This window comes from Pristis pectinata, chromosome 1, assembly GCF_009764475.1.
Source record: "Pristis pectinata isolate sPriPec2 chromosome 1, sPriPec2.1.pri, whole genome shotgun sequence".
In the NCBI taxonomy this organism is placed as follows: Eukaryota; Metazoa; Chordata; class Chondrichthyes; order Rhinopristiformes; family Pristidae; genus Pristis; species Pristis pectinata.
In genome coordinates, this window is record NC_067405.1 from 65,428,877 (window position 1) to 65,500,965 (window position 72,089).

Here is a 72,089-nt window from a genome sequence, read left to right on the forward strand (position 1 = left end):
GTCTTTGGGGCATGGGAGGAAAGAGCAGCACCCAGGGGAAACCCACATGGCCACAGGAAGAACATGCAGACTCCACACAGGCATTGCCCAGGGTCAGGATTAAACCAGGCTGCTGGAACTATGAGGGAGTAGTGTTATATGCTGTGCCATTGCTCCACCCATCTAACCGGAACTCTTCCAACTATTTGAGTAGTTTCCCAACATAAAATTCTTTTTCGGAAATGAAAGGGAAAGCAGTGAGCAGGTATTACTCTGAGGTTTGCCCTGTATGTGAGTCATAAGATTACAGCAATCATGTAGCAAATCACCAATAGTATAATGATTTCAGATGTATAACTAAACCCACAGTGTGATATTTATGAGGGACAATGCAGTTCCTCGTAGCTTTGGAAAGGTGCCTTGTTCAAGCCGTACAGAGATAGGAGCTGTAGATATAACAGTGCAAGCAGACACACAGGGAGACCTGGTGTGAGAATCTCCTGAACTTAAGGTATGTTGACCTTGTATACTCTATAGGGACAAAAATAACAGCAGGTGATCAAGGGTAACAAAGCATTCAGTGTGAACAAATGATTCCATCCAATGGGATCTCATACACTCAAGACCAGATCTGAACCTTCAAGCACCTTTGTTGAATCAAAGTCATTCACATTGATGTTCTAAAAGCTTCTGAGCACACATAAGTCATCCTTCTTCTACCACGATATACCCTCTAGATACACAAACAGCCCAAGCATTGATCGACAGAACAACTATGACTATGACTACATTGGATGTAATAAGTGGCAGAACAGCCAGACTGGAGCCTCCCTCGATCTATGTCACAATGGTGCAAAGTATCTTAACTCAAGGTGTCTGATGCCTGGTTCCATGAGCTCCAATTAACACATCCCTACTGTCCGACATTTGGCCAATGCATATGAGGATGTCTCATGGTCATGTGGGTTTCCAAGCCAAATCTCTTAAGTGGCCTCCCACTGTGAGCCAGTAACCTGTTCCCTTCATAGACAGGGCTGTTTATTATCCAGCTGCCCTGGTAATTTCAAACCTACTGTTTGTAGGTTATATGTGAAAATAGGTTGAAGTTTGATCTTGTCTGTATTGATGGCTTCTACACTATTCCTTCTGACTATAGCTGCTGCTCTCTAACATCATCCAACTCGGTACTGGGACCTTTAAAAAGAAATTGCTGCATCATTTAAGCTTCATTAAGTTGCTACTGGTGTAACTGATCTGAGGGATGTGTTGAGTCTCCGCCACCGATTGGTCAAATCTGTCCGCATAGGGACTGCAGTGATTTCGACAGTTTCCAACTCCCAAATCAGAGAGGATAAAAGCAACATCATTAGGCGGCAAAACTCGCAGTCAACTCTTGCTGAAAGTTAGCTGGAATCTCACCAAGGTAAGGAGCTTGTGTGGAGTGAAACTGAGATGCATCAGTATAATTTGTGTCAGATTAAGACTGAAGGCTGTTAAACATTATTGCTGACTGAGAAATAGTTTTAACATTATATTCCGTGATGGAAGAGGTGGAATAAATAATTCAAGAAGTATTTTTAGAATTGATTTTATTCCATCAGTTTTTAGATACTGTCTGCTAAAGTGGAGGAATTGGATAAATATTTGAAAAGAAAACATTTGCAGGGCTGTGGGGAAAGGGCAAGAGGGTGGAGCAAGTGAGTCATTTGTTTCAAAGTACCAGCACAGGCATTTTCTATTGAATAACTTCCTTCTGTAGTGCCTCTAAGATTCAATGAGAAAATCTCTGTGCCTGCAATGTGTTTGAGTTCTTTCTGTCTCTTCAGATTCCATCATCTAGGCATTGCAATTCTCTTGCTGTGGACTAAATTCAAAGACAAAAGTGTTTTCACAGTGACAACACTGCTTCACTTTTAGTAACAGTCTTGTTGAAGTTTGGATGGTGGCAGAGAAAGTTTCTGACAGTGCATCAGTGATCTCCCGAAGCTCAAAGTTAATTTATTTACACACACAAAAATCTGCAATGGCTTAAAAAAACTAACAAAAAAAAAGTCAGGATATACACAGTGGATCAGTTGTTTAACAGAAAGAAAGGTTTAGTGCATCAGCAGAATTATTTAGTTATATGCTACACTTTTTTCTTAATTAAGCTATTGTTGTTCTCCTCCTGGTGGTTTGGGTGTGTTGTGGGGGTGGGTGGGCAGGGACTGAGTGGCAGAATTCAACACAACTTCTAATAGGGTTTGGAATGAACCCACAGCAGAAACAAAGACAGCGATTTGCATTGTGCAGGTTCCAGAGCTCTGCTGAGTCTGTCAGTGTAAGCACACTAGTGTGTGAGATGGAGGCACTCCCTCCAAGTTCCAACGTCCAAGAGTTGTGATGTGTGAAACTCTGCGATGGAAGCCGATTTAACATCAACCTTCAAAAAACAGTTGGACATATTCTTCAGAAGGAAATATTTGCAGGGTTATGGAGAAAGAACAGGAGGGCGTAACTATGTGAATAGATCCTCTGAGGAACCAGCACAGAAACAATGGGCTGAATAGCCTCCTTCTGTTCTGCATCTGTTTGATTATGCCAGTGTATAAAGAGCAATATTACAGAACACACTGAAGCACATAATTTGATGGATATAAAATTTATGCCTTTTGCCAAAATGATGAAATTGTACAGATGAATGGAAGCGCTTATTCTTCAGATATTCTTTTTATGGGCTTACATGGGAGGAGATTTGATTTACATTGAATAATCCTTCTCTTCAATACAAAAAGACAAAACTAACTAGTTTGAATGATATGGGTTAGCAACACTGGTCATGCACTTATCCCTCAATAGTGTTGCTATCCCAGTGTCTTGCGAGTTGCAGTTTGTGTGCATCCTGACTGATGTAAAACCACACTCTCCCATGCCTAAATGCACAGCATGAAAGGCTTAACAGCATCATCTAGGCTGATACTCCTGTGCAGGACCAAGGAGAGGATATTGTCAGGAGGGGACCATTGTCAGAGGGGATATATTTCAGATGAAGCAAAACTTAAGCTTTGTTCTCCCTTTCAGCTGGATATAAGTGCTCCTCTGGCACTTTTTCAAGAGCTCTGCCAACCTCCCTCAACCAGCACTAAAAACTGATTATCTGCTTTGTTTTAAGAGCGATCTTGTGTGAAAATCTGACAAATGTGCCTCCTACACCACAACAATGACAGCACTCATTAGCGTATTGCATTTTAGGATATCCTGAGGTCGTGTAATAATAATAATCTGATCTTTCCATGAAGTCATGTATAAATAATAATCCGATCTTTCTATGAAATCATGTGACACTTCTAACCTCTCCGATTGTTTTGCCTGCTGCTGCTTAACGTCACAAAACAAGTCCACTCAAACTCAATGCCCTCTTCCACTCAATGCATTTCTCTGGTAGTGTTCAGGACTCACCAGCTTTGAGGTACTGTGCTGGGAGGAAAGGAGGAAACATTTTGGATCAGATTGCCTTATTACCCAGAATGTGACCCTTCAGGAAGTATCCCTGACATAACAATGTAACGACGAAGAGTTTTTCTTCAGTAATCACCAGTTTTGTGTCAGTTTGTGTATGAACGTTTAAAGAGATCTAGTTGAGTTAAGGTGTCAGTCATTAGATTACACTTGAAGAGTCTTGGTGCTACAGAATTTATGAAGGGACCAGGATTTCAGGTTGCTGTAGCGTCCGAGTTGTTTCAAACTCAATAGACTTCCTTCTGTTTCCTTCCAGACAGCTGAAACGAGATCAGCAACACAACGAAAGGGTTCACTGTTGAATCTGTTAGCTCATTCTAACAAATGCTGCCCAACATAAAGTAGACAATCAAACAACTCCTTGTGTTGCAGCCATGACAACAGTAGAGAAACCCATTTCCTTTCACATTTTGCTGCATCCAGAACGAAAGTCCACATTAAATTTGTTTGAAATTTATTCCTACTTTCCAAAACCGTCTGGAAACTTACCAGCTGTTACTATTTGTAAATATTTCTGAGGCTGAAGCTATACAATTGACTGTTTGTACAACTCAGAAATTGTAGTACAATTGCAGGCAAAGGCATTTACTTAACCCAATGTTTCTTCCGCCTTGGGAAAAGAACAATAAAGCCCAATCACTTCTTCAGCAATTCCAGGAATTTTGCTTTTTTCTACTCATCAATTTTTATTCACACAAAGACAAATTTCTTCTGCCAGTCCTAAAATTATTCCCTGCTGGTTTGAACCCATGATGTGTGGTCCTGCTCTCTCTATTTACTACTGTGTTAGTTGGCTGCTGCATTTTCTACATTATTACAGTGACTACACTTCCCAACTACTTCACCAGCCTCACCAGCTTCACCACCAAAACACTTGTGATTTCTGGAAAAGATTGTAAAGATCGTTATCTAAATGCACTTCTTTTTAAATATAATACATCCACCAGAATTTACCTTTAATGTTCTCAGCCATCTTTAACACCTTACAAGCTCCTACATGCTTAGCGGCCTGTCGGATACCCTCTCCCCAACCCAAGTTTCTCTAACTTTCCCTCAACTCAAGAACAATGATGATGAAGAGCAGTCCATGAAGAGAAGTCTTGTTTCTAAAGGTTCCCCTTGTGTCCCATCACTCAGAATCTGGTGCAGGATTCGAAGTTTGGCCAGGCCAGAATGCTGGACAGTGTGATTAATACCTCCCCAGGGGGTTTATACTACTTGTGGTTATGTACTAAACCTGTGAGGAATGCAATTAGTATAATTAGTATAAACCCCCTGAGGAGTTACTGATTGAACTACTTATCTAAAAGGCTATGATCTTTTAATGGAGGAAATACCTCAGCAATGTACAACACTGAGAGTCCTGTGGGCAGACAATACCAGGATGATTCATAGCCAATCCCCAATTGTCCTAAAGAAGATGGTTGTGAGCTACCTTCTTGAACCATTGCAATCCATCAGGTGAAGGCACTCCCACAGATCTACTGGGGAGGGGGTTCCAGGGCAATGACCCCCTTTAGACCCTGTGGAAATGAGGGAATGGCATATATTTCCAAATCAGCGTGATGTGAAACTTGAAGGCAACCCGCAATTGGTGGTCTTCCCATGCGATGTTGTTCTTGTCCATCTAGGTGGTAGGGGTCATGGGCGTAGGAGATGCTGAAGGAAAGGCTGGCGGATCTCTGGAATTCTCTGACCCAGAGGGTTGTGGAGGCCAGGTCGCTGGGAGCATTTAAAGCGGCGGTAGATAGATTTTCAAAAGATCTGGGGGATTGAGGGCAATGGAGAACTAACACAGAGGAGGAGTTGAGGGCTGGGGTAGATCAGCCATGATCATATTGAATGGCGGAGCAGGCTTGAGGAGCCGAGTGGCCTACTCCCGCTCCTATAATCTTGTGTTCTTGTGAAAGGGGGACCTCATATAAAATCTTCAGCATAAGAGGTAAACTGTGATTCAGTTCTTCCTGTATAATTTTAACAATTTTCGAGGACTTGTTCATTCATTGTTTCCTTCACTTATTCACTATGTCATTGGAGTTCCCCAGATATTGCTACACATTCTATACTTGAGATGTACATAAGCATTGATTGGGACAGTAGTGGTGTCAGATTATTTATACCCCAGTCAATTCTCAACTACCTTTCCTGAAGGTAATCCCAGTGTTTAACCCTTGACCAGGCACCTCACTACTATTAATACAAGCAACAAACTACATTTCCTTTCTTCTGGCTGCCAGAGATTGTTTGGATGCTAAAAATAATCAACTGAAGGGATGTGGTCTTGACGCAATATTGCTCCTCCCTAACCTGAAACAAAATAGGCAGGCATGGTAGTGTAGCGGTTAGCATAACACTTTACAGTGCCAGTGACCCGGGATCAATTCCGGCCACTGTCTGTAGGGAGTTTGTACGTTCTCCCCATGTCTGCGTGGGTTTCCTCCGGGTGCTCCGGTTTCCTCCCACATTCCAAAGACGTACGGGTTAGTAAATTGTGGGCATACTATGTTGGCGCCGGAAGCGTGGCGACACTTGCGGGCTGCCCCCAGAACACTCTATGCAAAAAGATGCATTTCACTGAGTTTCGATGTACATGTGACTAATAAAGATATATCTCATCTCATCATCTCATTATCCTGGATTAGAACCATCTTTCTGCATCCACTCCCAGTCCTGGCTCAACCTCCCAAGAGTAAATGCAGGAGGCTGGCTAATACTTTAGTACAACTACACCTCTGATGCTCCCTCACAGCAAATGGCACGGCAGTGTGAATGGTGGAGAGGAGCACTTACAAGAAGAAAGGCTGGTCACATGTTCAGCTTTACATACAGGAGACTTTTACAATCTGCCCACATCAGTTTTATACCCCCTGGAAGGCCTTTGGTCATCGTTACATCTGCACACATAACACCCTTACCAGGTTTGCAGCTAGAGTCAACCTTTTAACCTCCTTTAAGACAGGGAATAGGAGTATTTCCATTGGTTTGGAGCTGAGCTGCTGATCTAGTGTCAGTGAGATTAGGTGAAGAGTAGTTGAGGATGCTCAGTGACCCGTGCAATCAAATGGTCTTTTACTGTGCTGCAGATGGCTTCTGAATGTTTTCAACAGCTATCTGACAAAAAATTTAGTTTAAAAAAACTGAGTGGATTGGAGGATTCCAAGGGAAACAAAACTTTCACTTGCCTTGAGCAGACTGGTAAGGTCACTGAACATTTTCTTGCCCAATGTTTCAGTTTGTTGATAGCTGTATTTTACACTCTGTGCCTCTGCCATATCCTTCCGTAACGTCGGTCCTGCTGTTGGAACCATTGTTCTATTAAGCAGGAGTCCCCTTCACAGCCATATTTCAACTAAAAGCTCCCCCATCCATCTACCTTCCCCCCTCACCTGGACTCGCCCCTCACCTGAACTCACCTATCCCCTGCCTGCGTGTACTCGTCCCCCTCCCCCCACCTTCTCATTCTGGCTTCTGCCCGCTTCCTTTCTAGTCCTAATGAAGGGTCTCAACCCAAACCGTCCACTGTTTATTTCCCTCCATGGATGCTGCCCGACCTGCTGAGTCCCTCCAGCACTTTTTGTGTGTTGCTCCAGATTCCAGCATCTGCAGAATTTCTTGTCGTATCCATCATAACATCCGGCCGCTCTTACGGCTCCCATCCCTACACCCATCCACCTTCATTCTGCTCTGCCCCGTAGCCACGCTCTCAATAATAAAAGACAAGGCTCTTTAAGTGGAGTTGTCTGGCTGCCTCTGATGGAGCATGGAGTTCTCCTGGTACAAATGATGATGGCAACAGGAGTTGGATGGCATCCAGGGTTCACTAATGTGGGAGCATTGGCTGAAGGACTTCACATTTCCCACAGGGCCTGTTTGGTGCCTGCTCGATAATCACCTGTCAGATTTCAGATGCAGCAACACTGCACTGGGGTTCCATGGTTCTTCTACTTCTGAATTAGGGCGAATTCACTATGCTTAAAGGTGATTGGCAGTGGGGGTGACAAAGCAAATCCCAGTTCGCTGCCAAGCCAACAGAATCCTGATGCAGGGTCACGAACCGAACCATCAACCATCCCTGCCGCCTGACCCATCACATTCCTCCAGCAGGTTGTTTTTTGATTCATATTCTGGCATCTGCAGTCTCTTGTGTCTCCAGAGGAAGGAGAACTAGCCCAACATGTCTCCGTAGAGTGCTGCAGACAAAAACAAAATCAGGATATGATCCCACTTTGAGTGACACACTCTTGGAGATTCTGTGTTGCTTCCTGCAGAGATATTCATGAATATTGGACATTCTTTGATTATAAGAAGGCATCAGAGCCTGGAAATTAATTCTCATTTGGAAGGTCTAGATGTGAGGGAAGAGATTGCTAAGGCATTGATGATGATCTTTGCGTCCTCCCTGGCCACAGGAGTGGTACCAGAGGATTGGAGGATAGCAAATGTTGTTCCATTGTTCATGAAAGGTAACAGGGATAATCCTGGGAATTATAGACCAGTGAGTCTTACCTCAGTGGTGGGCAAGCTATTGAAGAGGATTCTTAGGGATAGGATCTACGAGCATTTGGAGAAGCAAAGTCTTATTTGGGATAGTCAGCATGGCTTTGTGACAGACAGGCTAACTGAGTTTTTTGAGGAGGTGACAAAACAATTGATGAAGGTAGAGTGGTGGATGTGGTGTACATGGACTTCAGTAAGGCATTTGACAAGGTTCCCCATGGTAGGCTCATTCAGAAAGTCATGAGACATGGGATCCATGGAGACTTGGTTGCATGGATTCAGAACTGGCTTGCCCACAGAAGGCAGAGGGTGGTAGTAGATGGAGAGTATTCTGCCTGGAGGTTGGTGACTAGTGGTGTTCCACAGGGATCTGTTCTGGGATCCATGCTCTTTGTGACCTTTATAAATGACTTGGATGAGGAAGTGGAGGGATGGGTTAGTAAGTTTGCAGATGACATAAAGGTTGGAGATGTTGTGGATGGTATAGAAGATTGTCATAGATTACAACAGGATATAGACATGATGCAGAGTTGGGCGGAGAAGTGGCAGATGGAGTTCAATCCCAAAAAGTGTGGAGTGATACACCTTGGAAGAATGATCTTGAAGGTGGAATACAAGGTTAATGGCAGGATTCTTAGCAGTGTGGAGGAACAGAGGAATCTTGGGGTCCAAGTCCATTGATCTCTCAAAGTTGCCGCGCAAGTTGATAGGGTGATTAAGAAGGCATATGGTGTGCTGGCCTTCATTAGTTGGAGGATTGAGTTCAATAGCTGTGAGGTAATGTTACAGCTCTATAAAACTCTGGTTAGACACACTTAGAGTATTGTGTTCAGTTCTGGTCATCTCATTACAGGAAGGATGTGGAAGCTTTTGAGACGGTGCAGGGGAGGTTTACCAGGATGCTGCCTGGATTGGAGAACATGTCTTATGAGAAAAGGTTGAACGAGCTAGGCCTTTTTTCCTTGGAATGACGCAGGATGAGAGGCTACTTTTGATAGGGGTGTATAAGATTACGAGGGGCATAGATAGAATGGACAGCCAGCACCTTTTCCCCAGGGTGACAATGTCTAATACCAGAGGCCATCAGTTTAAGGCTAGAGGAGGAAGTTTAGGGGAGATGTCAGAGGTAGGTTTTTTACACAGAGAGTGGTGGGTGCCTGGAACGCACTGCCAGAGGTGGTGGTAGTGGCTGATACAACAGGGACATTTCAAAGACCCTTAGATCGGCACATGGATGTAAGAAAAGTGGAGGGTTATGGGCTGTGTTGGAGGGAAAGGTTAGACTGATCAAAGAGTAGGTGTTTTTATAGGTCAGCACAACATTGTGGGCCGAAGGGCCCGTACTGTGTTGTACTGTTCTATGTTCTATGTGGTATATTGTAATGGCAGGATGTTATACTCTGCCTCAAAGTTCTGTTTAGCACTGGCAAGCAAAAAGGCAAAGTCTGTATTATACCAACATGACATAGTTACAGTGGCTTTAACTTAGTAAAAGTCCCAGGGTATATATCAAATGAAACTGATCCCCAACTTTATAAAGGTTTCCAGCAGATGCTGGGAACCTGAAGTGAAAACAAAAGATGCTGGAGCTCTCAACAGGTTGGGCGTCATCAGAACACTGACTTCCTTTCTCTCGCCGCAGATACTGCCTGACCCGCTGAGTGTTTCCAGAGTTTTCGGACATTACCTCAGTTTTGGACATCTGACCAAAAGTGTGGTCGAAGAGGTAGTCTTTAAGCAGCATCCCAAAGGGAAAGGAAAAGTAGAGGTGGAGGTTCAGCGAGGGAACTTCAGAGGTTAGGAAAAGCATTTAGAGTCATAGAGACGTACAGCAAAGAAACAGGCCCTTCAGCCCACCACGTCCATGCTGACCTTTTTGCCCATCTACACTAATCTCATTTGCCTGCATTAGGACCATATTTGAATGCATGGCTGGCAATAGGGTAGCAATTAAAGTCAGGGTACCTTGAGCGGGGAGCACAGAGATCTCAGAAGGATGTAGGGTTGGAGGGTATTAGAGAGGCCGAGAGATGAGACCACGTAGAGATCTGAAAGAAAAGATGTAAATGTTAAATCAAACATTAACTCACCCATTCTCTTCTTTTCACTCAAGCAGGTTTTTACCAACAAAATGTCTGATCTGGAGAATGCCCTGGTGACAATCATTGAAACTTTTCACAAGTACAGTGGCAAAGATGGAGATAAGCTGAAGCTGAAGAAGATGGATCTGAAGAATCTCATTAACAATGAGCTCAGCAACTTCATTGGGGTGAGTACAGCACAAAATCCTTTAAATCGAGCAGAGAGAGAGTGGGCTTTTGTGGTGGTTGTGCTGACAAGGTGTTCAGGACTTGGAGCTGTCTCTCAAGTACTGGCATCAGGACTTGGGTTAAAACTGGATGCCATTTTTAACATCCACTGACTCTATATGGAGACGTAACTTCACACTGTGAGACACATGGGTGCAAAGAGTGCCAAATGGTGTTGAACACAGTTAGATGCCAGAGTAGGCACTGAGGCAGGATTTGTTGCTGCCCTTGCCTTGTGTTATTCAGCATCTGGAGAGCAGCTTCCCCTACGCCTTTGCTAAATCCAATGAGTCGACTCTCAGGACTAGAAGCATCTTGCCCTCCTGTTCATTCTCCCTCACCCTGTGGGTGAAATGCCTGTCTATTCCCAGCTTATCTGCAAGCAACATCCTTGAGAAAGGCTGAGCGTAGAATGAGAGATAAGCCCAAAGTGTAATAAGAGAAAACTTCAAGTGACACCATGCATGCAGCAGCTGAGAGGTAACAGGGGAAGGAAAGTGCCGGGGGTATAATATGTGAGTCAGCACGGAAAAGGGTGGGACTTTAGGGGGAAATCCTCCCGGTCATTGAAATAACTTCAACAAAATCAGCAGAATGGCATTTAATAGAACTCCAACAATCCGCTATCTGATTGGAAATCTTAATGGTTCAGCATTGGGTTCATTGAGGCTCTGTTTTCCACACTCCCTTCAAACTTATTGGGCTCACTGGTGTAATATCTATAAAAATGAAGTAAAAGTATGTTGGGTTATTGATAAGAATAATATCCGACGGTCTAGAAAATTAGTCAGTCCGCTACCATTGATGTCCCTGGGGTGCCGGGTTATCAGAATTTTACTGTACTGCCCGTTTTTCCCACTGCTTGCCAGTCTTCTGCTGAAATTGCTGCGGGAATCCTGAGAAGTCTTGACATGAGAAAAAATGGAGGACGTAGGGGAATCAGGGTCGCTGTTTATAAATAATGAAAAAAAGGAATTAAAGACGGGGATGAGGTGAAATTTATTTTCTCACCATCATGAATCTTTGGAACTCTCTTCCTCAAAGAGCAATAGAAACATTCTTTGAAGATTTTTAGTGCAAAGAGAGATTAGCAGGGTGGTGAGACGTTACTGGCGTTGGATAGCCTTGAGGTTACAGTCAGATCAGCCATGATCTCATTGAATGGTACAGGTTGGAGGCGGCTGAATAGTCTCCTGCTCTTCATTCATGGGCTTCTATGTGGCTGTTTACAGGAATTAGTGATGAATGCCGCATAACTTGTTGGTTTAGATGGTTTTGAACTTTGCAGAGTGGGGGAGTGGGAGAGAAGGAGGGAAGGAGACAGGGCGGGAGAGAGAGAGAGAGAGAGAAAGCGGGGGAGAGGGGAGAGAAGGAGGGAAAGAGAGAGAGTGGGAGAGAAAATGGGAGAGAGAGAGAGGGGGAAGGAGAGAGAGTGGGAGAGAGAGAGAAAACGGGGGAGAGGGGAGAGATGGAGGGAAGGAGAGAGAGTGGGAGAGAAAATGGGGGAGAGAGAGGGGGAAGGAGAGAGACTGGGAAAGAGAGAGAAAACGGGGAAGAAGAGAGGGAGGGAAGGAGAGAGTGGGGGAGAGAGAGAAAATGGGGGGAGAGGGGAGAGAGGGAGGGAAGGAGAGTGAGTGGGAGAGAGAGAGAGAGAGGGAGGGAGGGAGAGAAAGAAAATAAATAACAAGAGAAGTGGCAGTCTGAGGAAAGAGACCCAGAGGCTAAGAAGAAGTACCGTTAATACCCTCCTGGAGCTTCCTGCACTCCTCATTTTCCTGTCAGCCCTTTATTAATTAATGAAATCTTGGTGCTTTTCCCAGAATCACTCAACAAAGACAAACTAGAATCCCTCTGGCCACTGCTGTGAGCGGGACTGCAAACATGCACTTTATTCTCTATATCCAGTGAAATCCGAAACCCACACTCATAGATTCCGCTTATTATTTCTCAAAAAAAAACCCACTGAGAACACTTCCATAAATGTATTTAAGATGTGACCACCAGACAAAGCCAAAGGAATTCTTCAGCTGTGGATAAGTGACTAATGGGGGGATGGCTGAGGGGTGGGTGTGGAATACTGACTGCTACAAAGGCAGGTATTGTGTTGGTGAAGAACCTGCAGGAATCATGAGCCACACTACTGATTGTTCAGACGTGCTGTCCAGCACTGGCCACCTTCAGCGAGAAAACAATAATGTTGTGATCCTGCTCTGTCCTCACTTTCCTTTCCCCACTGGGTATCATGCATTGCTCGAGCAACCATTCTCGTGACAGCATCGTCCGGAAGTGCCAGCGGCCAAGTGGATCACAGAAGGGTGGAGGGAATTAACTGCATGTGCTCCCAGCTTCACGCAGGCAGACATCGAACAGTGTGATGGGAATCTGAAGCAAGAATCCCACCAGCGTTCCCCAAGCATAAATCAGAAGCAGTGAGGTCCTTTATAAATACCCAGTTGCTGTCAGCTAAACCAACACAGTTTCGGAATTGACTGAGCCCTTATTGCTCTGTATGGCTCAGACACTTAGCAAATAAAATCCATGGATCCATTGGCATAGCATGACTTTTTAAAAATGTTTTGCCAACTAGATCAGCATCATCAGCACCAACTTGTCTTTTTATATCATGCCTTTCACATAACAAAACTCCAGGAGCCCTTCAGCCAGTGGTTAGGAAGACACCAAGCCAGAAGGAGACTCTCATGCAGATTCAGTCGGAAAAGCTGTTAAAGGAACATTCTTATGGAAAAGGCAGAGAGATTTATGCAGGGGATTCTGGAGCTTAGGGGTCCTGTCAGCTGAAGGAATCATTGCTAGGAAGCCAGAATTGAAGGAGTGCAGTCATCCCAAATGGGGGTAGGATAGAGAGACAGGATAAACAGGGGTAGAGAGAGTCAAAATCACAGAGGGATCTGATCTATGGGGCTGGTAAACATGAAGCCAGCATTGATCAGTGAGTGTGGGGATTGATGGAAGACACTTGGGGGCCCAGTCTCATCCAGGGCATGACATTTATTTTGGTGTGCGTTGTACAGTCAAGCTTCCCCTCAAAGCATGTTGGCTGTGAAATTCCATGGTTGTTTTTTCCTAATCTTCCTGAATTTAATCCAGAGAATGTGAGGTAATGCACCTGAAGAGGTGCCACAAGGCGAGGGAATGCGTGACAAGTAGGAGGATAGGGCCAGAGGTGAAAGGATGCCGGTACAGGCTGGTATGGTGCATTGGCGAAAAAGTGGCTGAAGCATTGATTACAGAGGTAAGACACAGCAGGAAGTGTGTGTGACTGTACTAGTAAAGAAAGATAATTTCACCCCTGGATAGGAAGTGGTGTGGAGAAGTGTATGATCATAGGTAACAGGACAGGCCAGTAAGATGGTTAACATGGGGGAATGCAAGGTGCTTTCCTTTATTAGCCGAGGCATGCAATATAAGAGCATTGAGGTTATGCTAGAACATATACAGCAGTAACTAGACCATAGCTGGGTGCTGCATGTGGTTCTAGTCATGTTATTGCACTGGAGAGGTTGGATAGATTTATGTTGCCAGGACTGGAAATTGTTGCAACAAGGACAGATTGGATAAGGTGGGGTTGCTTTCTTTGGAACAGAGGAGACTGAGGGGAGACTTGAGAGGTATAAAACAAAATAAAATGAAAAAAATAAAATAAGATGTATAAAATAAAATTTAAAAACATATAAAATAATAAAGGTTTACAGTAAAATAGGAAGGCTTTGTTTCCCTCACCAGAGAATCCAAGATCTGGGGGCATGGATTTATGGGGACTTAGATGTATGGAAGTTGGTGGAAGGGTGAAGAAAATTGATTTCAGACTGAGGTTGGTGGAGGTCTGGAACTCTCTGAATGCAAGGTGGGGGAGACAGAAGCCTTCAACACACTTAAGCAGCACTTGGACTTTCAGGAGTTCAGACTTAGTGCTGGAAAGTGAGGTTAGCCCTGAGGAGTTTTTTTCTCAACTGGCGCAGACAGAGTGGGCTGAATGGCCCCCTTTTGTGCTGTAAGTGTCCTATGCTTCTGTTGTATAACTCCAACAGCAGGCTGGCAGGAGCATCAGAGAGATGTTCAGAAACTGGGAGAGCCACTGTGGAATTTCAAGGCCCTTCAGCCCATTATCCTCACTCTCACTTCTGAATGGCATAAAATGATTTACCCCATCAGGGGAGTGTTGTTCAATGAATCAGTGGTAGACGGGAGCAGGGGGAATGGGAAAAAGTGTAGTGAGCTCTTACCTCTGTGTATGGATATCCTTAACATGCGGTTTAGTGTCTTTGCTGGCTGCCTGCTGCAATGCATTGCCAGCTGGAATGGGACTTGATGACTATTGAAGGAGAACAACAAACAAACTGCTGGAAGAACTCAGTGGGTCGAGCAGCGCCTGTGGGAGGAAAGGAATTGTCGACGTTTTGGGTTGAAACCCTGCATCAGGACTGAGAGCGGAGAGGTGAGGTGGCCAGTATAAAGAGGAGAAGGAGAGTGATGAGAAAGGATTCCAGTGATTGGTAGACTGAAGAGGGATGCAAGATGACCGGCAGGTAGGCAAGGTGAGCAGGGGGTGACCATGTCACTATTGAAGGAGACTCTAGTAAACTGAAACAATCCTGGGGGATACCTGAAATGAAATCAGGAAACATTGGAAACCTTCAACATGTCTGTCAGAGTTTGTGACAAGAGCAGCAGAATTAAACTTCCAGGTCAATGTCAGGAGGAAGGTGTGAATATTTTTATTGTTGACTGGTTAAGTTGGTAACAGGGAGTTGCATGTGGTGGGTAGTGCTGGTTAAGTCTGATTTTATTATTTTCTAGATCGTACATGTATATAAAAAAAGAAGTATGTAGAAAGTTATTTTCAGATGGTGGTGAACCTCTGGAGTTCTCTACCCCAGAGGGCTGTGGAGGGTGGATCATTGTAAGTAGTTAAGGTGGAGGTAGGTACATTTTTGGAAGATCAGGTTATTGAGGGCAACGGGGAAGTGGCACAGAAGAGGAGATGAGGCCATGATCATATTGAATGGTGAGCCAGGCTTGAGGGGCCAAGCGGCCTACTCCTGATCCTATTTTCGTGTGTGTGGTTTAGAGGATGTTATAACAAGGAAATAGGATTTTCAGGCATAAAGATTCTGCTTTACAAACTAGAGTAGAATAGTCCTATACTCCAGTCATTAGATAGCAATGAAGCAGATTCCTAATTAAAGTTGTGCTCACTGAACTCACTGACAGTAACATTACACCAGCAGCAACTTACATGAACAAGCATGTCAACTGGTAATGGGAAGTGAAGGGATATGGTTAGGGAGGCTTCAGGTAAAGGGTCACATGTTTAAGAGAGTAATGATGAGGCATTTTCTTTCTAAGAAAGCTACCAATCCTTGAGGTCTGAAGATGTTCAATCAATTAGTATATTCCAGACTGAGATTGAGAAGTTTTTGAACTTCAGGGAAAGCAAAGGATAATGAAATCAAAATCAAAAAACTTCAGGTGCTGTAAATCTGCACTGTAAGTTCTGGAAACACTCAGCAGGTCAGTGTAGAAAGAGAAACAGAGTTAATATTTCAGGTCAGTGACTTTTCATCAGAACTCAGTGGAGATCAGGTAGAAAAATGAAGTTGAGGCCAATCGTCAGATTCGTCATGATATTAAAGGTGGAGCAGGCTCAAGAGGCCTGTTCCTATTTCTTATGTTCTTAGACTGAAGATACAATGAAAGATCCACAAAGATTGCAGAAGGCAGGAAGCAAGGCAGGGTGCTTTAGAAAGGGATGTTCTTCAACCCCACTTCCATAATGTCAGCAGGCTGGTGTTGGGCAATGTTGCTTGGTTTCCATGCTACAGACTTTGGAGCATGATCTTGGTTTTCTATTAGAGAAACCAAGAGTTTCTGGATCTCACATCATCACTGCTGTTTCCTTAAGTAGAATTACCAAAAATAATCATCAAGTTTCCAAATAGACATGGAGGACAGGTTACGGTTGAAATAATGCTGTAAAAACCTGTCAAGCATATGACCTAGTACTTTGATCTGTCTGCAGTGCCTGACAACTGAGATATTATATGTTAAAGAAGCATAGTTGGAAAGCTTTCAATCTCGATATCGCTTCCAAAATACTTCAGTCTGAATGTTGTTTCCAGAGCCTCCGCGGTAAATCTCTGCATCAAATAAACTTCACCCGACCATTGCAATTAGATGTAATATTTTTGTGACCAACACTTTTTTTTGCTGATTGTCATTTGGCCACCATTCTTGACTGCATTAATCATAACATCAGGCGGAAGTGGTCCCCACCTCCTCCCTCACCACCATCCAGGGCCCGAAACAGCACTTTCAGGTGAGGAGGTCTTCACATGCATCTCCACCAGCCTTGATTATTGCATCTGGTGCTCCTGATGTGGCTTCCTCCACATTGGTGAGACCAGATGCAAGCTGGTCGACCACTTTGCTGAGAACCTGTGCTCCGTCTGCAATGGCAGTCTGGAGCTCCCGGTTGCTAGCCATTTTAATTCTCCTCCCAATTCCCACGACAACATGTCTGTCCTCAGCCTCCTCCACTGCCAGGACGAGGCTCAATGCAAACTAGAGGAACAGCACCTCATATTCTGCCTGGCTAGTCTACAACCTGATAGCATGAGCATCGAATTCTCCAATTTCAGGTAAACTGCCCCCCTCCATTCCTTTTCTCTCTCCTCCTGATCTACCCAGTTCTTCCTAGATCCACCCCAGACCCCCATCACCCTGTTTCTTTCCCCTCTTCCACCCACTCCATCTGCCACACACCCCTTCCACTAGTTCCCCTCCCTCCACTGTTCCCATCTGTCCTCCCCACCTCCCTTACCTGATTCCATGCTCCACCTTCCTCTCTAAGCAAATTCCCTCATCTGCAGCCCTTTGTCACCTCCAACTATCACCTCCCAGCCCCTGTCACTATTTCCACTCTCCCCTCCTCCGTCTGCCTAACACCCCTCCTCACCTGGATCCACTAGCACTTGCTAGTTCTTGGTCCACCCCTTCACCTTTTATACTGGCTTTCTCCCCTCTATCCTTCAGTCCCGATGAAGGGTGTTGACCCGAAATGTCAACTGTTTGTTTCCCCCCCACAGATGCTGCCTGACCCATTGAGTTCCTCCTGCTTGTTGCTGAAGTTTCCAGCATCTGCAGGCTCTTGTGTCTCCCTTAAATGGTCAGTCTGGTTGTAAGTCAATGCTTAAAGTAAGTCTGAAAGGGAACATATGAGCAATTTTCATTGTTCCAAGTAGTAATAAACTTTGGAGTACAACGTCAATTTAAAATAATTGAAACACAAGAGACTGCAGATGTTGGAATCTGGAGCAACACAAAAGGCGCTGATGAAGGGTCTTGACACGAAACATCCGCTGTCCATTTTCCTCCATAGATGCTGCCTGACCCACTGAGTTCCTTCAGCGCCTTTTGTGAATGTAGTTTCTGTCTTCCCTTTCTCACTATTTTCAAAGTCACACTCAAAAATCCTCTCCAAAAATGCCATGCATGCTAAAATCTCCTTCAGACTGTGCATGACATGATCAGCTCACTTAAGGACTCTAAACATCTCGCCCAGTTTGAACAGGATAGCCTGACAAAACTTGCCAAAAGTTCCCAGGACTCAGTTCATTAAGCTAAATGCCTGTTCAGCTTCAAAAGACATGTTGATCATATGCAGTAAGACAAGTCATTAATACCTTTGAACTGAATAGCCTGTTTTTTTTTCACAACTTGGCTGAAGCAAAGGGAGAAATTTTAAAATCGTTAAAACAAACGTGATTTTTTTGCAAGTGATTCTTCAGGAATTTTGTCTCATAAAAGGAACCAGGAACACAGAGGTAAGTCTGCAGTGTGATGAAATGTCTCAGTTCTATTGCTTCATGTTTCTGAACAGTTCATTTTAAATTGGCACGCAAATACTTTTTGAAAGCTTGAAGGTAATTTTAAAGTGGAAGCATTCATGCTGATTCACAATGTACGCGCGCATGTGTGAGTGCGTGTCTGTGTGTATGTGTGTTTGTGTCTGTCCACATCTATTTCTCTCTGCCTATGTCCATGTGTATGTGTGACTGTGTGTGTGTGTTTGACTGTGCCTGTGTGTCTGTACATATCTGTGTGTCTGTCTGTGTGTCTATATGTGTATGTATGCATACATGTGTGTGTGTGTGTGTGTGTGTGTGTGTATGCATATTCGTTTTTGAAATTTGTATTTCTTTTTATTTACAAAAAAAATTCTTTGCAGGACTTCAAAGACCAGGAGACCCTGGACAAGCTGATGGAAAGCCTAGACACGGATGGTGATGCAGAGTGTGACTTCCAGGAGTTTGTCGCATTCATTAGTATGGTAACCGCAGCGTGTCATGAGTTTTTTGTACAGAAGGACGAATAGACGGACCACACGGTCGAAACAATGTAAGTCATCCATTTCTTCATTGCTTCCACTGATAATGGCTTGTGAGATTACAATGGAGCCATCAAGTGAGAGTAAACAATCAATAATGAGTATCACCTGCCAAAATGATCAGCCCCAGCCTGATCTTAGGTCCAGAGAACTTCATGAGCTCCTGGTTTAGTTGACTGTTAGCTTTCAGATTCCCCCCAACGTTCTTGCAGATAGGGATGGTGTTTAGAAGACAAATTTAAAGCAGAACACAGGTCCTCCTGGGTTATGGCAGGATTCCATTCCTGTGAACTGTTCATAACCCAAACAATCTGCACGTCAGAAATGTGGCCGTGAACTGAGTTCCCACCCGACAGAAGGTGCCTGCAGCCCTACAGCAGCCTGCAAATCCATCACGCTGGTCTCCCAAATCCTTGGGCTGTATATAAGTCAGATGCTCATAAGCTGGGGGGAACTTTTGTAAGGACAACATTTAGGGATCTTTGTATTGCTTCTAACTCGTGTGACTTCTGTGAATGTGATGGAGTAATGAAAAGGGAACTACATTCACCTAACTACCGCTGCACTTAAGGTTATAGTTTCCTGGATGGAATAAAGAGAATTTAATTTGTAGTGTTACTGTATGCCGCAGTAGAAGTGGGGTGCACCATGTCACAGGGAGAAAGAAAGACCTTGCGGTTACACCAGTGACATTTCCAGTCCTACAAGTGTTTGAGGCCCAACACCACTCATCAAGACCTGGGAATTTATCCACCTTTAAGTCTGCTAAGACATCTAATGCCTTTCCAACAGTAATTTGTTCTGGAATTTCACTGCTGCCTCCCCGAATTCTCAAACTACAATGTCCTTCTCCACAGCGAATTCTAGACCTCACCTTCAGATCCATGCATAGATTGCCACTTTGGTTCTAAGGAACCCATACTCTTTCTCAGCAACTTCTGAAAATAAGCCACAGCAGTTATGGCTGTAAATCCATCAGCCACCCAGTGATTCCTGTGGTCCCATAGAGTTAACAAGCCTGACCAGTTAATCTGTTTCTGCCTGCACTAGTTGAAGGGATAAAATCAACATCTGGAAAACTTCTACCAATCTCCAAACAGTGTCCAGGGTGCTTAATATTCACTTGAGAATTTCAGTTCAAGGATAGCATTTTCAGCATTGAAACTGTAACTCAAATCCATCAGTGCTGCCTGACCCACTGAGTTCCTCCAGCACTTTGTGTGTTAGCTCCAGATTCCAGCGTCTGCAGTCTCTTGTGTCGCCACATAGAGTCGTACAGTATGGAAGCACATCCTTCGGCTCACCACGTCCATGCCGACCATCAAGTACCTATCTATACTAGTCCCATTCTCCAGTACTTGATCCATAGCCTTCAAGCCTTGCCAATTCAAATGCTCATTGAAATACATCGAAATGCTGTGAGAGTCTCTTCCTCCACCATCCACTCAGGCCGTGCATTACAAATTCTAATCACCCTCTGAGTGGTAAAATTCTTCCTTAAATTCTCTCTAAACCTTAAACTATGCTGCCTGGTTCTACTAACTTCTGCTGTCAGGAAAAAAGTTCTCACCATCTATGCCATCGATGCCCATAAATTCGTACACTTGTATCAGGTTCCCCCCTCAGCCTCCTCTGCTGCAAGGAAAACAAATCCAGCCTATTCAGTGTCTCCTCATAGCTGAAATGTTCCATGCCAAGTAATATGGAACACATTGCCTGCTGCCTGAGGAGGTGGTGAAGGCAGAGACTCTCACAACATTTAAGAAGTATCTGGGCAAGCACTTGAATCAAGAAGGCATAGAAGGCCATGCATCAAGTGCTCGTCCAGATACATTGGTAAATGGGTTTATTATTGTCACATGTACTGAGGTACAATAAGAAAACTTTGTTTTGCATGCCACCCATACAGATCATTTCATTACAATGGTGCATTGAGGTAGCACAAGGGAAAACAAAAACTGAATGCAGAATAAAGTGTTACAGCTACAGAGAAAGTGCAGTGCAGGCAGGTGCAAGGTCATAACGAGGTAGATTGTAAGGTCAAGTGTCCATTTTATCATACTAGGGAACCGTTTAATTGTCTTGTAACAGTGGGATAGAAGCTTCCCTGAGCCTGGTGGTATGTGCTTTCAAGCTTTTGTATCTATTGCCCGATGGGATGGGGGAGAAGAGAGAATGTCTGGGGTGGGTGGGGTCTTTGATTATGCTGGCTTCTTTAAGTGGGATCTGTATAGATGGGTGTTTAATTTTTGGTACAGTCACGGTGGGCCAAAGGGCCTGTTTCTGTGCTGCATGAATCTATGACCCTATAAAATCCTACTGAATTTCCTCTGCACCCTCTCCAGTGTAATTACATTCTTTCTATAGTGTGGTGACCAAAACAGCACACAATACTCCAGCTGTGCCCATATACCATAACCTCCCTGCTCTGGTACTTCCTGCCTTGGCACATGAAGGCAAACATCCTGTGTGCCTTCAGAACAATTTTATCAATCTGTCCTGCTGCCTTCAGGGATTCTTGGTCTTGTACACCGAGATCCCTCTGTTCCTCAGGAGTTTCCAGGGTCCTGTCCGTCATTGTGTGCATCCCAATCTTATCAGTCCTCCCAAGATGATCATCTCATATTTTTCATGTATAAATTCCATCTGCCAGCGCTCTGCCCATTTTACCAACTCATCAATATTGCTCCACAGCTGAAGACGACCCTCCTCACTATCAACAATGCTACCAATTTTCATGTCATCTGTGAGCTTACTATCATCCCTCATAGATTTTCATCCTGCTCATTAATGTATGTAACAAACAGCAAGGGTCCCAGAACCGATCTCTCAATCTCTCTGGTACACGTCTCGTCACTGATCCAGTCCATTCTTGTCCTTCTCAATGATCACTATCCCTGAAGTGTTCCCACTGACACTCCCACTGCTTGGCAGGCTACATTCCCAAAGATTAGGTGTAATACCACTCCAACTCCAGTAGGGCTATCTACGTTCTGGCTCAAGAGGCTCTCCTGAGTGCATTTCAAATATCCCCATAACCCCTCCCCTTAAGCCTGTCACACTGCAATGATCCCAGTTAACATAGGGGAAGGTGAAATCCCCTATTGCTCTTTGCCTGATTCTCTGTAATTTGCCTCGATACCTGCTGCTCTATTTCCCACTGGTTGGAGGTGTGTACCACCCCTGCAGCAAACTGATGGTTATTGCAATACCCCCTCCTCTGTTACACCCCCCCCCCCACCACCACCACAACCATTCACACCTGAAGATTCTATACCCTGGGGCATAGTCCTGCCCTTCTTTCAACTACATCTCTGTGATATCAACAATATCATATTCTTTTGTATTAATCAATGCCTCATAAATAAATGCAATCCAGCCTTGTACTCCTCCCATGGCTTCACCCTCTGTCTGCTGGACTGAATGAGTTCTCCTTTGACAGTTTTCCATTCCCTACCTCCACAGAGTACTCCTGCTCTGTGCCCTATTTCCCTACCATCTGGACTGACTGAGTTTTCCTTCCTTATCTGGTTGTTCTTCTCCCTCACTGTGTCTCATTTTCTTGCCAAATTAGTGTAAACCCACACTGACAGCACCCACAACACCTGCCCTCCCCCTCACCCCCACAAGGATGTTGGACCCATTCTGGTGAATTCTGCACTGGAAAGTCAGCCCAGATTATTCTTTGGAGTCAGAGACTGTTGGGGGGGGGAGCAGGGGCAGGGTCAGATCCAGAGATTTCTGACTCAGAATGAAACTACTGTTGATGACCAAGGTGACACCTTACAATTGAGCAAGTGACTGAAGCTTTCATCTCTCGCACAGTACTGAGTAAAAGTAATGAACACCTTTCATTAAAGGATCATTCACCTCCCACAATTTATAACTAAAAGTGACTAGTACTCAACATTATGATTATTCATCCCCACACAATATTACCCAAAGTATGGTTATTATATAACGCAACCAGCAACCTCTATGTCAGGATGCAGTGAACAAAACCTCTACTCAGATATTGAAACAGTCTCTGAATGGTTGTGAAGCGCCTGGAATGTTTGGTGTCGAGTGCAACCGCGTTCTGTTACCGTTGGCAACTCTCCGTCCTATTGTGCAAGGTCCCATTTTCAATGGTTTTGTTTCCAACACCTCCCCTGATGAATTTCTAACTTTTTTTCCCCCTATAATTAAGGGAGTTGGAAGCAATTGGGGAGAAGATTTCAAATGATTGACGAGGCCACCGAGCTCTGTGTGCGAGGGCTCTGTCAGTTCATGTTTGGCTCCAAGTCATAAGATCAAGTTGGTTACTGTGCAGTTCTAATCATGGGGAGCATTATACCTCTGGCATGCATGCGCACAGCCAATCCTGAGCTCTATATTTAGCACCCTTGCAACCAGCAAAAATGAGAACATTTAATCCTATCATTCAGCACTGGATTTAAATCTGGATGGCAGAGGTGAAAGTTTAAGAGTGGAAGCACACAGCATCATACTAACCTGCTGTAACACTAATCAACAATCTATTTATACATCCTTTCCTTCACTGGGACTTGTCCTTATGTCACATATTTCTTATTCAGGATAACCCAGGCTTGAAATCAATCAGGCCTTAGACACCAGGGAAATTCATTAGTAGTGGCAGCTGGTGCACCAAAGAGATTGTTTCTCTCCAGCTTGTCCTATGACCCAGTAAACAGTTCATTTGTTACCAAGCGAGATGCATAGCTGGTAGAGGATGTGAGCTCTGCAGCCTACACCAGAGCAATTTCAGTTAATTTGCAGGCAGGATAAGCAATTTGCTTGAATGACCTCTTTAGTTCGATGAAGGCTGAAAGAAGGGCTGCCAAGGGAACAAAGCAATGCAGAGTCGCTCCAGGCAGAGTCCCTGCAGCCATTGCAATTCCCCTTGTTGTCAATACGTCAGGCTCTCACCCCCATGGACCGGCTCCCATTCTGGCAACGTCTCTGGCTCCACCTGGTGATGCTCTTACCATGGTACTCATAACAGACCACTCCTAAAACTCACTTCCTGCTCTTACTGGGTTAATATTAGACAGAAACAGTTACAGGAAAAACACTGAGCTTTTATACAGTGGAGTGAGTGTACACCAAAGGCAAAACAAAACTCACCCCACTGCTATATACCGGCAATCTTTCCTCCTCCCTCTCAGTCCAGAATGTCGACCTACACCTTTTGTCTTCTGACCCGCTAAGTTCTTCCAGTGTTCTGCTTGTTGTTCCAGATTCTAGCATCTGCATTCTCTTTTGTCTTCAACTTATAGATCCTGAGCTATTGACTCTCCCCGCATAATTTTGAATTAAATTTTGGATTTGTCCTGCCCCAGCATTAACAGGGCAACAACAAGAGGAGATGGTACCCTTGCCAGCTTGGCAAAGTTGGGAGTGCACACTGAGGTCAGGTACCCAAGCACAACCTCGCATATCCACAACTGTGGGCGCTGAGGTAACAGGGGTGAGGGGGCTGGGCCAGCATGCAGTTTTCTCCAAATGCTTTGAAAAGCTCTGGTAATTTTTAAAAGCTACATGAGATTCTGCATCAGATCCAGAGAATTCCCAGATATGAAAGACTCCCTGCTTCAGAGGCCCTCTTTGAATAGGCTTTTGTGATGTAAGTTAAGAGTGGCAGCTGTCATGTGCCATACAGGCAAAGTCAGAAGACCCAAAAGGGAATCCATGCCTTCTTCTCCTTACTACCATCAGGGAGGAGGTACAGGACCCTAAAGACCCACACTCAATGATTCAGGAGCAGCTTCTTCACCTCTGTCCTCAGATTTCTGAACGGTCCATGAACCCATGAACACTACCTCATTGTTGCTTTTTTTTTGCACTATTTATTTATTTTGTAATTTTTTGTAATTTTATGTCTTTGCCCTGTACTGATGCCACAAACAACAAATTTCATGTCATATAAGACAGTGGTAATAAACCTGATTCTGATTCTGAAAGAAAAACAGTTTGCAATTTTGGGAATTAGCACCTTGTGGAATAACATGAGACACAGACACAGGAGTGCATTGGCTTCAAAACAAAATATTGCCACCTGCAAGTGATCCTGGGGAGAATGACCAAGAGAGAATTGGAGAGCAGCTTCCAGTGTGGTGTGGGAAAGTAAGAGAAAGAGCAACCGAACAGCCCATTGCAAGGCAAGGAAGGACAATGGCAGCATTGTTACCAGGACAGTGGGTGTCACAGCAACAGAATGGAATTGACAACTGGACCAGGAGTGTAGATCCAGGGCCGGCTGAAGGAGGGACGGAGTGATGGCAAAAGGAAACCTGGCTCTGAAATCCCATTGTGGAATTGAACACCCAAGCCAGGGCACATAGCCTCACAAGACTGACACAGATTTCAATGGCCTAGTGGTTCAGTTACTGGACTAGAATCTGGAGGTTGGTGCTATTGATTTGGTAACATGCTTTCAACTCCTTCCAAAATGTAAACAATTAAGTAATCTGGGATAAAAAGCCAATCTCAAGTCCACGAAACCGGCGCATTGTTGCAAAAATCTGTCTGGTTCACTAATGTCCCACATTGAAAGAAACATTCTATCCTCATTTCATCAGCTGATATGTGACTACAGAGTTGATTCTTAACTTTTCTCCAAAATAGCCTCACAAGCATTCTGTTATGACCTAATTGGGGTTGGAGAACAAATAATGGGCTTGCCAGTGACATCTGCATCTGATTTAAAAACAAAAGCAGAGGCAGGAAAGAAACCCAGTTTGAAAATAACACATTCAACAGCAGTTACGATGGCCAACAAGAATCAAGACTCAGGTGTACCTCAAAGACATTTGGTAAAATGTGGTTTTAACTTGATGTAGCTCTGAGGGGTGTGGTGTTGCCTTTGCGGTAGAAGATTTAATTCCCACGGTAGTGACTGGATGAATGTCCAGATGGGGGGGTGGGGGGGCGGGGGTGGGTGTTGCTTCCATCTTACAGATGAGACATAATACTGACAGGAAGATCCCACTGTGATACCTTAAAGGGGAGTTATTTATCCCTCAAATCAGCATCACTAAACATCACTAATCACTATTCACATTGCTGTTTTGTGGAAACTTGACTGATGCAATTCCTGCATTACAAGTAGCAACTACCCGTTCAAAGTTTTCCTTTGCTTCTAAGGCACTTTGGCATCTTGAGATTGTGAGAGATATAATATAAATTCAAGTCTTTGATATTTTCCTTTTGATCGGAAAACTGTTTGATTCAGTCATTACACTCAAAAGCACATTGACACATAAGTGAGGGTGAAGGGAACAGCTTTGAACTTGCAAAGAATATAAGACTTTGTTTTCATGTGATAGTATCACAGAAGAGGTGGAAACTGTTTCTGAAAGGGCAAGGCAGATCAATATTGCGGGTGCCAGAAGGTTATTTAGCAGGGCTATGAGTGTCAGACTGCAAGAGCTCAGTATAAAACAAGCGAAGTTCTGGCAAAACTCAAAAGAGTCAGACTTGGTGAAGACCCAGTCCAATTTGTTAATTCTGAGTCGGGCTCTTGCAGGAATTTAGAGGTTACAAAAAGTCTCATTAAACAAGCATATAATGCAAATATGCTTCATGCCCAATGTACTGAATGATTATTAGGAAGAACGAACATTGCCGTGGCTGACCAGCAGAGGCAGCCTGGTCAACACTCCCTGTTACCATGGATATTCAAGCCATCTGATATCTTGAAGGATCACTCTGCAAATTCTCTTCCTCCCTTGTCCTCTAAAATAACTCAATATCCACACATTTTATGCCTTTAGCATTTCTATATAAACTCAGATTGATCAATTGGTAAACTCACCTGTTTTGGACCTGTCAGTGATGGTGATTAGCTGTGGGTTAGAAGGACAGAGATGATAGGAAGTGACCAATATGAGTTTATATAGAAATGCTAAAGGCATAAAATGTGTAGATATTGAGTTACTTTAGAGCCCAAGGGAGGAAGAGAATTTGCAGAGTGATCCTTCAAGAGATCAGATGGCTTGAATATCCATGGTAACAGGGAGTGTTGACCAGGCTGCCTCAGCTGATTACACACTTGCCTCTAGGAAAGTCGACCATAGACACTCCAGAGCAACCGAGAGGAAGAAAGCCCTAGTCAGAGTACCATCCTTCAGGTCAGTCTCACTGCTTGGACTGGACATCAGTCCATATTGGTCTGCTGTTCCATGAAAATACTGAGCTTCTGCAGGCATGGAAGCAGGAAAATGGGTCAGCCTCTGGGGGGTGAACTTTACTTTCTTAATTGTAGGGCCTCCAGTAGCCAAAAACATCTTATCCCCTTACAGAACACAGAACAATACAGCACAAGAACAGGCCCTTCAGCCCACAACATTGTGCCAAACTAATTAAGCTAATGATACCTAATTAACCTAATCCCTTCTGCCTGTACATGGTCCATATCCCTCCATTATCTGCCTACCCATGTGCCTATCTAAGAGCCTCTTAAACACCTTTATCGTATTTGCTCCGCTACCACTCATTCCAGGCACCCACCATTCTATGTGTAAAAAAAACCTGCCCTGCACATCTCCTTTGAACTTTCCCCCTCTCACCTTAAATGCGTGTCCTCTAGTATTATCCATTTCGACCCTGGGAGAAAGATACTGGCTGTCTACTCTATCTTTGCCTCTCATAATTATATAAACTTCTATCAGGTCTCCCCTTAGCCTTTGCTGCTCCAGAGAAAACAACCCTAGTTTGCCTAACCTCGCCAAACTAGGGTTGCTACACTCTAATCCAGGCAGCATCCTGGTAACTCTCCTCTGCTTATGTCTGGTAAAATCATGAGTTTCAGCTAAAGAGAAGCAAGATCCTTCATGTTTACAGTGTCATGTATTTTAAAGAACAAAACTGCTAGCAAAGTTCTCATTTGTCAACTAGGTGAGTTTAATTTGTGAGTTAACCTAGTGAGTTTAATTTGTTTTGTTTTCACAGGACACTGGAAGCAAAATGTGTAGTGAGACACTGTTGGCGTAGACACTGTGGAAGTAACAAGCAGCTCCAGGCAGGCAGGTCGCTTGCAAACTAACCTTCATCACCATGTAGCTGGGAAAAAGCCCCTTGTCCTGCATAATGCATAGGGATTCAATTACAGAAACTGAGAGCAACAGTAACCCTGGAAGCAACGTGTCAACTGATGAAAATCAGGTTAATGTGTAGATTTGTTTAACTAGGTAAAGGACTAACAATCTCTCCTTGCACACCTGAATGGTTACACGAGGAATCGTGCTTATAATAACTCATAAATAAAATCTCGCCTGTTGGTTAATTACACAACTGTGTTTGGATTATTTAATTCAAGCATTTTCTCCTCAAGCCATTGCTTTCATTCTGTGAAATCAAAGTCAAAGTCAAGTTTATTGTCATCTGCACATGCACATGTATGCACAGGTGCAATGAAAAACTTACTTGCAGCAGCATCACAGGCACATAGCATCAGATAAGCAGTATTCCCAAGAAAATCATAAATTGAACTTAAATTATATACAGTTTTTACAAGAAAGAACACAGTTACATGAACACAATTAGAACAAAAATAAAGGTCCATTGTAGTGCAAAGTGACCAGAGTGGTCATAGTGTTACTAAACTGTAGTGATTACAGTTGCATTGGTTGGTTTGAGAACCAGATGGTTGAAGGGAAGTAGCTGTTCCTGAACCTGGTGGTGTGGGACTTCAGGCTTCTGTACCTCCTGCCCAATGGTAGCTGTGAGAAGATGGCATGGCCCACATAGTAGAGATCTTTGATGATGGATGTTGCCTTCTTGAGGTAGAGCCTCCTGTAGATACTATTGGTGGGGAGGGATATGCCTGTGATGTACTGGGCTGAGTCCACCACTCTACCCCACTCCTGGCTACTGGCAATACTTCCCCTTCTCTCTGTCCTGATGCAGGATCTTGACCCAAGATGTCGATTTACACCTTTTGCCTCCACAGATGCTGCTTGACCCGTTGAGTTCTTCCAGCACGCTGTTTTCTTGTGTCATTGGAAGAGGATTGTGTGATGCACTGAAAGGTCACTCATAAGATGGGGATCGAGAGGAATAATTTACATTGGGAAGTATGTTACATGTTACATCCAAGGGCCGATAATAGAAAAGTGCTCAGGCCTATTAACTTTTCTGTCCCAAAAGCAGAATCCGGAGATAGGCAATGACACATAACACCTAATGGCATTGATTTTTGCATATTTAGGAGTTTCAATCACAGGGTTAGCTCCAAACAAGTAGGCCAGAGAGACCAAGAGTAAACACTACAGGAGATTAATTCATTCACTCAGGAGATATTTGGTTCAAAAACTTGTGCAATCAGGCTCTTTCTCCAATTATTTTGAAGTATGTCCGGAACATTACAGCATCAACTAACACTCAGCTGATTCTGCCACCTCCCCAAATTTCAACAGATTTTGCAGTGGCTGGTTTGTTGCAGTAACTGAACAGGTGATTCTGGGGACTAATGCTGAATGAAATCTATTACAGAAATGGCAGGGAAAAAGTCTTAAGCACATTCTGGATGAGTAAACATAACCTCTTGTTGGCATAGAAGCGAAGGGCCAGGTTTCAAAGAACTTACTGAAAGAGGAGTCCTTTTCACAACAACCATCAGAACATCTTGTCAGGAGTGACTGGAAAATTGCAAGAGCGGATTAACAGAGAGTGCAGGAAGGAAGAAGAAGCCAGCAGCTAAACACATAGTCCCTTTCAGTGTAGATGCCTTTCCCAGGGTTGATCGTCAAGATAAAGTATACAAGTGAGGTTGTTGACCTGGGAGTTGAAAAAAAAACAGGTCTGTTAAACCTGGCCACCAAGTGACTGATTAATTATTAGTTATCAATGTTACCATTGTATTTAAGTATTGTTAGGCAATGCATTTTGCAAACTTAACCAGGTAGCGATGGCCCTCCAAGAAGTTGAGATCCATCACTGCCTTTATTCACTGGGTTCATTGTTCACTGATATGTTCCATCATTTTACCCTTCGTCTCCTGATACCTTGTCAGGTATTTCATACTCGCAAATACTACAGATATATCACATAGATCTGATGCCAATGATTATGGCACATCCCAATAAACTAATCATATATATTTCAAGTCTACAAAACTCAGAAAAATTGAAAATATGTACAACTGAAAACTCTCAAAGGCCAAAACCATTGCATCAGATGCCTGATTAAATCTAGTGTCTTTTTATTAAAATGGATCCTGATCTTTATTAGCATTTTAGTTTGTATTTCAGTGAAAAATGAAGTCTAATTCCTTCATACATGGTACACAAGTATCACTGAGACATGATCTTGTAGCCACACTACTATTCCATGATAGAGAAAAATTAAAATACAATAAAGAAGAGCTTTTAAAAGTGAGCAAAATAGGCAATATTTGTTACTGGATCTAGAGAAATTTTTGAGGCATTTTCCAGTGTTTTGAAATATGCTCCTTTCCTTTTTGGACTTTCCAAAGCTTTTATCTGTCTCCATCGCATACATTTTATAAATATTGCAAATAACCTAAATTCTGAAGTAGTGAAGAAGTGTATATAAATGAAGTGGTTCTCTTTTCTTTATCTGCTAATGAGAAAATTAATAATAACCTGAACTGAGGACCTGAACTAGTCAAATTAGAAAATGCAATCAGAAATGGATATGAACATACTGCATGGTGTTAAAGAAAAGTCCATTGATAAAAATGAGAAGTAAGAAACATACCCACGGTCACAAGCACTAGGCAGGTAGAAGAGTATCGTTCATGTGTTGTACACTGCCCAAAATTAATCCAGTTGGAATAGGTTATGGGTTTGGCAAACTATGAATGTCATTTTCCAGTAATGGTTAACAGTAATGGGTTGAGATTGGTAATGCTAATGTAATTATCTTAATTGATAACATATTCATATCTATATTGTTAAAAATGATTTAATCATCTTATTGGTCAATGGCAATCAAGTGACAACCCAGAATATGAGTGCTATTTCCAAGCAACATTAATCACGAGTTGATCTGAGCCAATTGCTTTGGAGCAATTGAAAACGGTGAGTTGAATCAATCTGACCCTGTTCACTGTTAGTTATTTTAAAATCCCCCAGCAAAATGTTTCTTAAGGGAACTTTTCTACAGTGAATTCCACATGCTGTCTGTAAGGGAGTCCCAGAGTCATACAGCATGGAAACAAGCTCTTCAGTCCACCGAGTATGTCTTGACCAGAAATTAGACAAATTTTCTTTGAATATCATGTCTCTGAACATTTTGTTTTGAGAGTTCCAGGCTTTGCTTCATTGAAAATCATGACATGGAAAAATATATATTGCAAGAAAGAGACTAGCAACGTGTCATTTTAATGTTTTATTATTCTCCATAAAAACCCTCCTTGTGGAAAATTCATGTAGTTTACATTGCAATGGGTCTCTTGAGAGGGTTTTGTAGGAAGCATTGATATAAGCAGGAACTAACCTTCAAACAATTTCCATTGAATTTATTCATCCTTACAAGAAATGATTAAATTTAAAATTTTAAGTTTTTGGAATTTCCAGATGCAGCAGTGTAAACAAAAACTGCTCTCTACTTGACCGCAGTAGGGACACACTTGACACAAGTGGTCTAAAAACTGATCATGGCATTTATACAGATGATGATCGGTTCCTTATTGGGTACATGTTAATAGATATATTTGTTCAATATTAAGTAGAGCAAAGGTGACATGACCGTGAAGCATTCTAGGATTCTTAGCCAAATGATAAGATAAGATTTCTTTATTAGTCACATGTACATCGAAACACACAGTGAAATACATTGTTTGCATAGAATGTTGCTGGGGTGGGGGCAGCCCACAAGTGTCGCCACGTTTCCGGCGCCAACATAGCACGTCCACAACTTCCTAACCTTTACGTCTTTGGAATGTGGGAGGAAACCAGAGCATCCGGAGGATACCCACGCAGATACAGGGAGAACGTACAAACTCCTTACAGACAGTGGCCAGATTTGAACCCGGGTCACTGGTGCTGTAAAGCGTTATGCTAACCGCTACACTACCATGCCTGCCCACAATGTGCAGGTAACACAGTGGGTCACATCAAGACAGAGAAGATAAAGACATTCTAATCAACTCATTGAGAAACACATCATAACTCCAAGCCATGATACACCGATGGGATCAAGATAAGGGAGATCAATGTACCATAAAGAGGTGTGAAATATATGACGTGGCTGACAAGAACCACTGATGCAGGGAAACAATAGATGAACAGGCAGGCTTTCGAGCCACCAGACGTTTTAGAGTTAATGTATCTGATACCATTGAAATATAAACACCCTTTGTCTCAACCTTATGAAAGCATCTTGTACAGAGGTCCCAGACAACTACCCGACCACGTCAAAAATAGTCACGGTCACCTATGAAAGTTGTCAATCACCTGCCACATAATATGTAACAGGTGATTGAAAGCTTTCATATGTGACCATATGTAGGCGAAAAGCTACAAAACTCAATGTATTTGATTTTTGAAGACGTTCTTCCACCAGATCGCTCATGATCAAATGCTTGTACTGAATAAGGGCCCCTGACTTTGAGTGGCTCTTCAATGACAACACTGCCTTGTCAGGATCATATATTTAGCCTCATCAGCCAAGATGAGCAAGATGGCTCAGAAATATTGTTCCCACACACTGAATTCAGACCGATGGTGGAATTGGTGACCAGGGCCTTATACTTCCATGTCCACCACTGTAGCTTTGGCCAAAGTGGGGTGACTTATTGCCCATAATTTTTTTTTCACAGTTCCAATGACACTTCTGTATCAAGGCCAGAGGAGCTCTGTAGAAATTTCTGTTTCCTTGTTATCAGGGAGTGAAATTGTCTGTTTGAGAGATGGGGGTGTTTTTTAGATGTTCTGAACCTATTGGCACTTTCCAGGAAGCGTTCTGGAGGAGCTGAACTAAATGAGGCAGTCGTCTCATGAAAATAACATCAGCTCCAAACATGAATCACCTCCTGGTACTCTACTACTCCGGAGACTCCACTTAGATAATCAGCCTAGCATCCTGCATGTGCAGCTCAAACCCTCGAATGGGGAACCAGAAGTTACTCTGGAATAAAAACAGCAAACGCAGGAAACACTCAACAGGTCAGGCAGTGTCTGTGGAAAGAGAAACTGAATCAGTGTTTCAGGTTGATTAAGATAAGATAAGATAAGATCTTTATTAGTCACATGTACATCGAAACGCACTGTGAAATACATCTTTTATGTAGAGTGTTCTAGGGGCAGCCTGCAAGTGTCGCCACGCTTCCGGCACCAACATAGCATGCCCACAACTTCCTAACCCGTACGTCTTTGGAATGTGGGAGGAAACCGGAGCACCAGGAAGAAACCCACGCAGACATGGGGAGAACGTACAAACTCCTTACAGACAGTGGCCAGAATTGAACCCAGGTCTCTGGCACTGTAAAGCGTTACGCTAACCGCTACACTACAGTGCCTGAGTGTTTCCAGCATTTTCTATTTTTTATGTTTCCAAATATGCTTTTTTTTTACTTTCTATTACTCTGGAATCAAGCCAGACTGGCAGACAACACCTCGCTGTCACCATCTTTTCCCATGTCCTCATGTAAACATTTCCTTTCCATTGATCTTCAGGTCACTAATTGCAGGATGTTTCTCCATTTTAACCTAATTGTTCAGATCTGGTTCATTCTCAGGGACGACCTCAGAATCAGCTTCGATCTCACTGTTTGATGAACAAAATGAACCGTAAGAAACCAGTTCTACCCTAACGGCATTTGGAACAGGCATTTTTCATCTGTAGTTTTTCTGGGAACTCTTTCGTAAATGAATCACTTGATCAGGGTGTTCTTCCCCTTATACAGGGCTACTTCAGCTGGAGATTGTGCCTGGGCCTTTGCAGACTATTTATGTATTTTCTAAGTTCATTCACAGGATGTATCAAGATGCATTCATTAGTCATCCCCAATTCCACTTGAATAGGCCAGCTCGCTGGAGAGCATAGTTAATAGTCAGCCACATTTTCGTGAACCTGGATTACACATAGGCAAGGAACACACATTTCCTTCCCTGAAGGACCTTATAAAGTCTTAGAGACATACATCACAGAAACAGGCCCTTCAGTCCAACTCATCCATGCTGACAAGGGTGCCTACCTGAGTTAAACCTATTTGCCTGCATTTGACCTATATCCTTCCAAAACTTTCCTATCTTTTTAAGCATTGTAACTGTAACTGGATCTACCACCTCCTATGGCAGCTCATCCCACATACCCACCACTCTCTGTGTGAAAAAGCTGCCCCACAGATCCCTTTCAAATCTTTCCTCCCTCAACTTAGACACATGCCCTCTAGTTTTAGACTCCCCTACCCTGGGAAGAAGACCGTGACCATCTACCTTATCTCTGATCCTCATGATTTTCTAAACCTCAATAACGTCACCCCCTCAGTCTCCTTCACTCCAGAGAGAAACAGTCCCAGCCTATCCAATCTCTCCTTGTGACTCAAGTCCTCCAGTCCCGGCAACATTCCTGTGAATCTTCTCTGCACCTTCTTGCTGAGCCAGGTGATTTTTCAAGGTCCAGATACCAGGTTTCAAAGTCAGATTTTAAAGGTGACAGCAAAGTGGCAGAGTGGATAGAGACTCTGCCAGGGTCAATCCTGACCTCCGGTGCTGGAGTTTGCACGTTCTCCCTGTGATCGCGTGGGTTTCCTCCGGGGGCTCTAGTTTCCTCCCATGTTCCAAAGACTTGCAGGTTGGTCGGTTAATTGTCTGCTGTAAATTGCGCCCCCACCACACCCCCCTTGCCCCCCCACCCCCCCGAAACAATCTCTCACACCTCTTCCATTCATTCAGCAGCAAATCTCCCCTAGAGTTGCAATAGTGTGGCTTTATATAGTGGCAGGACCTTTTAAGAGCTGCCTGCAAGCCTCACATTTGCTGTTGCAGTGTGATAATGCACTATTTTATTTATTTATTTTTTTGTAACTTATGGCAATTTTTATGTCTTGCACTGTACTGCTGCCACAAAACAATAAATTTCATCACATATGTCAGTGATAATAAACCAGATTCTGATTCTGATTCTGATTCTGAGGAGATACAATGCATTCGTAGGGAACGTCATGCTGAAACCAACCACTCAGCTAAAGCAGGAAGACCGACATTACTTTCCATGAATCTCTCAACTGAAATCCTTGATCCTTGTTCAGCCTTCACAAGCGGCATTAGGAAGACTCACTTTGCCATTTTAACACCAAAAAAAATGAACCGGAATAAATTTTCTGGCCCTTGTGTATGTCCATCAAATAGCAACAGGCTTAGTCAGCAGCTATAGACTTCTCTGCATGCTTGTCAATATCTATTTAAAACTGGGATCAGTGATACCGTGAGATCTTTTCAGGGTTTAATTGGAGTTATATATCATGAAGATCCCTCTTTGTGAAGAGATGTTTTGATCCGAAGCAGTACCTTGGTCAATATTTTATCAGCAGAAGTAGCTGCCAGTCCTCTCTGCAAAGAGGTGAGGATTATTAGCCCTAACCACGTTAGATACATTACAGGTGTCACTCATGCACCCAGGAACTTAGGGGAATTCAGACCCTCAATATTCCATTCAGCTTTTTAATGATGTATTAAGACATAATTTTTTGGGGGGAACTTACCGTCACTGGTGAGACCAGCATTACTACCCATCTCTAACTGCTTTGGAGAAGATCGGGAAGAGCCACTTTCTTTCACCACACCCACACCAGTCCTCATTGAGGTGTCAGCGGTGGAAAAGGTGAGCAGCTTCATGTTCCTAGGCATTAACATCTCAGGGCATCTATCCTGGGCCCAACACATTGATGCAATCAGGTAGAAGATATGCCAGTGGTTCTACTTTGTTAGAAGTTTGAGGCAATTTGGTATGTCACCAAACACTCTCACAAATTTCTGTAGACGTACGGTGGAGAGTATTCTGATTGGTTGTATCACAGACTGGTATGGAGGTTCCAATGCACAGGATCACAAGAGGCTGCGGAGGGTGATAGACTCAGCCAGCTCCACCATGGACACAACCCTCCCTGCCATAGAAGCATAGAAACATAGAAAAACTACAGCACAATTCAGGCCCTTCAGCCCACAAAGCTGTGCTGAACATGTCCCTACCCTAGAAATTACTAGGCTTACCCATAGCCATCTATTTTTCTCAGCTCCATGTACCTATCCAACAGTCTCTTAAAAGACCCATCGAGGACATCTTCAAGAGGCGGTGCCTCAAGAAGGCAGCATCCATCATTAAGGACCCTCACCTTAATGATGCCCTCTTCTCGTTACTACCATCAGGGAGTAGGTACAGGAGCCTGAAGACCCACAATCAACAATTTAGGAACAGCTTCTTCCCTTCCGCCATCAGATTCTGCACTGTCCATGAACTTATGAACACTACCTCATTATTCCTTTTGTTTGCAATATTTATTTACTTTTGTAATTTGTAGATTTTTATGTTTTTGCACTGTACTGCTGCCGCAAAACAACAAATTTCATGTCATATGTCAGTGATAATAAACCTGATTCTGATTCTGATTCTTGAACTTGTACAAATCATTTGTTAGTCCGCACCTGGAGTACTGTGTGAGGTTCAGGTCACCATACTATAGGAAGGATGTGATTAAGCTAGAGAGAGTGCAGGAAAGATGCATATGGATATTGCCAGGCCTGGAATGCTTGAGTTATAAGGAGAGACTGGATAGGCTGGGACTGTTTTCCCTGGAGCGAAGGAGGCTGAGGGGTGACCTTACAGAGTTTAATAAAATTATGAGGGGCATAAATAAGGTGGATAGTCACAATCATTTTCCCAGAGCAGGGGTGTCTAAAACTAGAGGGTATAGATTTGTGAGAGGGGAAAGATAACGTAGATATGCCTCATGGTCGGCATGAACAAGTTGGGCTGAAGGGCCTGTTTCCCTGCTGAATAATTCTATGAATTTCTATGAAAACTAACTACTACAGTCCATCTGGTCAAAGTGCTCCCACAGTGCTGTTGGGGAGAGAGTTCCAGGATTTAGACCCAGTGACAATGAAGGAACAGTGATATATTTCCAAGTCAGGGCAGTGTGTGACTCGGAGGGGAACCTGCAGGTGATGGTGCTCCATATAACTGCTGCCTTTGTCCTTCTTTGGTTTGGGAGGTGCCAGCGGAGTAGCCAAGGTGAGTAACTGCGGTGTATTTTGTAGATGGTGGAGAGCATGAATATTTAGGTGGTGGATGGGGTGCCAGTCAAGCGGGCTGCTACACAACAGACTGCGTTGAGCTTCTTAAGAGTTGTCGCAGCTGAACTCACTCAGGCAAGTGGAATGGTTCTGAGGTTTCAGGAGGTGAGTCACTCACCACAGGATGCCCAGCATCTAACCTGCTCTTGTAGCCACCAGTATTTCGGTGGCTAGTCCATTGAAGTTTGCAGTCAAAGGTGACCAGAGCACATTAATGGTGCGGGTCTTGGAGATGGCCTTGCTATTGAATGTCAGGGGAAGGAGGTTAGACTCTCTCTTGTTGGAGGTGGTCTTTGACACTACTGTGGTGTAAATGTTACTTGCCACTGATAGATATTTAGATAGGTATTATTTATTAGTCACCTGTACATCGAAACACACAGTGAAATGCATCTTTTTTTTGCATTACTGAGAATGTGCTGGGGGCTGCCCGCAAGTGCTGCCACTCTTCCAGCACCAACATACCATGCCCACAGCTCCTAACCTGTATGTCTTTGGAACGTGGGAGGAAACCGGAGCACCTGGAGGAAACCCACACAGACACACGGGGAGAACATACAAACTCCTTACAGACAGTGGCAGGAATTGAACCCAGGTCGCTGGTGCTGTAATAGCGGTTACGCTAACCGCTACGCTACCGTGCTGCCCATCGGCCCATACCTGAATGTGGTCCAGGTCTTGCTGCATGCAGGGAGGGTTGATTCGTTTGGAATGGAATTGAACACTGTGAAATCATCCGTGAGCAATCCCACTCCTGACATCATGATGGAAGGAAGGTCATTGATGAAGCAGCTGAAAATGGTTGGGTGCAGAACATTACTCTGAGGAAGTCCTGATGTCCTGGAGCTGGGGTGATTGACGTCCAACATGACCTCCAACAACCGTCATCATCTTCCACTGCGCCAGTGTGACTCCACTGACTTGAGGCCCTTTGATGCCCATTGATTTCAGTTTTGCCAGGATACCTTGATGCCACCCTCAGATTCTGTTTTCCATGGTAGGGTTATCAAAAACAAGAAGGCATAGGTTTAAGTTGAGAGGAAGGTGTTTTAAAGGGGATCTGAGAGGAGGAATCTGGAATGCACTGCCGGAGGACGTGGAGGAATCAGATACAATCACCACAATTAAGAGACATTTTGATGGAAACTTAAATAGGCAAGGCATAGAAGGATACGGACCTAATGTAAAATGGGATTAGTGATGGGCAAAAAGGTCAACATGGTTATGATGGGCTGAAGGGCCTGTTTCTGTACTGTACAACTATATGACTCCACGATTAATTCCATCTAACATTCACTTAGCCTGTCCTTATCCCCCTGAACTCTCGCTGCATCCTCCTCACAATCCACACCACCAGCTTTGTATCATCAACAAACCTGAGTACATTGTAATTGATCTCCTCATCCAGGTCATTGATATAAATTGTGAGTGGCTTCAGGGACTGTACAGCTTATTCCAGTCCTATGTTCCTCAGCTCCAATCTCAAAAGAACAGCGACTTAATGTTAAAGCCCAGACAAGCTATCCTCTGGTGAGATGCTAATTTAAGGGCAAATTATACCCATACCCTTTAGGAACTAGACTAAGACTCCCCAGATCATTTCACTCAACAAATGGTTTTCAATTGGACAGACTTCATTGAATGACAGGTGTACACTGAAATAAATGCAGCAGCGCTGTTGTTTCTTCAGTATGATTCTTAAGTTCCAAGCAGCTGGCTCTCCTCAGAGTCTTCATTCATCACTCCTCTTCTGCTGCCGACGATACTTCCTCTGGGTTAAAAGGAGCCTTTATAAAACAATTGTTATAAATAGGCCTTGATCTTCTCCCACAGGTTATTTAGAGGAGACCTTGATGTGCTCCCACAAGCCATCAATCTTCACTATTCATTAGTTCCTGGATACAGATGCTTTGTCACTCCATTGAAATCTATCAGCGCAAGAACAAAAGATATTACCAGAGTACAAAACCAGCATTGAGTGTGTTTCAATATATTATTTATCTCAGGTGAGATTGCATCCATGTCAAAGCGAAGGAAATCATTGCCGAGAACAGAGTGATTTTCTTTCCGCCATTTATAGCTACCAACATAATTGTGCACTCCTTCCAAGTCATAACAAGGATCAAAAGTTTCTCCCAATATATCTTAACCCCATCATCCAAAGAGTACAGGGTGGGGTCATGGTACATTTCATTTATCTTGCTTGCCACTTTTGAGTGATATTATCAATTTAATGTCAGATTGAGCTAGATTGTGGACAGAGAATACTGCCCCAAATTGAAAACAGCTTACTAATAAGTACCAGGGCATTTCATTAATCCTTGTTAGGTTTAATCTGAGCTCCCAGAGGTGCATGCACCAAATGTTACTGCTGTGTCATCGCACCGCCTCTTAATGAAGCAGGAGTTAATATTTCTCCAGGTTTTTAGAAGCACAGCGCATTGAAATAATGCACTGGATCAGCTGCTGCATAAAGGAGTCCTCTTACCCTGCCATTACAGCACTTGCATTTAGTGTGGTAACATAATGCATTTTTGAGAAACAAACAGAGGACCAAGCTCTAATAGTTCAGCATTGGAGGTGCGGTAAAAACACATTGCTCCTTGTATTTACTCTTTCGGTTGGTATACAACAGACCAGACTGGAACATTACATAAAGCCATTGAACCATACAGCATGGCAACAAGCCCTCCGGCACACCAACCGTCAACCACCCACTTACACCAATGTTACATTAATCCCATTTTATTCTCCCCACATTCCATCAATTTAAATTGGTAAATTGGTTTATGACTGTCATGTGTACTGACGTACAATGAAAACCTTTGTTTTGCATGCCATCCACACAGATCATTTCATTACAACAGTGCATTGAGGTAGTACAAGGGAAAGCAATAACAGAATGATTCTTAGAGTCATAGAATTTAGATTTAAAAGATTAGAATGATTGTAATAGAAGTAATGAGTAGATCTGCAGAGAGCAGCTTGCAATGAGTTACCACGCTCTGGCACCATCTACCACTCACCTACACACTAGGGGCAATTTACAGCGGCCAATTAACCTAACAATCCTCATGTCTTTGAAGCACCCGGAGGAAATCCATGTGGTCACAGAGAGAATGTGCAAACTCCACACAGATGGCACCAGAGGTCAGGATCAAACCCAGGTCACTGGAGCTGTGAGGCAGTGCTGATGAACATGTTGCCGGATGTGTAACCTTTTTCACCACAAAGCTGAACCATCTCTGAATATAACAGATTGAGTCACAGAGTTTGTACACACAGTAATGGGCCCTTTGGCCCACCATATTCATGCGGACCTTTTTGCTCATCTGCACTACACTGATCCCATTTGCATGCCTGGGGTCCTTATTCTTCTATACCTTGTCTTTTTAAGAGCCTTTCTAAATATCTCTTAACCATAGTGATTGCACCTGACTCCACCACCTCCTCTGGCAGCACATTACGGATATCAACCACACTCTATATAAAAAACTTATCCCTCAGATCCCCTTTAAAACTTCTTCCTCTCACCTTAAACCTATGCCCTTTTCTTCTTGACACTCCTATCAAGCGAAACAGATTCTGACTACCTACCCTCTCTATGCCTTTCATAACTTTATATACCTCTTTCCTCAGATCAACCTCAGTAATTCTGGTGATGCAACCCAGCACGGCCTCAACTGCAGGTGTATAACGCTTCTCAACTCAAAGTTTGTTCAAACAGCTGTTAATCGTGTAAACTGCAAACAAGGTACCAAGAGGCAGCACAACCACAGTCAGGTTGCTCTGCAGCATGAGCTTCCAGAGAGTTGGCAGCTCAATGGAAACTCTGTGACATAGCAACCAGCCGTGAAGAGCTATGCAATGAGCAATTTAATCTACGATGCATCAAATGAAAAATGCCAGTGTTGGGATTTTGTTGCAGAGAGAATGAATGCAGAGACATAAAGAAAGAGGGAGTGTCCCCCAGAATTAATAGGTCTGTCCATATATTAGGATAACAATCGTTCGACATCAGATTTGCAAAAGACTCACAAAGGGACTAAAGCTACCATGATTTATCATGACTGCTGATCTAAGTGAAACTTAGGTAATTAGAAAATGAATACAAAAATAGAAAGGGCACTAGTCTCAAATGATATATGGCATGGTTACACTTTATCTATCATGTCCATTTTTCGGGTCCCATATATCATCCAATATTAAGCATGTCAAGGTTCTGGAAAAGGAATAGAAGATTGTAACAAAAATGCTACCCACTTAGCACTTACAATCATTACTATTAGCTCAAGTTGCTGCTCTCTCATTAAAAAATCATGGCTTAGAGGGGATGTTGATGTGAGTTTTTAAATAATGAAGTGAGGAGATTCTGTCCATTTAGACTATCACCTGAGAAAGCAAAGAGTTAAGTTACATATTTGTTTTTCAGAGTCATCTCCCTCTGGAACCAATCACTGGAACATCTAATGAGCATGGGTTCCCCACATCCCTTCAAAATGCAGCTGAACAAGTTATTGAAAGAGGGGGATATTTCTATATACGAAAGAGTAAAATGGGATCGGAACAATGTGAGTGGTGAGACAATCACATCTGGAGTTTTGCTAGATAATGTTAAAAAATCCAAGAGGAATTTCTCAGTGCTTTTCCCAAATCAGCTTTAGTTCTATTGTGCCTCCCCTAGGAGATTACACAACTTGAGTGGGTAGGGCCGGTGTCTCAGTGGGCATTGAATGCTTGATAATGTTTTTTCCATTCTTATTTTCATATGGTTGCAAGCTTTAGCTAGGCACAAGGCACCAATTATGTATTATACAAGAGTACAGGAATAACTGAGAATTTCTAAACATCAATTCATTATTAAAGTTGCTATTGTAGCGGCTGCTACCGCGATGTGAAAGCAAGACACTAGTCGGTGGGCTGCAGAACAAAAACTGATTTATTTTCCCGCCTTCTGCGGGCCTTTTAACAAGAACGGTTCCCGCCCACCGAAAACGGAAATGACATATGCGCTGCGTCATCAAACTTTTCCTGCGCGCGGGTTCTCCCCGTCGCTCGGGGAAGACGAAGGCCCAACGCCATCTTGGGCCTTGTCGCTCCGACGATGCGCGACCCGACCGCTGAGCCGGTTTGCTTGCTCAGACGATGAGTCGCTACGCAACCCCCCCCCCCCCCCCCGAACCGGCGATACGGTCCCCAAGGTTCGCGGGCTGTGCTAGCCGTTGCTTAGGAGGTCGGCCTCTGCGTCGCAGTGTTGGGACCTCGACCGGTTGTTGTTGATCTAAATGGGCCGGTTTGAGGCAGTCCGTCGTGAAGACCTCTTCCTTGCTCCCAATGTCCAAAATAAAGGTGGACCCATTATTCTTGATGACCCGGAACAGCCCCTCGTATGGTCTTTGCAACGGTGCCCGGGGTGTGCCCCTGCGAACGAAAACGAACTTACAGTCTCGTAGTTTCTTGAGCTCACAGGATGGGGCTTGACCATGCCGCGAAGTGGGAATCGGTGCCAAGCTGCCAAGCCTCTCGTGCAGTCTTTCCAGGACTGCCATGGGTTGTTCCTCTTGGCCCCGAAGGGTGGGTATGAAATCCCCTGGGACGACCAGGGGCGCACTGTACATGAGTTCCGCTGACGAAGCGTGGAGATCTTCCTTGGGGGCAGTGCATATGCCGAACAGGACCCAAGGCAGTTCGTCAACCCAGTTAGGACCTTTCAGGTGGGTCATCAGGGCTGATTTCGGATGGTGGTGGAAACGTTCCACCAACCCGTTAGATTGAGGGTGGTAGGCCGTGGTGGTGTGCAGCTGCATCCCTAGCATGTTCACTAATGCAGACTAGAGGCTGGAGGTAAACTGGGTGCCCCTGTCTGAAGTGATGTGGGCCGGAACACCAAAACATGAGATCCAAGTTGTGAGCAGCGCCTGGGCGCAGGAATCAGTCATGACGTCAGAGGTGATCTGCTGAAGTTGGAATTGTGCTTCAGCCTGGTTGAACCAGACGCTGGGCCGAAGCATCCAAAAGGTGGGCAGCTTGAGTGCCACTGCGTAGGCTGCTGCATTGTCATCCATTGTGCGGGTCCAAAGTCCGTTTGGACCGATGGGGTCACCAATGTAACGGCTGCTACCGCAATGTGAAAGCAAGACACTAGTCGGTGGGCTGCAGAACAAAAACTGATTTATTTTCCCGCCTTCCGCGGGCCTTTTAAGAGGAATGGTTCCTGCCCACCGAAAACGGAAATGACGTATACACTACGTCATCAAACTTTTCCCGTGCGCGGGTTCTCCCCATCGCTCGGGGAAGACGAAGGCCCAACGCCATCTTGGGCCTCTCCGCTCCGACGACATGCGACCCGACCGTCGAGTCAGTTCGCTTGCTCAGATGGTGAGTCGCTACACTATGGATTAAAATTCCATGAAAATGGTTTAATATTGCAATTTGAAATGTAACCTTTTTTAAAATTTGGATTAATAAAATTAGCCAGAACACAATTTATCGTGGGAGATGCCAGTGAATCTGTTCTCAGAAACCCATACTTTTCCTTTCCTCCCTGGAGTTCAAAATGAGAATTTTACCACAAATTAGTGCCAGTGTTAGTGTTACTGTTAGTGATATTAGTGATAATGTTAGTTGGCTGAGCATATTTTTCAGAGGGTTGGAAAAGCCTGAGATTCAGCTGCTAGTCGTGTTGAATTAGCTGACTGACTGAGAAACGCAGGGAATACAGTAACAGCCCTCAGTACCTTTGTCTGGAAGAGAAGACAGCAATCAGCTAAAGCTTCTGCTCCGCGCATTAACCATCTCTCCCAATGTGGTGCAGCTGAAGTTGGATGAGGACTGAGCTGATTGTGATGGTCCAGATAGCCCACCAGTACCCTATAGGCTTGGAGATGAAGAAAGGTCATTTGGACTGGATACAGGGCTGGACTGTGAATCCATACTCCAGCAGATGTCACTGCCTTCAGGTCAAGGAGACTGAATATTCTGGGGGGAGAGTAGAAAGAAATGCACTTTTATGTCTCTAATTCTGCTTTCTATTCTTCAATAGTGTTTGAAAACATGGGATGAATCGTAAAAGACCGCAGAAGGTGGACACAAAGTTTCACATTTTTATTTTCCTTACTGGAATGCAAAGTCACCCCCCCAAGACAATATTAGTACCTACGTGCTTAGCTTGTACACCGTTAATGAACCTAAATGCACGACTGTGTGAGACTGAATCTGGTCCTTTCAATTGAGAACCATATTTAGGATGCAGCATCTCCCAGAAAATGAAGCAGTCTGTGCCTGTATGCAGGACAACCCAAACAAGGGATGATAAGTGGCAAGCAGCATTCACAGCACAAAACTTCCAGGCACTGACTATCTCCAACAGGAGAGAATCCAACACCTACCCTTGATAGCCAATGGCATTACCACTGCTAGCCCCTACCATCAACATCCTGAGGGTCACACTGACCAGAAGCTCAGCTCAATCTACCACATAAATACCATGGCTATAATAGCAAAGCAAAGGCTGTCTACTCTGTAGTGAATGATTCTTCCTAACACCCCCAAAGCCTTTCCATCATCTACAAGGCTCAAGACAGATGCCAGATGGAATACTCTCCACATGCCTGGATGAGACCATCCCCAATAACTCCCCAGAAGCTCAACAGAATCTAGGACAAAGCAGCCCACTTAATTAGCAGCCCATTCACCATCCTAAACATTCACTCCCTCCACCACTGGCCCACTGTATCTGTGTTGTGTACAATCTACAAATCCATTGCACTTACTTGTCAAGGCTGACTTGGAAATATGTCAATGCACCTTCGTCATCACTAACTCATAGAACTCTGTCCCCAGCAACACTGAGGGAGCACCTTCACTAGAAGAACTGAATTGGTCCAAGAAGGTGACTCATCATCACCTCTTCAAGGGCAGTTGGGGATGGACAATAAATTTTGGTCTTGCCAGTGATACCCACATGCTGAAAGCTGAATAAATTGAGAACATACTAGAGCCTCTGAATTTGAGATGGGTGTGGCACAAATAGAAAAAGGTTGAAAAGAAGAAAACATTAATGTAATCTAAGAAATAGGATGGGATTAGATACGATGGGGCAGATTGGGTTAAAGTGGGATGGGATGGGACAGAAAGAGATTGAGATGGTTCCTAATATCATTGGTATTCAGTTCCTCACCTTCTCTTGGAGACAACATGTTTCAGGTAAGCACGAGGCACTTGATGGTAGAGTATATGGAACAAACTTTACTAATAGTCAGCACAGTAATCAGCCTGTACAGAGACAAAGCAGTATTCATGCAATATATGTTTGAACCTTCTGAAAACCTGTTGAAAACCAAGTTCCTTTGTTCTCCCATTTGTGTTCACATGAAAGGTACACACCAAAGATAAGACCTCATGACGGATCTATTCCCAAATTCTTTGAAGGCAGGCTATTCATGAAAACAGTTGCAGATGTTTGCTCTAAAGCCACTACCTCCAAACAAGACCTCCCCTCCACCCTCCCAAACTGTTTGCATCCACTTTGAAGTGCACACTCAGAAACTGTTATCTTTCCATACTGCAGTTCACGTATCCCTCTACCTGTATTTACTACCCGAGCCCCTTTAATCAGTCGGGGCTGGCGTCAGAGTAATCATGTACTTCTTTGTGAAAGCATTTCTCCCATTTCAAAGTCACAATGTTTATTTTGGAAAGCCTACTGCACCAAGATACAAGAGAAGCTTGATTATTAACCTATCTAGATATCCAATATAGGATACCCAAGCGATTATCGGACATTGTGTAAACAGGTAGGCTGTAATGCTTTCAATGAGTGATAACAAAGGAGAGGGATGATAGTTGGGGGGCTAGAGGACACCAGGGAGAAACAAAGGCCATGGGGAATTAAAGTAACCTGTTTGGTCAGAGAACCGATATGGAAAAGATTTCTTGCCTGAGGAAAAAATACCCTGGCGTCAAGGAGTACAAAACATTTCCAAAAAGTCCTGAACTCAACAGGGAAAGAAAAATGTTGGCTACAAAAGGAAGCAAATAAAGTACGGGAAGATAACAGGGATTTTGATGAGAATATTTTGTCAAACATCTTCAGTAATGTTGAGTGACGCAAAGCTGCAAAGACCAACAGTAATAATTCATAACTATATAAATTTTTAATACAGTAAGATGTCTCAAAATGCTTCTTGGGAGGATTATCAAACAAAATCTCACGACAGGCCACATAAAATGTCGAAACCTGACAATCAAAAACCTGGTCAAGGAGGTGGATTTAAATGTTTTCAAGGAGAACAAAGTAAAGAGACAGAGAGGATGATGCAGGTTAATGCAGAGAGAGGATATACTGAAACATCACTGTGTGTCTCACTGACGATGGTAGTATCTCCATGTTGTGTGCCTCAGTGTTGTTATCTCTACCTTACTGAACAGTCTGCTCCTCACAGGGGAGTGGAGCCACTGACAACAATGAGTTGCAAGCACTGAGGAGAGAGACTGTTTGAGTCCTGATAGCCTTCCAACAGTCCATCGGGCAACAGCACAGAAGCTGTGAACTCTGCCTACAGCTCCTGACAGGAGTCACACAGCTCTCAGTTTTGTGCATGGATTGCTGACTTCAATGGGGTATTCTAGCCCAGCAAGAAGATCAAATAGTCACTAGCACCTCATGTTAACACACTGAAAGAATGTGGCACTCCATTTTCCAGGTATTTGATTTCAACTGACAGCATGAAGTCAGATTTCACCCACCCACCCTGAACGATACCTCTCCTGATTTTTGCTTCCATTAACTTCAATGGAAAAGAAGAGAGATGCAAAAGATGAGACTAGTCCAGTTTTGTCCCATTTTGTACCATTGGTTAAGATCATCGTGTGAAAGCCCAGTCAGTGAAAAGGAACTTTAAGCCAATGGACTTGTCATCAGGCAATGAGTGTAAGATTAAAAAAGATTTAAAAATGGCAAAAATCCCAAACTGCCTCCAAAGCAGTTTCTGGTTTTAGTGGAGGTGGATTGAGGGTCACAGATGACCAACCTGCTCTGCAGAAGCAGATCTGTCCTTTGAATCCCTGCACCTCAAATTTGATGTCCTTCACAGTTGTCTCCTGTGTTGCAGGAAGCCCACCTGCTAAGGGAACGGCCAAGTCAGAAAGAGCCAATGTCTTTACAGAACTGATTCTGAGGCAGGTGGATTAAGAGTGCATTGCTCCAGTTTCACCAAGTACTCTGTAGCCCACCCTGGGATCAGATGCCAATCTACAAACCATTTCCTCCAATGCCCAGCTGCCTGCCCACCCTGTACCCCACTCTGCCCGACCACAGTGTCTACTGCATTGCCTTATTGACAGAACATTGCTTCCTTCCCCCCCCCCCCTCTTTAAATGTCTGCTCCTTGCTGACCGGTTGCTTGGTGCAACCCATCAAACCCCAGCCAGTAAATCCATTCACAAACATAAACTCAGCGGAAACTAGAACACCCATCCTTTTGGATTTTCCAGGCTCATTCGACAGCCCAGTCCCAGAACACCGCTCCATCTTTCCCACCTCACAGTCTGCAAATGATGGGAAACAACATGGAAAGAAATCACAGCAATTCTCAGCCCCATATTCTTCCAAGGTTCACATAGCTAAGATCATCAGAAATAATCAGGAATGGAAATACCTGGCTAACTTTTCCAGTCCCTTCGTCAGATTCATTGTCAAACTGTAGCACCTCTTCTACAACAACCCAACCACCCGAGGCCGAAATAACTGTTGTTTTCAATAAACATAATATCTATCCCAACCATTGCCTGCCACTGTGGCAAATGCCAGGCTAAGGGGGAATTGTCAGTCAAACATGAATACACTTGCACTTCTAGCAGATCCTTTAGGAATTTCTGTGTACGACCCAGAGCTGAAAGCAAGCCAAAATACACCAGCATAGCTTAACAGTGAGAAAATGACTGAAGCATTCAGGGCAAATGTTTACCAGTATAATCATACTGGTAAGAATGGTCACCAAATTTTCACCCTCCAACTTAATTCATAAGGTCTTTTTTTTATCTTGAGAATATTCTGAGCATCATTTGGAAACATCCTAGTGGAGATTTTCCATCTTCCCCATTGAAAGCCAGCTAGCGGATTCTATTATTGCTGGGTCTCCCAGGTCAAAGGAAACTTTATATCTTGTGTAGGCTTTTTCGCTGGCCTTCTGCTCATATTTGACATCCAGTTGCTCTGAATACAGACCACCCATTCCAAAGAGACTAACACCAGGTTAGTTTATAGTTTTCTTGGTAATATTAAGAAAACAATATGACAAATGGTAGCAATAATGGAGAATATGCAGTGACTGGGAGTGTGTTATAAGGCTGCAGTAAAATTAAGAGTGTTTGGCAAGCTCACCATAATCATCCTTGTGAATGATTATTTTTAAAAATTGTACAGTTTTAATAAATATTTGATGTCCTTTCCATCTGAGCATTCTGATCTTGTTCCTTCATTTCCCACTATTTACCACACTTATGATTAAACTTACAATTTACATTCAGTTCAGAGTTATGGTGGAGTCTGTTGAAACTTCTATATATATTGCAGGCTTTTCCATTTTAACTTTCCAGTCAGTATGCTGCCCTTAGCAATCTCTCCACCACCTCTCCCAACCCCCAGCCCCCTTATAAACAGGGAAATAGGTAAAATAACTGCCCCACTCCTTATGTTTTGGTGAACATAGACTGCAAAGGTCGGGACTGTTTAACGTCTGAGTCCAAGCTGGTCCCTAAAGCATATTCACACAAATATAAATTCAGGCTAAATCACGATGTGACCATTCAGGGGCAGGCTTATCTATCCTCATCTGGTGACATCAAGGTCAGTTGTAGCACACTCAGTATGGCTAACTGAATCTTGGCAATGGATTGAGCCCTAGTCTAGTTAGCTGAGAATCACAACGTGAGGATCTTTGACTCTGTGACCTCCAGAGAAAGAACCTTACTCTTGAGCACTGAATTACATGCATTAATCTTGTGAATCTAAGTCTTCGCTCTCCTCGCTCCAATGTTTTCCAGTTCGTTTCTTCCTGTTCCTCTCCGCCATTACAATGGCAGCTACCACAGTAATGAAGACTGTGAAAGTGATGATCAGGACGGTGACAGTCTCTGCTATGCAGAGCTGAGTGTCAACAGACGCCAAAGGCAAATCCCTTAGTGCGGGTGGCTCCAAGCAGATCACGTCGTCGTAGTCATCGACTATCAGGCGCTGGACACTGTGCAACTTCCCGAAAACCCTCTGAAGCTCACAGTCACAGGTCCAGTTATTCTCAGACAGCAAGATGTGAGTGCCCCAAGTCTGAATGCCCAAAAACGTCTTGAATTTAATTCGTTCCAGGCCATTCTTGAAAGATTTAGGACAGTCAAACTTGTCAATGACGTGAAGACGCCGGTGTCAACATCTTTGATTCGATTACCCTGAAGGTTGAGCACCTCCAGACTCTGAAGCATGAAGAACACTCCATTGTGTAAGAAATCAAGTCTGTTATTCTGAAGGTGCAGGTGCCGGAGTCTGGTCATACTTCTGAAAGCCCCGTTCATGATCTGATAGATCCGGTTATTATTAAGGTAGAGTTTCTTCACATTGTCCAGGTACTGGAACATTTGTGAATTAAGCCTCTCCAAGTTGTTGTCAGATAGTATGAGCTCACTGAGGAAGGAGAGGCCAGCGGAAAAACTGTTGCCCAGCTGCCTGATGTCATTCCTCTGGAGATCCAGTCTCCAGAGGTTCTCGAGTACAGTGAAGGCTCCGTCTTCCACGAACCTCACGTTGCAGGAACTAATGAGGAGAATGTTCATTCTCCAGAGGGTGTGGAAGGCTTTGGCGGGGAGAACGGTCAGATTATTCTTGGAGAGGTCCAGATGCTCGGTGTCTGGCGGTAGACTGGCGGGGATCTGGCGGAGGGAGGCGGCTGTGCAGTTCACGTACTTGAGGCCTTCTCTGCAATTACATCCCCTGGGGCACACGGACCAGGGCTCAGACGTAGAGCTTACGACACCGAGTCGGAAAAGCAGCAGCGACGTGGCAAGGACAATCACCTCCATCTGTCCTTCTCAAGCCCAGAGCAGAAGGTTAGCGTGGCAAGTTCTGACAGAGGATTTCATTCGCTGCTCCTCTCCTCTGATTCCCAGTTTTGCGTCGTTCCTACTCCATCCCGCCTTAAGGAGTCAGTCAGAATGAAAAGAATTAATTAGCAAGTGAATAAGATACTCTCCATCCGGACACCATTTGTATTTGGTGTCTGATACCCATCTAAATGCATCTTCCAATACAATCTGGACGCTGGAAATGTTTACAACAACGTGTTTTATTCATTCCCAGGATTATACAGAAGATCTAAGTAAATACTAATCCAAACAGAACTGCCCTGGTAAACAGAAAATAGCTTGTTTTTCAGAGAAGCAGTTTTACACAATTTAAACGGCACGGCAATCATACTGACAGAGCGTGGATAGCGCTGGGAGCTTTAGCTAAAAAGGATGCTACTCAGTATAAGCTTTGCAACTAAACAATCGTATATCATTAACAGGTTTGCTGATCTTACCATACCACAAGTGTCAGGACACAATAAAACATCTAACTGCCTAGATGTAATGAATTTAGTTTTCACATGTTAATTCTACTTAGGTAATTGAACAGGATGTCTCGGTAAAATACCTATTCCGTTACCTGTGCTGAGTTCCCGTCTTGGTGCTCTTGGCAAGATGATGGGTGATATCTGGAGTGTCGCCGGTGGGATGGGAAGGAGAGATAGTCTAAACTGCCCGGAGATGGAGTGCGGGACAGGGGAAGGGAACAAGCGGGTCCAGTGGGCTGTTGTGGAGATTCTGTCGGGGACTTCCGAGGTAGGGAAGATTTGCAAAATGATGGCAGGGCGGAGAGGGTGTGAGATCAGGATGAGGTGTCAAGAAGTGGGCTGGGTTTAACAGCTCAGTGCGCGGGCTAGGAAAAGGCACACGCGGTTGCCACGCTGAAAGGAGAGATGTCTGTGTAAATAATGCAGCAACTAACTCAGCACCGCTTGCCAGATGCATTCAGAGCATCCTTCGGCAGGCCGAGCAGTTGGTGATGTACAGAAGGAGCTTAGCACAACAAAAATAAACACAATCTTCCGTATTCTCCTGCTAGTCACGCTGCAAGAATAAAAATTAAGGAGCCTTTCATGCGGCTTGCTCTGTTTCTTCAGTCAGAAGATAGGAATCAGAATCATAATCAGGTTTATTATCACTGACTTATATGTCGTGAAATGTGTTGTTTTGTGGCAGCAGTATAATGCAAAAAACATAAATTACTCTAAATTACATAATAACTAAATAGTGCCAGAAAGAAAGGAATAATGAGGTAGTGTTCATGGGTTCACGGACAGTTCAGAAATCTGATGGTGGAGGAGAAGAAGCTGTTCCTGAAACGTGGAGTGTGGGTCTTCAGGCTCCTGTACCTCCTCCCCAATGGTAGTAATGAAAAGAGGGCATGTCCCTGTTGGTGAGGGTCCTTAGTGATGGATGCTGCCTTCTTGAGGCACCGCCTCTTGAGGTTGTCCTCAATGGTGGGGAGAATTGTGCTTGTGATGTAGCTGGCTGAGTCTACAACACTCTGCAGCCTCTTGCGATCCTGTGCATTAGAGCCTCCATACCAGGTGGTGATGCAACCAGTCAGAATGCTCTCCGATGTACATCTGTAGAAACTTGCAAGAGTCTATGGTGACATACCAAATTTCCTCAAACTCTTTATGAAGTAGAGCCGCTGGCGTGCCTTCTTCGTGATTGCATCAATGTGTTAGGCCCAATATAGATGGACTGAGATGTTGACGCCCAGGAACTTGAAGCTGTTCACCCTTTCCACCACTGATCCCTCAGTGAGGACTGGTGTGTGTTCTCCCAACTTCCCCTTCCTGACGTCCACAATCAACTCCTTGGTCTTGCTGACGTTGAGTGTGAGGTTGTTGTTGCGACACCACTCAACCAGCTGATCTATCTCACTCCTGTATGTCTCCTCATTGCCATCTGAGATTCTGCCAACGGCAGTGGTGTCATCGGCAAATTGATAGATGGTGTTTGAGTTATGCTTGACCACACAGTCATGAGTGTAGAGAGACTAGAGCAGTGGGCTAAGCACACATCCCTGAGGTGCTCCTGTGTTGATTGTCAATGAGGAGGAGATGTTGTTACTGATCCATACTGACCGATAAGGAAGTCGAGGATCCAGTTGCAGAGGGAGGTACAGAGGCCCAGGTTTTGAAGCTTGTTGATTAGTACCGAGGGAACGATGGTGTTGAATGCTAAGCTGTAATCGATAAACCAGCAGCCTGACGTATGTTTTGCTATTGTCTAGGTGCTCCAAGGCAGAGTGGAGAGCCAGTGAATTCTGCAGCTAAGTTCTGCAGGGGTCAGAAATAGCACTCTCTCTCCCTCTCACACATTCACTACATGCACCACATCCATAGGAGCATGCACCATGCATACACACATATACACATTTGAATACACACATGCATAAACACACACTCGCATGCACATACATACACATACATGCATACAGTATACACACACATATACACATGCATGCATACACATACACACATGTATGCACTTACATACACACAAACATACATACATACATACATACACATCCACGCAAACATTATTTCTCTGATGCTTCTCCATTAAAAGATGGACTGCGAACGCTGTGCTTATGCACAGGTCCGATTAGTGTCTGTCAACACATTTTTTCAAATGTTTAAGATATGAAATGATAAAGGTTTTCTGTGACACTTGGAGTCAATAAAGACAGATTAATTCTCTTCCTTCAAGGACCTGGATTAAATTGGAGAGATTTCTGAGATAGGGTGAGATGCTGTGACTGAAGTGAGTTTTCTTTCAATTCTAATCTTTCCAAAAATACAAACTTTAATTGTTTATTATGAATCAACGAGAAGCAAATAAGTTGCTTTTCGGCTCCTGATGATTAGAAGCAGCGGATAAGGAAGATTTAGTCTGCAAATGGAATAGACATAAATCTTGCCGAGACAGAATGAAGTGTGGTCAAACACTATTGTGGAGCAGTAGCCAGAGTGGATCAACACTGGCATCACAGAACCATTGGCGGCACAGTGTTCAGGCAGATATTGGCTTCAACACTTTCACACAGGCTGAATTTCATCTCCTGTGGTAGTGACAGCCGCATTGAGACCGCGCTTTGACTTCAGTGGGACCAAAATGGAGTAGCATGTACGCCCGCTACTTGGAGCAGGAGTTTTGACCCTGCTATAAAGCACCAGCGTATTTCTGTGCTGACAGTCCTCCGCACTGTCGGCTGGCACAGTTAAACCAAGACCCCATCTGCTCCTTTAGGTGACATAAATGATTCCATGGCATAATTCAACCAAAGCAACTCGGATTTGTATGGTGCCTTCACCACAGCAAAAATGTCCCCAAGGCTGCTCAATAAACAAAGTGTGACATCTGGCCACATGGCAGGGCATCAAAGGAGCGGGGAGACACGAGAGACAGCAGGTGCTGGATCTGGAGCAAAATAAATACAATCTGCTGGAGGAACTCGGTGGGTTAGGGAGCATGGTATTGGTATTGGTATGGTTTATTATTGTCACTTGTACCAAGGTACAGTGAAAAACTTGTCTTTGCATACGGATCGTACATGTCAATTCATTACACAGTGCAGTTACATTGAGTTAGTACAGAGTGTGTTGATGTAGTACAGGTGTAAAAACAATAACAGTACAGAGTAAGTGTCACAGCTACAGAGAAAGTGCAGTGTTAATAAGGTGCAAGGTACCAATACCAATGTGGAGGCAGAAGTTTGGCCTATGTTTCAGGTTGAGACCCCGCATCAAAGGAGTAGGCTTTAAAGAATGGCAAACAGAGCGGTAGGGAGGCAAAGAGCGCTAGCCCACAATGGGAAGCTACCAAGTTCAAGGGTACTCAGAAGCTGGCAGATGGAGGAGCGCAGAGGGTTTGAGGAGAAGTCCCAGAGATTGGAAAGGACATTGAGACACTGGAGGGAAGTGCGCTTCACTCAGCATTGAATTCTATAACTTCAGGTAACTTAATACCTCAGTTCTGCACCAGTCGTCCAGCTGTGATGTTAGCTCATCTTGTTTGTTTCTCTGGGGATGGAAGATGTGCCTAGCCTGTCCTGCCGGGCATGTCCCCCTGCTCTGCGTTTTGCAACTCCCACGTTCTTTTATCCGTGTTCTCATTTTCTAACTGCTCCCATTCACACATTGACCTGATAACCTTGTTTACAGCTTATAAGAACATAGAACAGTAAAGCACAGAAACAGGCCCTTCAGCCCATGATGTCCTGCACTGAACATGATGCCAAATTAAACTAAATCTCTTCTGCCTGCACATGATCCATATCCCTCCATTCATGTGTCTATCTAACTGCTTCTTAAAAGCCACGATTGTATCTGCTTCCACCACTCCCCCTGGAAGCCCATTCCAGGCACCCACCACTCAATGTGTAAAAAACTTGCCCCGCTCATCTCCTTTAAGCTTTCCCCCTCTCACCTTAAATAACACGTTCTCTTGGTACTTGACAATTTTATACCTGGGGAAAAGATTCTGGCTGTCTACCCTATCAATGCCTCTCATCATTTCATAAACTTCTATCAGGTCCCTCCTCAACCTCTGCTGCTCCAGAGAAGGCAACCCAAGTTTGTCCACCTCTTCTTATAGCTCATACCCTCTAATCCAGGCAGCATCCTGGTAAACCTCTCCTGCACCCTCTCCAAAGCCTCCATATCCTTCCTGTAATGAGGTGACAAGAATTGCACACAATAAATATCCCCATGATCACCCTATCGGAGACATCCCTCCTCCTTTAGTCTCCATGCAGCTTCTTTTGACTCCTTCAGAGTTCTGACGAAGGGTCTGAAACACCAATCGTTTCTCTTCCCACAGATGTGGCCTGACCTGATGAGTATTTCCAGCATTTTCTGTTTTTGTTTGAGGTTTTAATGGGATAGATGCAATGTTCCAACTTGTGGGGAAGAGCTAGACGTTGTAAGGTAGTCACAATGAAACACAGTGAAAAATGCAAAAGAAGCATACCTAGGGAGTGGTGAGAATGTGGAACTCACATTCATGGTGGCACGGTAGCGTAGCGGTTAGCGTAACGCTATTATAGTGCCAGCGATCCGGGCTCAATTCCCGCCGTGGTCTGTAAGGAGTTTGTACGTCCTCCCCATGTCTGTGTGAGTTTCCTCCGGGTGCTCCGGTTTCCTCCCACATTCCAAAGACGTACTGGTTAGGAAGTTGTGGGCCAGAAGAGTGGCGACACTTGCGCATTGCCCCCAACACATTCTCAGTAACACAAAAGGACACATTTCACTGTGTGTTTCGATGTACATGTGACTAATAGATAAACATCTCAAATATCTAAAAAAATAAAGAAACTGGAGGGAGATTCAGGTAAGGAAAGACAGAAGGTAGGCTCGAGATGGACAAGTTGGGCTGAATGGCCAGTTTCTCTGGCCGTAAGTATGAATGGTGGTTGTTGCTGGGCTGATGCAGGGCCAGAATCATACAATGTTGATCGGAAATCAACAGTTTTAGTGAGTGCCTGTGATAGGAAGGTTCTATCGATGTCAACTGACAAACCATGGTTAAAGGTGTTGAAGTTCGTGATCAAAGTCACTAACTCTGGTCTTCCCGATATTCAGCTGCTAGAGGCCAAAAGCCTGACAGACAATGCACTACGAGTTCTGGTTATTTCCTGAGTATGAGTGCCTAGATAAAATGGATCCATCAGAGGGCAGTTCCACCCCACACCACAGTGGAGAGGGATTGGAGGAAGGTGGTGTTGCCAGCCGGGTCACAAGTTGCAGACCAATCAGGACAGTCCAGGAAGGAGAGGACTCTTCTGTCAGCATTACTGAGCTTAATAAGAATAAGTTTTAGTAACACGGCTACATCTTCTGTGAAGAAGTGAAGGGAAGTTCTCTTCATCTGTCCTGCCCAATAATCCTCAAGCAATATCATTAGAGCAGATTATAGGGTCATTGAATTTGTGACTGCTTGTTGGATCTTGTTGTAGATAAATTAATCGCGATGCTTCCTACATTCCAAAAGTGACTACTATTAAGATAACAGTATATTGTTTGGAGATGCCAAGGTCAGAAAAGGAATTTTATAATTTGAAGACTTTCTTTTCAGGGTGGTCATGTGGTAGAAGAGCCATTGCCAAACCTGTCTGAATGTTATTATATTGGTATCAATATAAAATCAAACTAGTTCCTCAAGGAGCGGCCAAGCTCCAGGTTAATATCTCATGGAATTGGTGGTGGTGGTGGTGGTGGGAGGGGGGTGTGCTGGGTGTTGGGGTAGGTGGGAGAAGATACAAATGTATGTCTAAAATGGTATGGGTGCCTCATCCAATAAAAGGCAGAGGATGCTGGACAAAGTATCAGTTTGATAACATCTCCAAAAGAGACATCAGACTAAAGTTTAAAGTCACATTAGAGAGAGAGCAGAAGGAGAACTCTATTTTAGCAGCTGTAACAAGCTATTCATGAGCTGGTCATAACCATTGTGATTAGATGTCAGACTGCTTTGATTGCATTGCCCAGAGCAAATAATTCCAAACTTCAGCTGTAACATTATATATAGGAATGCATGAGTTTTCTTCCTAATTTGAGCACTGGAACTACCTCTTCGGGGCACACAGTAAATCAATTTTGTGTTTCAGTTTATATATAGGATCAAAAATGCCGTGGAAATATCATGCAACCCAGTTAAGAAAATACTTCACATCAGCTTAATTGTACCCTTTTCAAATGTCAAACCTTTTTTAGTTAAATGAAAGAGACTAGAGAATGTCATTTCCAGCCAACCTTTTCATGTCTAACTTCATGGCATATGTAAAAAGTGTCAGCCTCTTGTTATCATACAAATTTATTGATGGGATATTTCAATAAGATCTCACTGAACATACGTAGATAGCATGGTGAGGCATTGAATGGTCGGTATTGACCTGGTGGGCCAAAAGGCTCTGTGACTCTGTGATGGTAGCACAGTGGTTAGCACAATGCTTTACAGCGCCAGCGACCCAGGTTCAAATCCGGCCGCTGTCTGTAAGGAGTTTGTACGTTCTCCCCGTGTCTGCATGGGCTTCCTCTGGGTACTCCGGTTTCCTCCCACATTCCAAAGATGTACGGGTTAGGAAGTTGTGGGCATGCCATGTTGGCGCCGGAAGCGTGACGACACTTGCGGGCTGTCCCCCAAAATCACTACACAAAAGATGTATTTCACTGTGTGTTTCGATGTACATGTGACTAATAAAGATCTTATCTTATCTCTATCTAGGGAGCTCCAGAAATTCCTGGAAAGGTCCTCTTGTCCTTTACCCTCAGTTACTTTGATTGCACAGCTGAAGGTGGAATGTCGCAGAACAATGATTCCAAAGAGATTCACACGAGCAAACAGATAAGCACACCATAGTGCGAACAGGATATTTTGACATTATTTTCTCCACAGACCACAACTGATGTTCTGAGAGTTTTTTTGTTTCTACGATGTGTGAGTGCACATTTCTTGGAGTGGAGCCCCATATTCCAACCAGTCTGAAGTGAGAAGTGAATGAATACGTTTATCAGATATTACCCATTAGCTGCTCATTTCTCTATGCTAATTTGAATGACAGGAAACAATTCTTTAGTTGGTCTCCATCATTTGAAGACATAATCAGGTGTTTACAATGTACACCTTAGAAATTAATTGAAGGATCCAGATGAACAAATATAGTTGACTTGGAAGAATGTGGTACCATCCCAGAACCAAGAACCAAGGAAAACAGACTTTCTCAATTTCTGGCAACAGTGATAGAGAGAGAGCTTTGAACATTTTTAATAAGAAAAAAATTACTTGCCAATGTTGAGTGGTGATGAGTAGTTGAACCCAGCTCCAGGCTGACGGTCAATGGTATTGCTATTGGTTTATTATTGTCACTTGTACCGAGGTACAGTGAAAAACTTGTCTTGCATACCGATCATACTGATCAATTCATTACACAATGCAGTTACATTGAGTTAGTACAGAGTGCATTGAGGTAGTACAGGTAAAAACAATAACACAGTATAGAGTAAAGTATCACAGCTACAGGGAAGTGCATTGCAGGTAGACAATAAGGTGTAAGGTCACAACAAGGTATGTTGTGAGGTCAAGTGTCCATCTCAATGTATAAGGGAATTGTTCAATAGTCTTTTCACTGTGGCATAGAAGCTGTCCTTGAGCCTGGTGGTACGTGCACTCAGGCTCCTGTATCTTCTGCCTGATGGGAGAGGAGAGAAGAGAGAATGACCCGGGTGGGTGGGGGTCTTTGATTATGCTGGCTGCTTCACCAAGGCAGCAGGAGGTATAGACAGAGTCCATGGAGGGGAGGCTGGTTTCCGTGATGTGCTGAGCTGTGTCCACAACTCTCTGCAATTTCTTGTGGTCCTGGGCAGAGCAGTTGCGATACCAAGCTATGGTGCATCAATGGACAGCAGTTACTCACACCTGTATTCTTAAGAGACATGACAACCTACAGCAGGCACCTCAAAGCACCGGAGAAGTTCTAAAAAAAACTCTAAAAAAGTTCTAAATAAACTGCTATCTGATTATTCAGAGATCCAAATGATTCAGCAACTGGCTGTCTGGGTGCCAGTTCCTGCATTCCATTTAAAATCACCTAATTCTGTTTCCCATGTTCCATTGAAACTTAAAGGGTTCACTGGAAAATTTATTATCCTCTTCTACAGTGTAACATCCAAAATAAGTGAGTTGAAATTGTGTCGGAACATTAATTGGAATGATATCCAACAGTCTGGACAACCTGCCAGTTCAGCCCCAGGTTCCTGAGCATGCCAGATTAACAGAATTTTATTGTACCCGTCTCCATGAAATCTCCAAAACCTCCAGCAGGGTAGGTGAACCAACACCAAGTTCTCTCCAGGCCTGCGTGGAGGCTCCGATCATGCTCAGCCAGTGGGTCCAAGTGCCCAGCTCCAGGCTCCTAAAGCAAACGTTGTACTCCAAGCTCCATCACAACAGGTAATATGCAAGAGGGCAGTGCAAACACTTCAAGGGCATTCTCACATTCATGGGCACTGCGGTGGGAGTGATGAAGGGAGCGCGTGGTGACCATTCACAAGCAGCGGCAGAAGCACACAGTGTTTCATATCCACTTGCCCTGTCAAACACCACCTACTCCATCCGGGGCAGAGTCTGCAGATCCCACCTGGGATTTCAGCCCCCTCAGAACCCATACTGGAACACAAGACAACAGGGGCCGGAGTAGGCCACTCTGCTCCTCAAGCCTGTCCCACCATTCAATATGATCATGGCTGGTCTATGCCGGCCTCAATCCTTTCTCTGTGCTAGTCCCCCATCATTCTCAATTCAATGATCTTTCAAATATTTATCAGCCTCCGCTTTAAATAATTCCAATGAATCCCGCCTCTACAACACTCTGGGTAGAGAATCCCAGGCATTCACCACTCTCTGCCAGAAGAAACCTCTACATACTTCATCTTTAAATAACTGCTCCTTATCTCAAAAATACATCTCTTCATTCAAGACTCTCCCACTCATGAAAATATCTCGACATCTACCTTGTAATGTCCCCTTAAGATCCCCTTGCATATTTCAATAAGATTACCCCTTCTTCTTCTAAACCCCATAGGATATAGACCCAACCTATTTAGCCTCTCTTGGTAGGACAACCCTCTGATCTCAGAAATAGCCTGGTGAATCCCCTTTGTACTGCTTCCAATGTTACTATATCTTCCTTTGGTAAGAAGACCAAAACTGCTCACAATATTCCAAGTGAGGCTTTACCAAAACCCCCTATTTTAAACCCCAACTCTTTGCAACAAAGGACAAAATGCCATTTGCCTTCTTAACCACTTACTGTACCTGTCTGGTAACTTTTTGCGACCCATACACAAGAACACCTAGATCCATCCAAACCTCACTCACTCGCAGTCTCTCTCCATTTAGATAATAATCTACCTTTTGGTTCCTTTTATGAAGTGCATGACCTCACACTTTCCCACATGAAACTCTGTTTGTCAGATTTTCACCCATTCACTCAATCTGTCCTGTTTCAGAGTCAAAATATCCTCATCACTCAAACTTGGATCCTTTGCATTCCACCCCACTTCACTCCTCCTAGTCATTCATATAAATAGATTGGGAAAGCAAATAAGGGTAAAATACATACTATAAATGGTAGTGTCCTAAGGAACGTTTATAAACAGAGAAACCTTGGAGTATGTCCATAGTTCCCTAAAAGTTGCCACACAAGTAGTTAAGGTGGTAAAGAAGGCATTTGGTTTCATTGGATGGGGCATAGAATATAAGAGTTGGGATGTCATGTTGCAACTTAACAAAGCACAGGTCAGGCCACATGGGAGGATTGTGTGCAGTTGGTCACCACACTGTAAGAAGGACATGATTGCAGTGGAGAGGTTATAGAGGAGATTCACCAGGATGTTGCCTGGATTGGAGGACTTTAGTTACAAAGAGAAATTAGATAGTCTGGGTTTGACTTCCCTAAAGCAAACGAGGCTGAGGGGGTGGGGGGGGGGTGACCTGACAGAGTAAATTTGCCAATGACACCACTGTTGACAGAATCTCAGATGGCGATGAGGAGGTGTACAGGAGTGAGGTAGTTCGGCTGGTTGAGTGGTGTCGCAACAACATCCTCGCACTCAACATCAGCAAGTCCAAGGAATTGACTGTGGACTTCAGGAAGGGGAAGTTGGGAGAACACACACCAGTCCTCATTCAGGGGTAAGTGGTGGAAAGGGTGACCAGCTTCAAGTTCCTGGGCATCAGCATCTGAGAGGATCCATCTTGGGCCCAACACATTGACGCAATCATGAAGAAGGCACGCCAGCAGCTCTGCTTCATTAGGAGTTTGAGGAGATTTGGTATATCACCAAAGACTCTTGCAGATTTCTACATTTGTACAGTGGAGAGCATTCTGACTGGTTGCATCATCACCTGGTATGGAGGCTCCAATGCGCAGGATCGAAAGAGGCTGCAGGGGGTTGTAGACTCAGCCAGCTCTATCACAAATACAACCCCCCTCGCCATGGAGTACATATTCAAGAGGCGGTGCCTCAAGAAGGTGGCATCCTTCATTAAGGACCCTCACCAGCCGGGACATGCCCTCTTCATGTTACTACCATCAGGGAGGAGGTACAGGAGCCTGAAGACCCACACTCAACGTTTCAGGAACAGCTTCTTCCCCTCCACCACCAGATTTCTGAACCATCCATGAACCCATGAACACTACCTCATTAATCCCCTTTTGTACTATCTATTTATTTTTGTAACTTATGGTAATTTTTATGTCTTTATGTCTTGCACTGTACTGCTGCCGCAAAACAACAAATTTCACGACATATGTTAGCGATAATAAACTTGATTCTGATTCTGATTCTGAATCTGATTCTGAGAGTACATAAAATTATGAGAAGCATAGAGAGGGTAGTTGGTAAATCTCTTTTTCCCATGATCGGTGCATCAAAAACAGGAGGGAATGGGTTTGAGGTGAGAGGAAGAAATTTTAAAGTGGATCTGAGCGGAAAGTTTCTTTTTAACAGAAGGTGAATGATATCTGGATAATGTTGCCAGAGGAGGCGGTGGAGTCAGATGCAAGCACTACATTTAAGAGGCATTTAAGCAGGTACTTGCACAGGCAAGGCATGTAAAGATATAGACCCAATGCAGGCAAATCGGATTCATGTAGCTGGGCAAAAGGATTGGCATGGATGTGGTGGTCTGAAGGGTCCATTTCTGAGCTGTACAGTTCTGTGACTGAATAATTGCAGGCCAAGGACTGACCCCTGGAGTACTCCACTGGTTACATCCAGCCTGAAAAAGACCCATTTATTCCAGCTGTCTGTTTTCTATGTATAAACCGGCTAATCAGTCTGTGCTAATACGCTTCCTCCAATACCATGCACTTTTTAAAGCTTTTCTTTGCTTCGAGAACATGGGACAGCACAGGGACAGGCCCTTCGGCCCATGATGTCTGTGCAGAACATGATGCTGAATTAAACTAAATCCCTTCTGCCTGCACATGATCCATATCCCTCCATTACCTGCATATTCATGTGTCTATCTAAAAGCCTCTTAAACGCCACTATTGTATCTGCTCCCATCACTACCCCTGGCAGCCATTCCAGGCACCTACCACTCTCTGTGTAAAAAAACATGGATCGCACATCTCCTTTAAGCTTTACCCCTCTCACCTTGAATGCATGACCGACAGTACTTGACATTTCTACGCTGGGAAAAAGATTCTGACTGTCTTCCCTATTGATACCTCTCATAATCTTATAAACCTCTATCAGGTCTCCCCTCAGCCTCTAACACTCCAGAGAAAAGAACATGTTTGTCCAATCTCTCTTTATAGCTCATACCCTCTAATCCAGACAGTATCCTGGTGAACCTATTCTGCACCCTTTCCAAAGCCTTCACATCCTTCCTGTAATGGGCCAACCAGAACTGCACACAGTACTCCAGGTTTGGCCTAACCGAAGTTCTGGTATTGGGCCTTCCTGCTCCTTTTAAGTTCTTCTCAGCTTTGCAGTATGAGGAGTGGAGGCAAGTCATCAACTACCTCAACAGATTGCTTGGAATGACAAAGATGAGACACATTAAGCAATACACTGGGGACAACAGAAAGCAATATATAGTGCATGGTAGTAAAAGACAACCTACATGGGCAACTAAAGAAATAATGTGGTAATCAGGGGCAAAAAATGTCTCAATAGACATCACAGGTGTGTGTGTGTGTGTGTGTGTGTGTGTGTGTGTGTGGTGTGTGTGTGTGTGTGGTGTGTGTGTGTGTGTGTGTGTGTGTGTGTGTGTGTGTGTAGTGTGTGTGTGTTGGGGAGAGAGAGAGAGAGATAAATATAAGAACACAAAGCAAAGAAATAAAAGTAAAAAAAAGGAAAATATAAATATTCAACGTTTTTATAAATATAGCCAAAACTCACATGCAATCAAACTCACTAAGGATATTAGAATAGTGGGGACAACAAACATGGGGTTCTTCAATAAAGAAAATCATGGGCCACCTCCCCACTGAGGAAGAAGCTTGGCTGAGGGCACGGACAGTGATTAAAGCATGCTGTGTGGGTAGACGTAACTAATGAAATCAAGCACCACCCAGTAGGTATCAAAACCTGGCAGGCAGACAAAACTGGATTAATATCATTATAAAGGCAGCTGTGCATACAGGATGCTGCCTGTAAGGAGTCACTGGGGCCAACTGTGTGCAGGAGCTCAATTAATATCAATAGATAAATAGTCATTAACTGTTTTATATAATTTGCTCGGTACTTACAGCACTTAACAACAGGCCATTTGGCCCAACAGATCCATGCTAGCTTAGCAGTCCACATAATTCTCAATCCTCACCTCAACCTCCATCAATGCATCTTTCTGTACCTTTCCCCTCTAAGTATTTATCTGGCTTTCTTCAAACACATCTATACCTCAACTTATAGCAGCAAGATCCACTCTCAGAACGCTGAAGTCGCTCTTGAATACAGTTTTGGTTAAGTTAACATCAGTAAATTCATCCAATTGGGTTAACACTGTAAAAATGCAGTTATTAACACAGAATGCTATCTCATAGAAGTTAGTGCTGCTATTACTGCAAGGAAGATGGATTGGGAACAGCAATTAACACACTTAAAGATATTTTGGCAATTGTATCTGTTTTATTGGTATAATTGGGATGGAGCTGATTAGCAGTTGAATGCGGATATTATGAGGCAGTGCAGACGTTTTATTTGTTTTTTTGGAAAAATGTGTTTAACTTTGCTCATGTGCTTTAGCTCATATTTAATAAAGATGCTTTTTAAATTTCTGAGTGCGAAATGATAGTGGGAGTGTGAAACTACATGAGGTAGTTTGTGAATGGTTAATCACGTGAGAAGTGGCACTGTGTTAGTGTTACCTTCAGCATCAGAGCAGTTTACTATTTCCTTAACAAAGTCCTTACTACATTTCATCTTGTCTGGATGCTTTATAGGCATGTGGCTTGCTTGACTGAACTACCAGTGAGATAGCGACCAGCTGTGGAGTGCATATACCAGAGAGGAAAGTGGCATTGAAATCTGTGATTTCTTTACGGCACAAAAAAATGGATTATTTCAGCCTGGCTGGCTAGAATAAAGAGTAGGGGGGGGGGGGGGGGGGTGAGTCATTACAATCCAGAATATACCGTGTGAAAGGGTGCTGGAAATAGATGCAATTATAGCTTTCAAAAAGAAATGGGATAAACATATTATGTGATATTTGTGGGAAAATACCCCACAAGGGGTTTCCTTACAAGGTCAAAGTCACCGGGAATATATTGAGCTGGATTGGAAGGAAATGGCCAGGCAGTAAGAAATGGATTTGGATCTGTTTGGATACCAGTCCAGTGGTGTCCATAGGTGCTGGAACCATTGTTCATTACTATTTTTATGAATGAATTGACTGTTGATCATGGAGCACCATCTGATAAGTGGGTGTGCAAAGTTAGAGAGATCATTGGGACGCATTCACAGGACAACTGAAGGTTGGTTTAGGCTCACTATTTGACCCTGTCCCAAGATTTAGCTGGGTCTCATTCAGAAAATCATGTTTAATTTTGGTCTCCACACTTGGAGTATGAAAACTAATTACAAGTACAAATCATCTTAATTACCAAGAGAAGCATGGATTTAACAGACTTTAAGGGTGAGCTGATTAACTTTTATAAGACGATGAAAAAAATACCTTAAGTTCCAGTTGACTATTAATTCAATATGTTGAGGACTAGGGAGGGAAATTTTAAATGATATTAAGTCAGATTCCAGGAGATTCCAGGAATGTGGTCTTGATGCAATATTGCCCCTCCCTAACCTGAAACAAAACAGGCAGGTACGGTAGTGTAGTGGTTAGTGCAACGTTATAACAGCACCAGTGACCCAGGTTCAATTCTGGCTGCTATCTGTAAGGAGTTTGTACGTTCTCCCTGTGTCTGCGTGGGTTTCTTCCGGGTGCTCCGGTTTCCTCCCACATTCCAAAGACGTACGAGTTAGGAAGTTGTGGGCATGCTATGTTGGCACCGGAAGCGTGGCGACACTTGTGGACTGCCCCTAGAACACTCTACGCAAAAAAGAAGGTGCATTTCACTGAGTGTTTTGATATACATGTGACTAATAAAGATATCTTATATTCATGTGTCTATCTCTTAAACGCCACAATCATATCTGCTTCCACTACCACCCCTGGCAGCCGGTTCCAGGTGCCTACCTCTCTCTGTGTAAACATCTGCCCCACATATCTCCTTTAAACTCCCCTCCTCCCCCACCTTAAATGCATGTCCTCTAGTATTAGACATTTCTACCCTGGGGTACAAGATTCTGACTGTCTATCCTATCTATGCCTCTCACGATTTTAGTCAAAGTTAAGTTTATTGTTATATGCACAAGTACATGTATGCACAGGTGCAATTAAAAACTTGCAGCAGGATCACAGGCCTGTAACATCAGATACACAACATCCACAAGAAAAGCATAAATTAACAACGTAAAATATATAGAAAAATTTTCAAGGAAGAACACAATTAGAACAAAAAAAAGTCCACTGTAGTGCAAGGTGGTCATGGTGTTGCTATCCTGAGGTCATGATTAGGGTTGTGCTGGTTGGTTCAAGAACTGAATGGTTGAAGGGAAGTAGCTGTTCTTGAAGCAGACTGACCTTTACCTTGCTGAGGCCAGACATCAGCTCTCGGACACCTCCTCTGACTTACCACTCAACCGGGACCCCACTAAGAAGTATCAGGCTATTGTCTCCCACACCATCACCAACCTCATCACCTCTGGAGATCTCCCACCTACAGCCTCCAACCTCATAGTTCCCCAACCCCTCACTGCCCATTTCTACCTCCTACCCAAGAACCACAAACCCAACTGCCCCAGTACGTCCATTGTTTCTGTCTGCTCCTGCCCCACTGAACCTGTGTCCTCATATCTCAACTCCATTTTGTCCCCCTTGGTCCACCTGCCCTTACATCTCCTCCATCACCACCACTCAGGGCCCTAGACAGTCCTTCCAGGTGAGGCAGCGCTTCACCTGTGAATCTGAGGGTGTCATTCATTGCATCCAGTGCTCCCTGTGCAGCCTCCTCTACATCGGTGAGACCCGATGCAGATTGGGTGACCACTTCGTCGAGCACCTTTGCTCTGTCTGATGCAACAGCCAGGATCTCCCGGTGGCCAGCTACTACAATTCCACTGCACACTCCCATACTGACATGTCTATCTACGGCCTCCTCTACTGCCACATTGAGGCCAGACATAGGTTGGAGGAGTAACACCTCATATTCCACCTTGGTCGTCGTCATTGTGGCTATCCCTCGAGGTCAAGGATGATGGTCTTCATTCCGTTGATCAGAGCGAAGACGCCTGTGCGTGTATTTGTTTAACGTGTACTTGATGTTGCACTGCAAAAAGCACACGATACTTCACAAATCAACCAACTGATTCCAATGACATGGAAACCACGACGATTGGAGCTGACGGATTTGTTGCAACCTTCATCCGCCTTCACAGCCGTTGAGTTTGAAATAACTTCATCCGCCTGTTCCACCATTGAGGTCTTGGTTGGATTGTTCTTTGTCAGGGACCTCATCATCGACCTTACCGCCATGGGTGACCCTACCAGGAGCATAGCTCCAGACGGCATCACTCTCGGGATCTCAGGACCACACAAGCTTCTCCACCACGACAAGGTGACAATTCACAGAGAAGCCTTGGTAGCTTCCAACCTAACAGCATCAACATCAATTTCTCAAACTTCCAGTAACCACTCCCCTCTGTTCCCCACCCCCTTTCTTTTCCCTCGTTCCTGTGGCCCCCTCATCCCTTCTCTTTCCCCTCTCCCGCCCAACCTCCCCATCACCTCCCTCTGGTTCCCCACCTCCTACCCTTTATTCCATGGTCTACTATCCTCTCCAGCTGGATTCCTTCTTCTTCAGCCCTTTGCCTCTTCCACCCATCACCTCTCAGCTTCTCACACCACTCCCTTTCATCCCCCTCTCCCCCACCCACCTACCTTCCCCCTCTCACCTGGACTCACCCGCCAGCTCGTGTTCCTCCCCCTCCCCCTACCTTCTTATTCTGGCTTCTGCCCTCTTTCTTTCCAGTCCTGATGAAGGGTCTTGGACCAAAACGTCGACTGTTCATTTCCCTCCATAGATGCTGCCTGACCTGCTGAGTTCCTCCAGCATTTTGTGTGTGTTGCTCCAGATTCCAGCATCTGCAGAATCTCTTGTTTCTCTGTTCTTGAACCTGGTGGTTTGGGACTTCAGGCTTCTGTACCTCCTGCCCAGTGGTAGTCATGAGGAGATGGTATGGCCCAGATGGTGGGGATCTTTGATGATAAATGTTGCCTTCTTGAGGCAGTGCCTCATGTAGATACTACCGATGGTGGGGAGGGATGTGCCCGTGATGTATTGGGCTGAATCCACTACCCTTTGCAGCTTTTAAAGGGATATGGAAATAGGGTACAAATTGGAGCTGATATAGTAGTGATGCTGTGATCATCCATGGGCTTGGGAAGCTGTCAGTCAATTCCTTGTTCTTAATCTTGCTAAATTAGCACTTACTATTTATGTTCAGATGCACTCATATTATACACACCAGGGGTAATTTACAGCTAAATTGCTACCTACCAACTTGCATGTATTTGGGATGAAAACCTGAGCACCCAGGGGAAACCCATGTGGTCACAGGGAGAAACTCCACGCAGACAGCAACAGAGGTCAAGATTGAACCCTGGTATCTGTAGCTGAGAGACAGTGGCTCTACCAACTTTGCCTTTGTGCTGCCCCAGCAATGTCATTGTGTCACCACCCAGGTGCTTGTGATCAGGGATAAGATGGCGATCAGGGATGTAGAATGGAGTACCACAGGGATCTGTGTGTTGTGCCCTCTATTGTTTTATGTTGACGAATGTCTGTTTGTAGTTGCCATTCCCATTTTCCATTAGAATGCAGAATCATGCATTCTCCTTTGATCACTGCAGCAGGGACATGGATAAATCTGTCAAATTTTGAGGATCTGAGGGGTAAGTTGGTATTGGTTTATTATTGTCTCTTGTACTGAGGTACAGTGAAAAACTTGTCTTGCATACCGTTCGTACAGATCAAATCATTACTCAGTGCATTGAGATAGTACAGGGTAAAAACAATAACAGAATTCAAAGTGTCACAGCTACAGGGAAGTGCATTGCAGGTAGACAATAAAGTGCAAGGTCACAACAAGGTAGATTGTGAGGTCAAGAGTCCATCTCATCATATAAGGGAACCATTCGATAGTTTTATCACTGTGGGATAGAAGCTGTCCTTGAGCCTGGTGGTACGTGCCCTCAGGCTCCTGTGTCTTCTGTCTGATGGGAGAGAGGAGAAGAGAGAATGACCCAGGTGGGTGGGGTCTTTGATTATGGGTGGGGATTTCTCCACACAGGGAGTGGTTGGTATCTGGAACTCACTGCCAGAGGAGGTGGTGGAATCAGATACGATCTCCACATTTAGGAGACATTTAAACAGGAACTAAAATAGGCAAGGCATAGAAAGATACGGACAAATGGGATTAGTGTAGCTGGCATAAAGGTCGGCATGGACATGATGGGCTGAAAGGCCCATTTCTGTGCTGTACAACTTTATGACTCGATGACCTGACAACAAAGAGAGAGAGAGAGCCGGTAGTGAGGGCTACTTAGCTGTAATGGAGGATTGTGCTAGAGATGAGAAGAAGCAATAAGTAGGGTTGTTGGCAATGTAGGTTGATGAACGTTAATGTCGACCAAAGCAAGGTGAAGATCAGGAAAGGCAAAAAGATGGAGAATATGAAATAAATGGCAGCAGGCTGCAGGATGTTACACAGGAGAGAGATCTGGGGCTTTCAATTGGTAAATGTACTAAAATTAGAGCTATCTACTTGCAAGGTAGCTGATAAAACTAAATAGGAAGTAATTTCTTCCTCAAGTAGGAATTGGATATTTTGTCCTGCTTATTGGTAAACATCCCATATCCATGTTGTTAGGGAACACTTTGACCCTGATCTGCTGTGAAAAGAGATATCAGATAGAATCTGGAATAAAGACTTAGAAAGTTGGATGTGCTGTTGAAGTTGTAGAGTCATGGAGACATTCAGCACAGAAACAGGCCCAACTCATTCATGCCAACCGTGACTCTTGTCTACGCTAATCCCATTTGCCCAATTTAGGCCCATATCCCTCCATTCCTTTTCCAGGTAGTAACCTGTCCAAATGCCTTTTAAACCAAATACCTGTCCAAATGCCTTTGAAAAAGTTGAATAAGGCAACTTACTGATATGGGGCAGTGTGGAATGTTCTTTATCTTCAAGTTTACGATAAATTGTGCTAAATCAATGAAATTAAGTGGTTCATAGTTATTGCTCTCTGTGTTCTATTCACTATTGAATGAAATAACTTCCATAGAGCAATGGCATACATTAGAGGGTGATTGCAATGGATATGGTACAAGTTCCTATGTAAAGTGGGAGCAGATGCCTACCATTATATAATTAGATATGTGTGAATATAAAAGCCCATTGAAGTGATGGGCTCTGGTTTGACCACAGTTGGAGTAGTGTGAGCAGTTCTGCCTACCATACCTTAGGAAGGATGTGTAAGATAGATTCAGCAGGATGTTATCTGGACTCCAAGGGTTAAATCATAATGACTGCTAACAGAAATTGGGTTGTTTTACCTAAAATATAGAATAAGGAGTGATTTTATCTGAGTTTTAAGATATTAAGGGGAACTGATGGGATAGATAAAGAGAAATTATTTCTACTAGGTGGGAAAAGTCTAAGACTAGGATACAAAATCCCGAAAGTTTTACAGAAGCAAATTTACATCTCTACATGTAGAAGAAGTTTGAGACATTTTTACACAGGTGGCTGTTGGCTCCCCGTGACTGCGTGGGTTTCCTCCGGGTGCTCTGGTTTCCTCCCACATTCCAAAGACGTACAGGTTAGGAAGTTGTGGGCATGCTATGTTGGCACCAGAAGCGTGGCGACACTTGCAGGCTGCCCCCCAGAACACTCTACGCAAAAGATGTATTTCACTGTGTGTTTTGATGTGCATGTGACTAATAAAGAAATCTTATATTAAAAAAACAGTAAGTTTTAAATCTGAGATTGATTTTTGTTACCCAAAAGTATTAAAGAGTATAGTCAGAAGGAATTAAGTTATAGTTCAGCTACAGTCCATATGAAAGCACAGTTACTCAAATACAACCAGTCTGACAACATCTCCCAATAAAGGCCAGGACAGCAGGAACACCAGCACCTAAACCGTGAAACTGCCTCCCCATCAACACTGTGAGAGTACCTTCAAGGTGGTGGCCCACCATCACTTTCTCAATAGCAATTAGGGACTGGAAGTCAAATCTGGCCTTGGCAGCAATTCCATCATCCTGAGACTGAACAAAATAATTGGGGGTTGCTACAGTCCTGTTTGAGAATAACCAGTCAAGCAATTAAGTAATCAACCACAGCACATGTCCTCACTGAGACCATCTATTCTCCCCCCTGTGGCATTGTCAACTTCTGTCCTTGCCTCAGCTGACCTACTGACGAAACACTCAGGAGACACAAGAGACTACAGATGTTGGAATCTGGAGCAACAAACAATCTGCTGGAAGAACTCAACGGGTCAAGCAGCCTCTGTGAGGGGAAAAGAATTGTCGATGTTTCGAGTCAAAGGCCTGCATCAGGACTGGTGAACTGCTCAGCCTTCAATGGCTTTTGTATTTTAAGATTTGACTATCCCAACTTCTCATAAAAGTTAGGTCATCCAAAGTTCTGCCCATATCCTGACACCCAGTCTGGTAAACCTCTTGTTTTAAAATTCCTGACCTTGTTTTCGAACACCTTCAGGACCGCACACCCTATTTCTATAGGCTGCTCTTCCTTGCTCGAATGAGGTTCTTCTGTACCCTTGGTTTTAATCACACCACAATCAGCAGTTGTGCCCTCAGCTGCCAACACCCTAAGTTCCAGAATTCAGTCCCTAAACCTTTGTTCCTCTCTACTCCTCTTATCCTTAAGATGTCCCTTTAAACTTATCTCTTTGATTGAAAGTTTGTTCATTTGCCTCAATATCTCCCCATGTGACTTATTGTCCAATCCTGTTTGATGACACCCCTATGAAGCATCTAACAATATTTCACCACATTAAAGGTACAATATCCATTTAAGGTGTTATTAAATAAAAATCAACAATCAAATGATATCAACTTCACTTTCAAAAACCTGAAGACTGGGGCAGGTTGGAAAAGATCAAAGGCAAGAGTGGGTTCTGCAGTTTAGAGGCCCTTGCAAAGAAGTAAATTAAGATAAGATAAGATATTTATTTACGAGTCACATATACATCAAAACACACATTGAAATGCGTCTTTTCACGTTACTGAGAATGTGCTGGGGGGGCAGCCAGCAAGTGTCACCACTCTTCAAGCACCAACATAGCATGCCCACAGCTCCTAACCCGTATGTCTTTTTGGAACATGGGAGGAAACCGGAGCACCCAGAGGAAACCCGCACAGACATACAGGGAGAACGTACAAACTCCTTACAGACAGAGGCAGGAATTGAACCTGGGCTGCTGACACTGTAATAGCATTACACTAAGTGCTACACTAGTTACACCTGAAGACTGAACAACATGGCTTTATTCCAAACCCCTGTGCTGATATATTTCAACAGCTTGAAGGTGAACAAGAGCCTGATTAATTACAATTGAAGATTAGGCTGACTATGATCACTGTTTTTGCACCATTGGGGCTTGGATGTGCATCAAGCCCAGACAGGTGTACATTTGTCAGTAATTCTATTTTTTTGCTTTTATTTTTGAGACGTTCCACTTTAATCCAGTTCCTGATTGATCATTTGCTAATTCAGTACTAATTTTTCCTGATTTCTGTGCAGTCTAACTTGGAGACGTGATAACGAGGGCTGATTTGAGAAAAGGAATTGGTCATCAGGGACACAAGTGAGGATTCTACAGGTGACGAGTTCCAGCAGAACA

General features: G+C 43.9%; 2 protein-coding genes across 3 annotated transcripts; one reads left to right on the plus strand and one right to left on the minus strand.

The window, feature by feature from the left end:
* Nucleotides 1-1,235: 1,235 nt before the first annotated feature.
* Nucleotides 1,236-27,984, plus strand: s100b (S100 calcium binding protein, beta (neural)). Of its 2 annotated transcripts, none has more exons than XM_052018189.1 (4): nucleotides 1,236-1,402; nucleotides 10,091-10,243; nucleotides 18,532-18,701; nucleotides 27,643-27,984. In XM_052018189.1, exons 2-3 carry the CDS (start codon nucleotides 10,106-10,108, stop codon nucleotides 18,676-18,678), a joined length of 285 nt encoding a protein of 94 aa, XP_051874149.1. In that variant the 5' UTR covers nucleotides 1,236-1,402; nucleotides 10,091-10,105; the 3' UTR covers nucleotides 18,679-18,701; nucleotides 27,643-27,984. The 2 variants fall into 2 exon arrangements, with proteins under 2 accessions (XP_051874149.1, XP_051874158.1); XM_052018198.1 differs by having other exon boundaries at nucleotides 1,288-1,402; nucleotides 10,088-10,243.
* Nucleotides 27,985-48,948: 20,964 nt separating this feature from the next.
* Nucleotides 48,949-50,024, minus strand: LOC127566952 (leucine-rich repeat-containing protein 3B-like). The gene is given in 2 exon segments (XM_052009879.1): nucleotides 48,949-49,325; nucleotides 49,328-50,024. Coding segments are annotated over 2 exon segments (1,074 nt in total).
* Nucleotides 50,025-72,089: the final 22,065 nt, after the last annotated feature.

Coding starts and splice junctions, on each gene's coding strand:
- s100b (XM_052018189.1), top strand. CDS start 10,106: ATGTCTGATCTGGAGAATGCCCTGGTGACAATCATTGAAACTTTTCAC. Junction 10,244..18,531: donor AGCTCAGCAACTTCATTGGG/GTGAGTACAGCA, acceptor AATTCTTTGCAG/GACTTCAAAGACCAGGAGAC.